At 45.8% G+C, this 60,948-nt stretch overlaps 2 protein-coding genes across 4 annotated transcripts in view; one reads left to right on the top strand and one right to left on the bottom strand.

Moving 5' to 3' along the window:
* Positions 1–10,307: 10,307 nt before the first annotated feature.
* Positions 10,308–39,367, bottom strand: SYNGR1 (synaptogyrin 1). 3 transcript variants are annotated; one of them, XR_010791216.1, is made up of 5 exons: positions 39,007–39,367; positions 19,845–20,082; positions 17,112–17,257; positions 14,921–16,447; positions 11,732–14,890 (listed from the first exon to the last, which is right to left on the bottom strand). XR_010791216.1 is itself a non-coding variant. In XM_066596390.1 (4 exons), the coding sequence occupies exons 1-4, from the start codon at positions 39,103–39,105 to the stop codon at positions 11,655–11,657; spliced, it is 696 nt and encodes a 231-aa protein (XP_066452487.1). In that variant the 5' UTR covers positions 39,106–39,367; the 3' UTR covers positions 10,308–11,654. The 3 variants fall into 3 exon arrangements, 2 of the variants coding, with proteins under 2 accessions (XP_066452487.1, XP_066452488.1); XM_066596390.1 differs by lacking the exon at positions 14,921–16,447 and having other exon boundaries at positions 10,308–11,867; XM_066596391.1 differs by having other exon boundaries at positions 11,732–16,447.
* Positions 39,368–57,446: 18,079 nt separating this feature from the next.
* RPL3 (ribosomal protein L3) overlaps positions 57,447–60,948 on the top strand; it is a 9,155-nt gene continuing 5,653 nt past the window's right edge. Inside the window, exons 1-2 of the mRNA XM_066596389.1 lie at positions 57,447–57,515; positions 59,326–59,518. Coding sequence (XP_066452486.1) covers positions 57,513–57,515; positions 59,326–59,518 — 196 coding nt within the window. The 5' untranslated portion in view covers positions 57,447–57,512. The remainder of the gene's footprint in view (positions 57,516–59,325; positions 59,519–60,948) is intronic.

Here is a 60,948-nt window from a genome sequence, read left to right as displayed (position 1 = left end):
TGGCTGCCCATTAAATACAGAATTCAATTTAAAAACTCACTACCTTCATCCACAAAGCCCTCCACAGCGCAGCGCCACCCTATATTGCCTCCCTCATCTCAATCCATCACCCAGGCTGGGCTCTCCGCTCTGCTAATGAAACTACACTGCGCACCCCTCTAATTTGAACTTTTCACTCCCGCCTCCAAGACTTCTCCAGAGCAGCACCAGTCCTCTGGAACGCACTACCAAAGGCTACCCGAGCAATCCAGGACTCGAAAAACTTCAGGCGCGCTCTAAAAACGCACCTCTTCAGGGAGGCATATCCTAAACAAACTCCTCTGAACCGCCGTCTAATAACATGTTTCCTGACCTATTGACTGCAATCCCTGCTAGCCGTTATAACGATTCTGCCGTCACAAGGCTAAATGTCTGACCATTGTCTGTGTATAGAATCCCTCATTCTCCATACTGTGCACATCTCCAGCCATTTTACCTTCTGTTTCACCCTATTACTTGTAGTATGTAAGTTTGTTGGAGCCTCACCCCTATTGTTTCCATCAACTGATTACTATTGTAACCGTGGTTCTGTAATTTTTGTACTTTTGTTTCTCTGTATTCCACCTGTGCATGTAAGCGCTACGGAATATGTTGGCGCTATACAAATAAAGATTATTATGATAGATATTCTGATTAGATATGACTATGGTGATAAGTGTATATATTTTATTTTTTTAAATTTTCTTTTACGGTTTACTATTTTTGAACAACAAAACCCACTTTTTTAAAATAGAAAATTTGTACAGTATTTGCATTACCACAGTCCATGACCCATAACTTTAGTTCATGCAGCTGTGAAATGTCACATTTTTTGCATGCCACGGTGTAGCTTTCATTGGTACCATTTTGAGTTACACAACTTTTCATTCAATTTGTGTTTTTTAGACAAACAAAATAACAAATCCAGCATTTTTATTTCTCCTCATCTTGTGAGATAAATACATTTTTATACTTCCCGGTGATAAACCAACAATACCTCTTACTATAGATGTAGTTTATTTTTTCTATTAAAAAAGGCTTTGTAGGAAAAATGTATTTATTTTTTACAGTTGTTTAGTCCCACAAGGGACGTGTACATGTGATCATGCAAATCCCTTACATGATACACTGCACTACTTATGAAGTGCAGTGTATCATGCCTGTGACACTTGGATTTCCTTGACTCCTGGCAACCCATCATTTCAATTTTATCCACCCATGAGCAATATGCAAGTGCATCAGCTGTACTACCCAGTTTCTGAAGAAGCAACAGCAGATAGAAACCCTTCTTAGTTGACCAAGAGACGTGCCATTATTGAATGCTCCTGTGCACACTTGCTCTCAGACAATATCACATCAGATTTTCAAAATGTTCATAAACTACATGTTCTCATTTCTGCTCTACCTCCCAGCATCCCCATCCTTTTTTAACTAGTATAATTCAAAACTTTTAAGGGACTGCACATCTCTCATTAGACAGTGCTGAATCTTTGCTATACATGGCTTCTTACCAACAAATGCCACCAAAGTAGTTTACTTTGCCCTAGAATCTCCTGTCTCAAAATTACTATATACAATACACTGTACAACCATTGCTTAATCCACAAGTACCTATAAAAACACAACCCCATGGTCCCCATCCCTGGAATCCACATTCAGGAACCTTCAAAACTTCTCCATCTCTGCTACTACAAAAGTAGGGTCTTTTTCTCAATATCCCTCACTCCCCTTCCTGCTTGTTGTGATTGATCACAATCTGTTAAAAATGTAAATGTGGAGGAAAATTCAAGTGTTACATTGCCTGAGAGACTAACATATAGAAAGGAAAACTAGACAAATTTGAGAGCCCTGGATTAAAGGACCCGTGTTGGGGTCAGAATTGGTGGTCTTCCAGGGCCTCTAGGAAGGGTTGAGAGAGGCAAATGTCTTATTTTCCATTTGTTTTAATCTGCGTTACCTACCACTTGTTATTCATTTGTGTAATCTTTTTATGATTAATAAAAAAAAAAATGTTAAAAATGTATTCTATTACATGCTTAAGAATTGCACGAACATTTGAAGGAAAATGACAAAATATTGGATTAGGCATAATAAATCAGAAATATTTCCATACGTTGGAACATTATCTTTATTGAGATTGCACACTGTTCGAGAAACCAATCTCACAAGGTACAAGTAAATAAAGGCATAATATAGTTATATATATTTTTATGCGTACATAAATAATATCATACATTGTATGCATTTAGAGGTGAATAGAAACTGATACTTAGGAGGCAGTTACATAGGGAGAGATTTCACCAAAACACTTTTATTATGCTTTTCTTTATTTCAGAGCATAACCTCGTAACAGAAAGTGCATCACAATTTAATAAAGTTTTTTTCCTTTAACAAACACTAAAAAATAAAAGATTTCACATATATTTGTTTTTTAATTCACAAAAGAAAAAAAAAACATTTTAGAGAAGACTTGTCACCAGAGTCTGTGCCAGGTGTAGGAACACAACGACGCAAGCACAAGACCAGCCTTCATCCTGCATATTGGCTATACCAGCAAGGTTCATCACAGGAAGGTCTTAGCGAAAAATGCTTGTTCACTTCGGCAAACCATTTCTTGTTACATGTAAAAGTACCCTAATGACTTGAAAAGGAGGCAGAAAGGGTCTGGCAATCCCCATGGATGTACATTAGTAGGATATCATGTTTGACTGTAGCCCTTAAAGGGAATGTAGATTGTAGTGATAAAGCAGGTGGAGCAACCCCGCGCTGCTGTATGTAGACTGAATATTATCACTGGAGTTACAAGTAGGATCTCGATGATGATCTATATCCAGAGATTCGTGTGGAGGTGCTGCCAACCAGAGCTGTGCCTGTATGGACGGGGCATGAAACTGATAGAGACATAGACAGAACTACTGGATTGTGGTAGAACCCTCCAAAAAGACTTATTGAAGAACCAGTTAGGCCGAAAAGTATTCTTTAATTGGACAAAATTAAAAGCCATAATTTAAGAAAAAACAAAAACGAACATTTCAGGGACAAAGCCTCTTCTTCAGTTTGGCTGGGTTATAGCAGAACCGTAGCTGTAAGAGGATGCTTGGTCATGCAGAGACACTCAACAGGGAAGACACCAGTGCGTGGGGTATGCATGGAGGGACAGAGTCAAGCTGCCAGTGAAGGTAGAACATGTGAGCTAAACTGAAGAGGCTTTGTCATTGAAACGTGCTTTTTGCTGGTGTTTAATTTCAGCCAGCTTACAGTATATACAGGAGGTGCAGGTTTTGCACTATTCATAAGTACATCTTTCACATTTCTATAAATTTATGAATGTAAAAAATCCCTTGAAAAGTACAGTTTGGGGAGCCATTTAGAGGCCACTAGTTCTACAATTTAATGACAATTTTATACTTCACATTTCTTGTTTTGGGGTCTCCATTCGATCTTGACAACCACAATAAATACAAAAGGGGGGGGGGGGGACACCCCAAAGTGCCAAGACCTGACCTCAGTATCTAAAAAGTACTATATTTTAAAGGGGTTTTCTGATTATTATATCCATTGGCCGCAGTGGGGCAAGACTAATTTATATAGATTGTATAAAATACCTCACCTCCCTGCTGCCATACTGCTGTTATGGCAGGTCTTAAAAGGATTTTGCACTTTGACTAATCTTCATTAGACAGTTTCCTGGGGTTAGGCGGGTTTCCCATTAGTTCTGGAAGGTCCGGCACAGATCTGGCACAGAATACCGGTATAAAGTTAAGCTAGACCGTCTAAAGCTACAGCAGATTTTTCATTCAGCAGAGTCCCTGTGATAAATCTGGCACATTTATAGACCGCTTAGTCTAAGTTTGCACTGTCTAAACTATTAGTAATTCTGCCCCATAAAGTTTTATGGTCCCCAATGAAGCGGTGATTTTATTTACTTTTCATTAAGCTTCTTATTTACATGAAATAAAGTAACAAACTAAAAGAATTTATCATGTTCTGCTACCCATTCATTGCCATAGAACTACCATAGCTACCAGACAAACAAGCATTTATGACTTTCAATGACTTGTATATTGTCATTGTGGTTTGTGTTGCATAGTCTGTGTTGTGCGTTGGACATCTTATTCAGGCCAAACAGATGTTGAGCTATCTTCATACAAATCAGGCTGTCCATGTGGCCTATGGCAACCAATCACAGTAGAGCGCTCAAGAGCTTAATAATGATAGCAAAACTGATTGGGTGCAATTTCAGCTGTGTAAATTCTCACTTAGATAGCTTTTATAACGCGTAATAAATATATACCTGCACCCTCCAACCCAGCAATCCTCTAGAGAAGCTTTTAGCAGCAACCTTTTAACCATTTTTACCCTTTTGACAGATATTAGGGTAAATTTAATCATATTACTATAGCACAGAAGCCAGTGAAGATCTACTTTGGACTTCTGCCCATTCGGTACAGCTTAAAAGGGGTTTTCCAGGGAGAATACCATTGATGATGTATCCTCAGGATAGTTGAATGTCTAGGGTCAGTCACTCGGGACCCCGACTGATTAGCTGATTGTGCGCCCGCTGACGATGCCGCAGTTACACAGAGGTTGGAGCTCTGCTCCGATCTCTGTGTAGTGGCCAGTGCTTGTAACTGCAGCTCTCATTGAAATCAATGCGGGCTGTGCCTACAGTTACAAGCACCAGCCACTACACAGAGGCCGGAGCAGAGACTTCCACTATTTCAACTCCCTTGTGTAATTGCGGCACTCAATCAGCTGATCAGTCGGGGGCCTGAGCGACGGACCCCAGCCGATAAACTATTGATGATCTATCCTGAGGCTACAATAGTATTATCCCTGGAAAACCTACTTAAATATGAAGGAAATATTTTAATCATCATATGTGTTAACCCTTTCCAATCCAATTTCTATCCTGGTTTTCCTAGGGGGCTTACTCTTTTTCTGCCACTATACAACAGCGCTATCTGCTGGCTAAAGCCAGTACTGCATGAGGTGACACGTTGGATAGGCTCCAACAGCAGAGAGGCTGGCAATATACAGTAAGGGAACCCCGACAGACGTCTTCCAACATCGGAGCTGTACAGCCTTAAATCATAATGTCTTCAGACGTCAGACAATGGATTGGAAAGGGTTAATGAACCAGTCTACCTTTGACAGCTGTTAGCCAAGACTGCATGTGTTTTCAATGGAGAGGGGGCATATGCCTCGGCTCGACCGTTCTTGGACCAAGTACTGACAGCAGAAAATTGCTGATAACCAGGTACATAAATCACAAGGAATACGGAGCCGCTCATTAGCACAGACTATCAGAAGCAACATGGAGAATGGGAATGTGCTCTCTATGGTACGGGACAAATTAATAGCATAAATGTAAATTTTCTATTGATATATAATGGGCTTCATTTATCAACTGTCCAAAAAGGAAAATAGTCTTGGTTGCCCATAGCAATCAATCACAGCGCAGTTTTCTGTGAAAACTATGCGATTGGTAGCTACAGGCAACAAAGACAGTTTTTCTATGAAACCTCATATGTTCTATTTGTGTCTTTGTTGTACAAATATGTTACTGGTTGAAGTATTCTGGGTGTTACAGCGGGCACCGTTACCTAGAAGAGGGACCCGTGGAAGGAAAATAGGCACCAGCCCATTTTAAAACTGTTAAAGGACATTCTCATAGAATCCATTCAAGGAATGCCGGACTGGATAAAAGCAAAAAGGGTGTGTGTCTGTCTTACTGTGCCCTCCTATGAGCTAGCGAGCGGTTCCATCGCTGATATGCAAATATTAATTACGTATGGGCTGCGGGACACTCGCATCCATTGGCTTCAGCAGACTCCGCACTAAAATAGAGCATGCTGCAATTTTTCTTCTGCTCACAAAATACGCAAACCGAAAATACAGTGATTCCTTGTCTATAGCGGGGGTTATGTTCCAGAGATCCCCGCGATATGTGAAAAAATAGCGAAGTAGCGGTGTTATATTTACATAAATGAATCTGCCGGGTGAACTGCCAAACAATCGCAAAAGTGAACAAACAGCATGCTACAATCAGCGAGCCAATCAGCGCCCAGGATACAGAACACATTCCATCACTCAAAGTGCAGTCTATAATCTCGCATATGCAAGCGCTAATGGCGTACTGCATTTCCGGTATATACCGCTAAATTCCACGATATAGCAAAAAAAAACTCTGTGAAAACAGATTTATGGTCTATCTAAAATCCGCGATGCACTGAAGCCGCAATCATTGAACTGTGATCTAGCGAGGGATCACTGTACATGCCTTTCAATACCCAGGTGAGCCCAGCCTTAGAATCCCATTTCGAGTGTTGAAGAACATGACCAGTTTGACGACCAGATTTTGGTTTATTTTGCCAGAGAAATAAAAGTTTTCTTATAAGGAACCACGAAGCCACCAAGACTCATGAACAGGGTCTTGTACTTGAGCTGTCAGAAAAGGAGCGGGCTGCAATTTCAATTGTAATCACAAAAGTTTAAATGGGAAATCGAGGGTCATAGATTACATATAAATAGGAACACAAGCAGGAGTGCAGGAGGGGAACCTCACCAACGTGAACTCATTTTTATATGAGGTCAATACCTCCTCTCTTCCCCCCCCCCCCCCCTCATTATCTTTGGTTTCTCCTGGGCTTTGGCTCCAGAGAACCAGTGATGATCTGGTAACGGGATTGTGTCAGTCGACTAGATACCATGAAGCCACAAGGCCAGAACACCACAGCTAAAAGTATTAGAAGTAATTAAATGGAGAGGAAAACAAAAGTTAAGGTGGATATTACATTGATTCTAATGTTAACAGTGATTAGGTAGCACTTCTTAAAAGACAACACTCACAATAGTTATATTTGTAGCCCTCCAATAGTGGATTTTTACAAAAGTAACATCTGGGGAAAAAATACCCCAAAACACAATCTAACAGTGGGGCCAAAGCTCTATTAATCCAGATGACTAATGATAGACGCTGTTCTAGGGTTGGGATCAGAACATGGCAATCAGTTACTTCAGTGATGGTAATCCATATTTCATGTTACGGTGGAGCCGCATCTAGTGGGACAAGATCCAGACCACTCACTACCTTCCATCAACAGAACATGTCAGAAGCCGTGAACGGCACCAATACAGGCAAAAAACTGGAGACCCTTTTCCATCAGAATAGAGACAACAGTAAGACGATAATGTAGTGACTTTAATGAGATGATCGTTTCCCTCTCATACCACGAATCAACGCAGCCTCACCAATAGGACGCTTTATTTTACACTAACAAGGATGTAGAGTCTTTGCTCGGCTGAAGCAAACACACATTTGGCAAATGACATATCCAAGATGGCTCTGCAAACGTAGACAGTTCATGTTCTAGCGGATCCGGTGACGGCTCTTCAATGCTTGCATGGCTGATTTGGCTCCAGGTTCCAGTTCTTCTAAAGACTTTTTTTTGCAATAAATGTCCTTTTTGCCAGTTCCAGGCCATACCAGGATAGTATCTATGAAGTATGAAACATACCACGTGGCAAGCAAAGATCAAGCAGAAAGTTTACTTCGGCCAGAAGGGTGTTTACATGTAACGATCCATTTACTCTTCCTAAGCTCGTACCAGCACTAGGATAGTAACACTTCCCTTTAGCCATAGCGAGGGGTCAGAAGTATTCCAGTAATGGCAAGTAACCGGGAAATATAGATTTTTATGTATACAGTTACATTCCTAAACCATAAACAATACTTGTATCATTGTATTGAAGTCATAGCAGGCTTACACAGCGTTACAAAAAACGTGCTGTTGCACTTTATGAGAGGAAGGTCTGTTCCCGTAACCAAAGACTGTATTCAAATTGGAAAGATTCTTTTTAATGAAGCCCAAAAAGGTGTAAACTTTAGGCTCCATTAGACTTGGGTTCTGCTCATTCCTGACATTTTTTGGAGGACACAATAGCATAGTTGACTACATTGTGTCTGCAAAAAAAAAAAAAAAGAACAGAGACCAGGTCAAATGGAGTCCAAAATGTACAAATTTGAATATCCAAAGAGGGTACATTTTGAACCCAAACAGACCCCTTATCGGAAAGCTCAACAGAGAGCTGTAGCGTAGTGTGAACCTTCTCTAACACGGGCCAGGAATTATCCCATATGCTTCTTCTCATTTGGAAAGGATTGCTAATCACGCAATGTAAATGGGCCTCCAAGGGGTTATACAGCATTAAGAAAACATGTCTGCTTCCTTCCAGGAACCGTGCAACACCTCTGCTTCTAGTAATATATCTCAGCTTCAGGAAGTGAAAGGGGCTGAGCTGCAATGTCCCAGAGTCTGTGATGAAGTGTAGAACTAGGTTTTTAAAACAGCCATATTTTTCTCATCCTGGATAAAAATTTTTAATGACTTCTCTCCCCGTTAGAAGTGAATACACATCACCTCCTGTTTAGTGTGGAGTCCAACAAGTGGAAACGCCACCAACCGAGGGAAGAGCTCAAGCAACGCTCTGGTCTGACTGCTATGCAAGAGCTGCAACACAATCCTATTCACTTCTTCGATGAAGCCATGATGTGGTTATCTGCACAATGGTTGTCAGCGCCAAGCTGAAAACACTCGGCTCGCTTTGTCCCCAGGTACCAGTGTGGTTCTGCAACTCATACTCTCACAGATCATGCAATTATGGCGTCGCCTACAATATACCATAATAATGTAATATGGGAAGACCCCCTTTAAATAAGAATTGCTCTCTGTCCAATCTGATATAGAATATTTGGTTTATTTTCCATGGACAAATGGTTGACTTGGAATTGGGGATACATAAAAAGGCTTTAAAACACTCCTTTAATGTATATTTTGTGTAAGTGATGCCTTTACTTTCTACTTATTCTAAACTCTAAGTGCAAGTATTCGGAAGAACAAATGGGACATATGAGATATTAAGCGGACAGCAGACAAAGCGTTTAAACAGCAATACTTCATCTAATAGGTTAAATCAATTCTAAGGACTGTTCAAGGCTTCACGGCGTCAGCAATTGGAGTCAGTCTCCAAATCCAATCATGAGGCCGACACCATCCCCAATTTTTAATGCTCATATACCAGTATAAAGCCGAATAAATCACCTCAGTGATAATTTTACATCATTTTGTAACTTAATAGATATGTATATATAATCTTTACTCAAGTTAAATTCGAGGGAGTACTAAGCGTGGACACGCCCCTCGCCAAAAGCGCCATTTTGGGGACTCATCCCCTTCCTCAGGAAGGCGCATTGTGCATCCGCCACTGATATTTATACCACATCACATCCAAATACAAAACATCTGTTAAAACCAAATATAAAATACATAAATGTGTCAGCGCCAAGGAATATGTTCTAATATTCTATTCAATTAATCAGATACTAATTTTCTTAGATAATATACTGATCTCACTATGCTACAAGCAATTCACAGGAAAGGCTTACAACCCTCATTTAATCCACTTGGAAAAGCAGTTTCTAAATTCTAAACACAAAAATTGTATTTTTGAAGGAGCCTATTCTTTCTTTCTTCCATATCTCTACCCAATCCTCTTCCAAAAGCAATTATTTTATATCACTCAATCTACGGCCCATTTCTGCAAAGGGTCTGACTATACCCATCTTACCGAAATGCTTCCTCTGTTCCTCCCGGTTCAAACCTCTCTATGTAAATAACCAATAGAGAATATACATTCATTCAGTCTGGCTTTCACTGCCAACATAAACCTTTCCACAAGGACAACATAACAGATTATACATCATTATGTTTTAACAGTTGATATTTTGTATCTGGCTATGATCTGATATAAATATTGGTGGCGGATACACAACGTGCCTGCCCGAGTAAGGGCGAGGAGTCCCCGAAACATTGCTGTTGGTGAGCGCTGTGTGCTCCTGCTTTGTGTGGCTTCAAATTTGTTCCTGGCTTGCAAACTACAAAAGGACTTTTATATTTGGGTGATTTTTTTTACATTGCTTCGTAAGAAAAGATAGTCATATATAAAAGCATTGAACATTGTGGGTGCGTCAACCTCGTGACTAGAGATGAGCGAGCATACTCGATAAGGCAAACTACTCGACCAAGTAGTGCCTTATTCGAGTACCTGCCCGCTCATCTCTAAAGATTCGGGTGCCGGCGGGGGGTGGGAAGGAACGGAAGGGAGATCTCTCTCTCTCCCCTGCTCACCGCCGCAACTCACCTGTCACCCGCGCCGGCAGCCGAATCTTTAGAGACGAGCGGGCAGGTACTCGAATAAGGCACTACTCGCTCGAGTAGTTTGCCTTATCAAGTATGCTCGCTCATCTCTACTCATGACCCATCATTACTGACCTGTTAAATCCCGGCTGCTCCAGCGTCAGTATGCAGGTGATCCCCACCAGCCTTCGCTTGCTTTGCTGCAGTGACGATTGCCTGCAGCTGTCATGAGGAAGGGGGGGTGTATGGTATATTATCGCTCAAGCCATGTAAACAAGAACCAGCAGGCACCGCCGGGACGTTGATACGGCAACAGCGAGGATTTAACAAGCGAGCATTTTTTTCTTCTTCGTTAGTTTTACTGCATTTCCTGCTGTCCAACTAACATGCATAAATCATGGACAACCCCTGTAATGGACTGAGATCTCATGTTGGTATGAAGAGTATTTGGACCTGACCACAAGAGTTAAAGAGTACATTACATAGATGAACCGTAAGAGTTCTAATCACAGTGAAACACAATGAGGAAATACTACGCTGTGCCTTTATGTGCAGAACACAAGTCTCATTTCAATACTTTCCCCCCAAAATGTGGAAATTGAAAAAGTTAGTAATAACTCATAAATTGCAAAAAGCTAGCAGTTTCTTAAAAAAAAAAAAAAATTCTATTGAATTAGAACATTTTGCAAATTTTTTATTCCAGCAGATAAACCATGTAAACTGCCACTTTATAGCAACTACCAGTATTGGGCATCTTCCTACATCGTTGAGATACTGGTACTGAATGTAGTTTTGTCAGACAGCGGTCCTACAACTTCATGTCCCGGGACGTCATTCTTTTTCCCCTTTACCTCTGTGCTTGTTTATCAATGGCCAGCAGACTAGGTCAATAGGCAAGTGCTATGAGTCTATGCAACACAACAACATCTATCTAACAATGCTGGACAGGGAAGTGGTGGGTCGAGGTGTAACAGATGCTCCGTTTGTAGGTTGTAGCCAGGTTAACTTCCCCGTGAACCTTAATCCTGAAGAATGCATGTAATATTCTCTATTCTAGAAAAGGGGGAATGTTTCTGTCTAACTATAGCTGGTGACGTCTCACATGCTCACCCCGGTAACCACAGAAGAGGAACATAGAATTCAGTAAGGTTCGGAGAGAATGGTTTTCCATTTCAGATATACAGACTCAACAGAACTCAAGGAATGATATGGAGTACACCTGGCAAAATCGCAGATTACTAAAGAGAAAAGAAAGAAAAAACCTAAACCTGTATTTATAAACCAACATAAAAATAAGAAGAGATCCTTCCTTGGATCAGGTCATAAAAAATAAGGACATACTTTTTACATCTTTCACTAACAGAGAGGCAGCAACAAAATTGCAAACTGAGGAGTTGCTGGCCTGTCAGACAATGAAAGTTCCTTGAAGGAGGTGCTTTAGTAATCCTGGGCCTGGTAGCCCTGTGTGCCCGCATCATAGGCATCTGTGGGTGGCTGCTGGTAGCCAGCAGAAGGATCTAAGTCGTCATTGCTGGCATAGGGGGGATAAGGAGGCCCCTGATCCTGGCTTGGGTCCATGTAGTCCTGAGAGAACAATGCGGAGTCGGAGCCCAGGCGATAGCGTTGGAAGGCCAGCACGGCTTGTCCCGCCTTAAATCAATGGTGAAGGGAGATTGATGGGTCAAGGAGCGGTAGGGAAGCATAAGGTATAGGGCCAAGAGAGTGGAGAGGATGGAAAGGACAAAGAAAAACAGACACCCATCACCATAGTTAGTAGTTGTTAAATTAGCATTACTTAACATAAAAGGATTCCTGCCTTATTCTACAGATGACTCGGTCCTCAGGCTCCTCATTAATTTACATTATCCTCACTAAATTATATGCCAAGGCTTTGTACAATGACAAGCTCTTGGGATTCTCCACAGTTAAAAACACTAATGCTAACAATGACAACAATATATGTCAGACATAAAAAGCAACACAAATGACATAAAAATACTGAAAATGGATATGTAACAACATTTTATGAACATGTATCAGTGCTTAGACTAGTTTATTAGTGCATTCGAAGTATCATTATTAACAAGGGAAACAATACTATTCCAGAGATACTGCAGGCTTCATTATCTTAAGATGAAGTAAATACACTCTGTCAAAAAAACAAACAAAAAAAAAACAGCGCACGCCTAAAAGAAGTTGTCATTGTGCTGCAGAACTCGGCAAGCAGTTACATCTCCTGAGGCACTAAAAGTGGTTTCCCCCTTGGTCTATATAAAGGCTCTCAGAGGCTCCTTGTATGTAGTGACCTTCTTCCGCTTGTGCCTCTACAACGCAAAGAAGAGATTTCACCCCATTACCAGAGTCTGAGAGGGGCGCATTATTGGGATGCGAGAAGCTGGATGGTCGTAGTGACTAATTGCTGCCCACCTGGGCCATTTGACCAGACTGTTAGGTGGTGTTGGGACTGGTGGATACATAAGGGCACAGAACGCCCTTGACAGACCACCGGTAGAGAGGAGAGTCTGATCGTTCGACAAGCACCAGCAGCTCCAACTGTTTCGTTGTATGTCATCCAGAGACAGGGGGCGCCATCGTTACACCCGTGTCTATCGCAACCAATTTCTTGGCTGAAGGACATTTGGTCTTACTGCATCAGTTACGTGTACGGCCTTTCACACCCACCATTGGCTCTGTTAGCAGTGGTGTCATGAACGACAAATCTGGACTGCTACAGAGTGGAATCAGGTAGCCTTTAGCGACGAATCCAGGTTTAGTTTGGGCACAGACTACGGCCATGTTTGGTTCTGGAGACTTCGCGGTGAGCGCCACAATCCTGCCTTTGTTGGGAAATTGGCACACTATCCCCTGCTGGTGTGATGGTCTGGGGGGGCCATCGTATACAACAGTCGGTCACGCCTAGCAGTGGTACAAGGGACAATGCCAGCTCAGTGATATGTTCAGGACATCCTACAGCCACGTGTTCCTCTCATAACGGCTTTCAAGAGGCAGCAAGATATTGCTCGGCAACACACACAAGAGGGTAACAGGAATGCCTCCATAACATTGTCACACTTCTGTGGTCTGCCCGGTTGCCAGATTTATGGCCAATAGAAGGTGTATGAGACCATCTGGGTTGTCAACTTTAACAGTCTATGAGTTTGCACGATCTAGAGGCTCAGTTAGAGCAATTGTGGACCGATATGCCGCAGGATATCATACAGAACCTGTATGCATTCATGCCCACCCGTATCACATCTTGTACACAAACTAGAGGCAGTATAACAGGGTACTAGAGCCTGTATGCCCACCCATATCACATCTTGTATCCAAACTAGGGGCAGCCCAACATGGAACTAGACCCTCCATGCCTGCCCATATCACGTTATATCCAAGCTAGAGGTGGCCCAACAGGGTACTAGAGCCACCATGGCCGCTCGTATCATATCTTGTATCCAAGCTAGAGGCAACCCAACGGGGTACTAGACTCTCCATGCCTGTCCGTATCACATCTTCTATCCAAGCTAAAGGCAGCCCAACGGGGTACTAGACTCTCCATACCTGCCCGTATCACATCTTGTATTAAAGCTAGAGGCAGCTCAACGGGATACTAGACTCTCCAATCCATGCCCGTATCACATACGGCATCTCATTTGATTCCGACAACTCCTTCTACGTGCTTGATTTTTTTTTTTTTGACAATGAGTGTACTTATAACGGAGCAGTAAACAAGGTTTGGTAATGCAATATGTAATTTGGCACTTCTTCAGTCTTACAAATGGCTAAAGCACATGTGTACCACAATGTATAGGTTTTTTTTTTACCAAGCAGCACTTTGTAAAATCAAATACAATGTGTTTTTCCCCCGTGTTCCATCTCCTCTATGGAGCCATTTTCAAGGAGTTTGAAACATGGTCAGAGAACACGCAGAAGAAAAAAAAAACAAGACCCATTTTATTTGATTTTATCGTGTGTGGCTTCTTCTTGGTAAATTGGAAGTACTGGAAGCCTCGATTCTGGCCTTGAAGCGTGTACCCTTAGTTTGTGAAGATTTTGGCCACTGCGCTGCTTCTATTTTGGACTGGTCAACGTACCGGCTGGAACAACTATTTGGCTGCTTTGTCAGAAACTTTAAGAAAAAATTATTGGCATTCAAAATGTTGGTGAATGCTATGTAATCTGATCAATTTAGGTAATCGCCATGTTGGCAGTTATATTGCGGTACAGCAATTCGTTCAATAAATAGGCTGATGGGATTTTGCCTAACGAAATGCACTGAACTCCACCCAAGTCTCTAAAGATGTATTTGAGGATACGAGGGCAGCAGGCACAATGCCATGTAATCAGCCCGGTACCACCAGTATACAGGACAAGAGCCAAGTGCTTGGAGCCATGCAGTCCCTCCTGAAAAATTCTGCTCAACACCACATAATGCCACTTCCTGTTCCAGCATTAATAAAGTTCAACACTTCATGAAGGAGGGCAGATTGTTTTAGAAGCTTGCTTAAAGGGGTCTTCCAGGCACAGACTAGCGTTTTAAAATCTAATGTAAATCAGCACAATAAGTCATTCTGTAACAGGTTCACTGGACTCGGTCTAGATGCTTCCTTCATTCTGTCACATGACCCTCCGCCTGGAAAATATCTCCACTTCCTCTGGCATCTTGTCTGCATTACCTACTTCCTCTGACATCTTGTCTGCATTACCTGCTTCCTCCCCTGTCCGCAGCCTCCAACTTCCTGTGAGCAGTGCATGATGGGAGGACAGGATTGGAAGTACTGCACTTTATTGCTCATGTGCAGCTCAGAGTGCCGGAAGCTCCTGTCTGTTGGCTTTAGCAGCTTTGTCCGGCACTGAGTCAGAGGAAGGTTGTTGCTGGTAATTTGTAGGACCTGTGTGCTATGGGCGGAGCTACTAGACAAGTGAGCTGTGGGAGGAGCTACAGTGCTGGCCACGGTAGACAAGCTCCATGTAGGCTGGAAGTTGTAGGCAACTATCTGCTGTGGAAGTGGTGCATGCAAATACAGTGGCAAATTAGTGGTTGCAGGGGACGAAGAAGATAGTCCACAGCGGCAGATATGAGATACAAGGTGACGCTACTTAGCTGTACTTCCTAGATTTCAACATTTTCAAAATTTTTTTATTTTGTGCCCGGGAAACCCCTTTAAACACCGGATTCAGAGGAAGATCTGTACTAGAAAGACATTGTGCTGGAGTACACAATTGTGCAATCCTTTGTTAACTTGTGAATCTTCATTCAACCCCTTTATCTCCTTTGCACAGGATAGGGGATACGTTGCTGATCGGTGGTCCCATGTCCCCCTCTGCCTGTAACTGCAGAGTCGCTTCTATCCCCGTAGTGAAGTCAGTATAAACGGAGCGCTGGCCAAGCATACGCAGTCGCCACTCCTTTCATTTTAATGGGGCTGACAGAAATCTCCGTAGTCCCACTGAAAGTGAATGGAGCACCAGCACACTTGCGTAACCAGCGCCCCATTCAGTTCCCTCCTCACTTTGGGGGGGTGCACAAGCCCACAGTGAGAAGGATGGGAACACAGGACCCTCATTCTTGAGATCGGCAGAGGTTTCAGCGGGGAGACTCCCACGATCAGCAAGTTATTCCCTATTCTGTGGATAGGGAATAACTTTTGATTCTGGGACAATCCTTTAAACTTATCCAAAAGCCCATCACCATAAAGATCAAGAGTTGCACCCAGAAAATAACCGAAAAAGATTTCTAAGGTGCATCATGTGCTTAGTATCTGTGTATGCATACCATATAGCTTTGTGTACATTGCTGGCGGCAGCTCCCAAAACAAGATAGCACGCTTGCTGTGCCATTTTGTCCTGGAAATTGCCAGGCGATATAATGGGAGCCCGAAAACACCACTATAGTTAATGGAGTTCAACGGGCACTGTTTGCTTTTTGTTAAGTGGTGAATCAGTCCCCGGCTGGCATTCCAGTTATCGGTTCCCAAGACGAAACAAGGAAACGGAACGCCATAATACCGATGTGTACAAAGCCTAATGAAGTAGAAAAATGTAATCCCAAAACGTAAACAATTCTTATAAAACGGTAACACGTAGGAGGGAGCGGTTAAGGCACGGCTGGTTGCTATCGCTTTGTTAATAGGTTAAGGGAAGGGTTGGGGGTTCGGGGGGAAAAGTCTGCTGTATTCCTCTTGGAAGGTAATCTCCTTCAGATGCTGCAGCCTCAGCACTGCCAGGATGGCCTGTGGAATGGATAAAGTTACAAGAAGGTGAGACCCCCCGGTAGGACAGCCAGCAGGATACCCCTCCACTTGTAACACAAGTCGCTTAGGGGAAAAAGAATCATAACAATATACTAAACATACAACATGGGTACATACTGGTGCGCTGGTTATAAAGTCTTACTCCGAAGATGGAGAATTTAACCATGAAGCCCTCTCTCTGCATCTAGTAGTTACATCTACATAGAGTTCACCATGATGTAAAACCTCACGTCCTACCTAAAGCGTGCTAGTAAATGAGAACTAGAGAAAGTCTGATGAGAAAATTAGGGGTGGTTTCACATCTGCGCTCAGGGTTCCCCTTCCCTGCTCCGTTTGGGAAGCAGGAAAGGGGAATCCCTATGGCCCAACGGTTCAGTTTCTGGATAGAACTGAACAACCCTGGGTGGACTTTATTGACTACATTGGGGTCAGTCCACTTTCTGTCCAGTTGGCTAGAAGAAGGAAGAAAAAAAAAAAATGGCATCCATCACTTTTCTTCACAGTATTGTCTGCCGCATCTGAGACATAACCGCCAACATAGATGTGAAACCGCCCTAACTGTAATAGTATATGCCCATATATAAACATGTGAAGTTCTTAGCGCACACTGCTGACCAGACAGATGTCGGACAGTACAACTCACCCAAGTAAAGATGGAGAAGAACGAGAACGCTATAGCGGCACGGGCGGCATCTGCTCCTTCATTCATTGGATTGTCGTTCGGGTTAGACACTTGCCATTGGTTGGCTAAAAAGCAAAACCCAACAAACCAAAAAAACGACCAGCAACCTATAGAAAGACGTGAAAGGATTAGCATGCTGTCAGTAGGCAGCTGTCAGCACACGGATATAAGACGTCTCCACTGGCAGAAGTTCAGATGGAAACATAACTGCTGTCTTATGACCGCTCACAGAAAGCAACACATTCCCCTCGTTCAAGTTCACAAATGTTATCTGTGGGCTTGATTAACCTCTTCGTGATAAACTCCTTTTTGCACCTTAAGGACCAACTAATTTCAGTTTTTTTTATTTTTCTTCCATTGTTGCATTCCAGGTGCTATAACTTTTTAATTTTTCCATTGACATAGCCGTATGATGGCTTGTTTTTACTGGACACGTTGTGTTTTTTAAGGATATCAATTTTGGGTACATATAATGTATTGTAGAACTTTAAATTTTTTTTAGGGGAAGTGGGTGGAAAAAACTATTCTGCTAGTGAGAGGTATATGACGTTGGGCGGGAAGGGCATTATCTCTCCTTAAGGCGAGCACCTAGGAGGTGAGTGAGGAGACTTATAAGGCCATTCATGCTCCTCTGGGAAATAAGGAAGATGGAATAATACCTCAGCAGCGCCACCTTTTTGTAAATCTTATGTCTCTATGCACAACGGGGCCCAAACCGAAAAAAAGCAGCCGGCGGCTTTCAGAACAGACATTTTACTTGAAGCGATTTAGGCCCCATTGTACATGTGTAGAGCTCTTAAGTGGCCAAAACGACAGAGAACCCCACAAATAAAATAAATAAATCTTGTTATTGTATCGTGCCAACTTATTCCGCAGCGCTTTCAGGTCATTTTATCATTAAATGATTATCTCTCAAAAGACGGATTTTGAGCGATAATCGTTGTGTCTAAATGGGCCTTTACACATAGTAGAAAAATACAAGAAAAGACCATCCTGTGTAGCTGCTAATCTAAATTCAGTGATAGGTCTATCTTGGGGGAGGGATTGTTAACAAAAGCCCAAACTACCACCGATTACCGGCTAAATATGCTTCTACACTGATTAGTTAAAAAAAAAAATTAGCTGGATTGTTCGAATCTGCATGCTGATCATTCAGTGTAAACACGGTCAACGACTGAACGACAAATGGGAAGGGATGGGGGCTTCTTGTTTGTATAGCGCCAAGTTACTCCGCAGCGCTTTCAGGTAATTTATTAAAATTATGTCATTTTAAAAACGTTTTTTTTGTACAGCACACATATGAATGAAGGTTTGCACCTCAAAATGGATCCCCCTGTTTGTCCTGTGTTCAGAGACATACCCATTGGAGCCCTAATATTATGTCTATATGCACAACGGGGTGCAAACCAAAAGGAGCATTACACTTCAACTGTTTAACTTTTAGGTGATCGCCATTATCCATTGGATAACGCTGATCACATGACCGGGGTCATTGCTCCAGGCTGTCGGCTACTTATGGTAGCCAGGAGCAAGGAGATTTTAAATTTCCCTGACCCTCCCCAGCTTCTGCTGTGCTTGCCATTCTGTTGATGGGCGCATGCGCCGAAGCTAAGGAAAGGTCCGTGGATAATGATCCAGTCGGTGGACATCGCTGGGGGCCTTAAGGTAAGTAATTTTACCTCCCCTTACGGATCCTATCCGTGAGGGGGAGCTGAAACTAACTTCATGTTACTTTCCGTTTACTTTCATGCGATCGTGGATAACGGCGATCGCGTGACCAGTGGTCGCATATCACAGCCCCCCATGACAGCTCCAGGCTGTTGGCTACCTCTGGCAGCAGTCACTTCCACAGCCCCTGCAGCTTTAATCCCTAGGGCGAGCGTGTTTTCACAGCCCTGAGGAATAAAGTCCACAAAGCCAGGATGTAAAAACACTATGGGCCAGTCACTAAAGGGTTAAAGTGATATGCCATATTTCGAAAATTTAGCCTGATCATTAAGGCGCAAACCGTCTTGGTCACAAAAGGGTTAAGGAGTGACATGAATGGATTTCTGCAGTGGTTGTGAGAGGTGGAATGCATGTGGAAAAACCTGCGTCGGATTCCAGCGCGTGAATGTGCCCTAAGAATCATTTCCATTGTACTTGTTGTTTGGAGAAGGCTTGTGTAATGGACCAATGGAACGCTTAGCTCTTCAGTACCGACTGCAGGAAACCCACATAATTAGAGGGGTATTACCATCCCAGACTTTTATGGCATATCCACAGAATAGGTCATAGAAGTCTAATAATCCCACAATTATTTGGAATTAGGTCCCGTGTGCTACAATGTTTCTATAACTCCCATAGAAGTCAATGATAGCTATACAACCATGATAGCAACTATTGACTTCTATGGGAGTTACGGAAACAGTGTAGCTCAGCCAAGTTTGGCCATTTCTCTCCCCCTATGACAGGGAAACAGCATTCCCGACAGGATCAAGTGTGCATTACACACACGGCCTATTGACTTTAATGGGTGTATTGTAATAATTAGACATGCTGGAGCTTCCAGAGAGGGGCGCTATATGTGCTTGTGAAACTTAATGTAGCTATTAAGCTAAAATAGTTAGTGACATCCGATTCAGACAACATGGGGGCGATTTGAAGAACAATTAAAAAAAATTGGGCAATGTTACAAATGTAGAAGCAGCTTACCAGAAACAGCAATGTCCGATATTACGGTTTTTTTGCGGTCTTTGACACTGCTAATTTGTGGAAAGTGGACATCTACCGTCAGGTACAGAATGCAGGTGAGGAAGGCCAGCACCCCGACTGTCACACCGTAGCTGCAGGCACTATGGTTTTGGTTAAAAATGCAGTGCTCCTCTTCTTCACTTGGCTTATTGATGTATCCCTCATTAATTATACTCCCAAATACCACAATGGAAAAGACCTGCGAAGACCAGAAAGAACAATATGTAACAAACATTACAGGAAAATACTACAAATGATCGAGGCTAACCCTTACTCTGTTCATTCCCCTTCTGAGGTCATTCATCCAATGACCATCCGCATTCAATGCATGTGAATGGGGTTTTGTAACCTCATCCATCAGCACTGGGAAAACAAAACGGCCTGAATGGATTCGATAAGGGGGGGGGGGGGGGGGGGGACACACTGGGGATTCTGGTTCATGCGGATCACATAAGATCACCGCCTCCAGCAAATCTGCTGCGACTCCCACATCTATTGGAGTTGCGCTCTGGCGACTCGGTCATGGACCTTGCTACAAGCACGATGAGGACCTAGATGCCCTCTTTGTTTGCACGCCATTAGAGGACGCAACAGTTGGTGATGTATTAGGTCAGGTACACAGAAGCGTGTTTTTTGTGTTGTTTTTTTTTTGGTGGATCCGGTTTTACAAAAAAAATAAAAAAAATTGAAAAAAATGTAGAAAACGGAAAGCATTATTTCTGTTTAGCGGATCTATCAACTGGACTCAAAACAAACAAAAAAAGTTGTGTGTTACCACCTCATTGGTTTCTCTTCCATTTCTCAGTATTAGAACAGATCCGTTTTGTCTCCTCCCCTCTGCACATGCTCAGAAATGAAGCCCAATACAAAGAAAGAAATGAAAAATGGATGAAAACTGATTGCTTTCCGTTATTTTCCTTCTCCCACTAAAATGGATGTTTAATTTAAAAAAAAAAAGAAAAAAAAAAAAAAAAAAGACCCTTTTTTTTTTAAACTGGAAACAAAAAGTAGAGCAGTCTGCACTTTTGTCCCAGTGTGAAGACAGAAAATTGAGGAAACCATAGAAGCTGAAGGTCTTCAGTTTAACTGCAATCTTACGGACAAAACTAAAATTTTCTTCCCGATTTGCTGCTCCCATGACGGAACAGCTAGACGTAAAGCAAACACACTAGTGCGACGGTGGCTTTACACAAGTGTCCGGGGGACAGCAGGGACTAACCTGGGTTACGTAGGTACTAGTGTCCTCTGCGAGATTCCTTTCCGTGCCAGCACTACTACATCACAATACGGATTAAACCAAAACTTGTGTACTGGTTCATCCTGGCTCACCAAAAAGATGGACTGAAGGACGCCGATCTTCTCCGACTACACATTCTGATCTGTTGAAGAGAACACTTCAATCCTGAAATGTGGGGCTCATACCCCAACACCTACAACCTGTGTGACTAGACGACGATCATTCAGTCCTTCTTGGCCCGCCAGTGCCGACCGGCACACACCACTTTGGTTTAATATGCATCCTGTTTCTAGAACAACATGTCAAGTGGCATTGCACAAGTCATCTGTGGGGAGGACACCATTTTTTCTGTAAACATAGCCGGAGGGCTTGTTTTTGTGGTCCATGCTCCATTTTTTCAGTGCCAACATTTGAACTTTTATTAACTTTCTACAGGGAAAAATGGAAAATTGACCCTGGCACCTACGCAGCTAATGTGATCCTGGCTGTATATTAGTTATCTCCCACTATGTAAGCACCTTACACCAGGCATGGCTCCTGAACCCACATCATCACCGTGACATACATCTACCACATTGTGCTTGAACGGCCCACTTACTATGTCGGAAATTTAAGTCAAGGAGCAAAAAGGGGTTAAAAGGTGGGTGCATTGTAATCAGGGATGCACATGGTCAAAAATACCATTCTGGTAGGCTTAATGTAAACTGAGCAGAAGTAAAGGTTTTTGCCCCAAAACAGCACCACTCCTGACCATAGACTATATTGTAGCTTAGCTCCTTCCATGGACCACCCAGCGTAGTACAAGTCCACTGACGAGAACACATCACCAAATGTAACGGAGGAGTGCCATATAGCTACTATATGATGAAAATAGGTACGGGCTGCTGCCTAGGGCTCACACCAACACATCGGATATCTTCGTAGCCTTCTAGCTGTTCTCCAAGATGCTATTTTCAGTGTAACACGAGCTGCCCGTGACAGTCAGTACTGCTGGACATCCTGCACATCTCACCGGCCTTCTTTTCCCTCTTCCATGCACAGTTTTACAGGTTGGGCAGGTCATCCATTTGCAAATAAATCTGCAAACTTATTGACAAGCTACATAGGGACCCCCAAATCTTGATCAGTGCCATTCGCTGCTCTGGTTCTTACGCATTCCCAGCCAGAACAGAGGAGAGCAGGAGGTGCAGGAGTCACGTATGGAGCAGGTGCCACAGGAAGTAAACTCCACAAAGCACCTGAAAGAGGCACGTGCATCAGCAGCCAAGCCAACGGGAAGGAAGATCAGGGGCTTTAAGCTCTGTAACAGAAAAAATAAAAGGTCTGGAGAGCACACACTGAATGGCCACTTTATTAGATTCACCCACCCTTTCACAAAAGGAATTTTCCTTAATGGAAATTAGACCCCGACCCGGAGGAGTGCGGCATGAACCCAACCCAAAGGATTTTCCATGGATCAGCTTGAGTTTGAATCTGAGGATTGGAGGGGGGGGGGGGGGGGGGGAGGGGGGGGGGTCGTTGGTGCTAGACAGGCCATGGCTAGTATTGTATATAGGTAGAGAGCTGCCAGTCTAAACCATGCGGGCAAGGAGAGGCTGGCACGGCCTGTCCGTTGACTCAAAGCTCTGTTCCAGCTCCCTTTCGTATTAAAACTTCAAAGTATGTTCAAAAACGTGTTTATTCAGAAAGGCTCCAGAATAAAACATACAGTGATGCGCTATACACACCCAGATGCACCATGCTGATGGGAGGGCAGACTTTGGCGCAAACAGTATAACTCAACGAACCCTTACTGAAAGTTGGTCAGAACATATCAGCACCTCCATCTAATTTGTGGTAACTGCAAGAAGCTTCCTGTCCGCAGGGGCCAATATTCTTGCAGAAAGATGTCATCACCTCGTTGAATCTACGCCATGACAGCTGCTGCAGTTCTGAAGGCTAAACGCTCTACTAGATGGGTGTCTCTAATAAAGTGGCCATTCAGTGTGTGTCATCAGGAGATGCCTTGTTACATTACAGACGGCCAACCAGCTAGTATCAGATGTTGTGCCCGGCATAGAATGTCTCCATACAAGACCGTAAAATATTCATTCACTGGTCTCTACTTTAAGTACGGAATAGAAGATGTGCGCTGCCGCTCAGTTTTCTGTCTGGGATATTATATGGCGTTATTGGCTAATATTTAATACGAAATAGAGAATACACCAAGTAATAAGACATCGCGTTCTATCAGTTACCATTCCTAATTATCAGTCATGAATTAAAGTGCCATTCATGTGTTTAACGCCAGCTTGAGAATGCAGTCTGGCGAGGCTCCAAGCATCAAAGACATTCGCACAAGAACTCCTGAGTGTCACAAGGCGGCGGTCACATTGGCCATTTTAATTGAATTAGAGCAAACTGCATTAGTCTGGCATGTGACCTGCAGGAAATGATGTGTCGGCAGGAATACAGTATGGCCCTTGTGTACAGCAAGCACAGAGCCGCCCATTGTATCCCAATGCAAGCGGGAAATCTCACAAGATAGCATTTAGCGCAGTCCATCACTGAGGCCATTACAATACCTAGGTTCGCTTAAATACCTTTTGTATCTGCGGATTGAACAAGGAACTTTTTGGCAGGACATGGTAAAATATCACGGTGAGCTACAGGAGAGTCTGCTCCCCCGTGGAAGGTGATCCCCAGTACACAAAGAACTAACCATGGGGCTGCTATCGGCTCCAAGTGACATACAAGGGGTGGACAAAAATATAGAAACACCGTACGAAATGCCTTAAATTACATGGGATTATAAATCATATTTCATTAAGACTTGTAGAGACTGATTTTAAGTGGAGGTAATATGACACAGATGCTGCCAGGTAGAAGTGAACATCTGCCCGAGCAACAAGGTTCCATTGGTCAGGGGTTTAAAATCACTCAGCTGCTGTTACCAGCTGGCTCCCAAAACCACCCAGAGCAGAGCAAGAGGTGAGGTAAACACAAATTTGGTGATAAATCTCTCAGCCAAGCAGGGGTCACAAAGGGTAGCTCAATGATTAAAATCCCATGCATTTCATACGGCGTTTCCATATTTTTGTCCACCCCCTGTAAATCAGCCTTTTTCTATTAGGAAATACAAAAAAAATAGAATGAATGGCATAGAGCAGGGTCAACTGCTGGGTACCCCCTACATAACCTGGAGCAGAGCCAATCTATAAAGCCCCATTTACATGCAACAATTACCGCTCAAAGTCTTTTGAGTGATGTAAACACTACCATCGTTTCTGTTTTGTCCAAACAATGATTTTTAATAGCGTTAAAAATCCATTGTTCGGACGCAGAGCTGATAGCAGGGACCACACGCAGTGATTCTTCAGGAGAGCGCTGATAACATTGTGCTGCAGTCCCACAGCAGAACAAAAGGGGCTGTATGCAGATAACAGACCACCTGCTGTTCTTTGCATACAGCTCAGGGAGGCTTATTTATATGCAACTGAAGGTAATAAGTTGCTAATGGGCATTAGTGCCTATTAGCAGCTTATGCAAAATGATCGCTCAACCTGTCATTCTCTCTATCTTTTGATAGAATTTTGAGCGATCATCTTTGCGTGTAAATGGGGCTTAAGAGGGGCTGTTATGTTGGAGGACAGCTATTGTTCTGAACGGCCACAGCTTCCCCTCACAACAATCACCGTTTGTCAGGGATGCCCAGAGCACACCGGGGGTGATCAGCTATTCGTTACCGATACTGCATTCTTAAAGGTCTTGATTGGTTGTGATTATTCAGCTTTTTGAGGCCCATTATGAGATCTCCTCTTAGAAGTCATCTTCTTCCTCAGAGACTTCACCCAACAGGTTTTAAAAGGCGTCACTTATAGCTTTCACCAAATATCAAACTGGCATCTTAAAAACATCAATCGTTTTTCCTTCCGGGAAGTTAGGAGGACCATTGCACTATGCACAACTATCATTGGGAAAGCCTAGGGCGTGCCCCTGTGAGCGGTTCATCTATGGCATCCGGGTATGTAGCGGCACATGTAAGACACTTCTCCAGGTAGGGGCCACATGATCTGGTGGCCAGGAGATCTCTCCCATTGACAAGAAGCCATGTCTCCCACTAAAATCTGCAAGCTAATGTAAGATAGCAATGAAGAGGTCTCAGTCGCCCCTTAAGGGTGTCATCACATGGACCTCATGTTGGCTGCAGCGCAAAATCTGCAGCTAAGCCACAAGTTCCACTGATCTCATCCTTTGCTCTGAAAAGGTGAAATATGCGCTCAAAACCGCAGCAATTGACATGTTGACACCCGCAGCTTTTCCGCACCACGATGAGCAGAATATGCATGTTGCAGGTTTTCCACGTGGAAACTTCCTAACATATGCCCCCCATGTGAACATACACAACAGCTTTCTCTCAGAAACAGCACCACCCCTGTCCACACAGGTTATGGGTGGTATTGCACCCAGCCCCATTCACTTCAATGGAGCCAAATTACACCACCCACAGTCGGATGTAATGTTTTTTCAAAGGCAGCCGCCCTATTTTTGCAATCCTGGACAATACGTTGGCACTTTTTTGCCATTAAACTGCGCCGAGACGGGAAGGTTGGGCGCTCCCGGCCTGGAGAAGAGAGCGATGCGGAGATAAAAGGACATCTCTGTGCTGAAGAGGAGTAGATGAAGAATCCCGTGATTTCTGCGTAAATATAAAGTACATGATATGAGAACTCTCACAATCATTCACTTCATGCCTGAATATAGTGAGAATGTGAGGAAAGCCAAAACCAGCTCGTGTCCATTGGGGGCCGCGGACCCGGTCCCGTATAATCATCCTGAGGCCCCGGGGCTGTGCTACAAGTGTGGTCAGGGGGAGACTGCTGTGTAAGCCCAAGGACGGCTGAGAAAGACACGGCGCTGCCAGCAGACTAGCGAGAGGGACAGATGGACGCGGCGATCCTCTGCTATGCTAATCCATCTTCTCATCACCCTTTTGTCTTAATCTCCATCCTGTTCTTCATCCGACGTCTCTTAGTTTCTCGCTGCCAGTTCTGGCAAGGTTTCTGCATTACAAGATCAGGAGTAAAACACGGACATCTGCAAGTACCTGGGAACAGGACAGCACCACTAGGACTGCAAACACTACTTCTGTTCTCCCAATGACCGTTGTGTGAGCAGATGGGTGATCATTTAGGCCTAAAATATCCAGTAAGTTATTAACACAACAGAGGGTCCACCACAGAACCTAGTATTAGGTTTTTAGAATATAGATTTATTCATTCTACTGCGGGCTGTTATCAAAGCAACTCTGCCCACAGCAGCCAATCACAGCGCAGCAGTAAGGGAAATAAAAGCTACGCTGTGATTGGTTGCTACGGGCAACAAAGATTTCGATAGACTTCATAGAAGAGAGTGCGGTGCCCGCTACTAATCCACCCTGTATTAAGAATAACTGTCCTGAGCACGGATATATACTTATTACATATCGCAGCCGCCATCCTAGGATGGGCCTCCCACTAGTAGTCCTGGAGAAAGGCAAGTGGTCACAAGCTCATTCAGTAGTAGGTCTGCTCTTCAGAAGTGGCCACAAGGCTGCAAAATCCTTTTACCACCAGCGATTCCGTTTTATGGCCATCAGCCCGTACGCAGGTCAGGATCGCGGAGGTCTGTATTCCGCTGATCAATCACCACTTCTCAAATTTCTTCTATAAATATAAAAATAGTTCCAAATGGGGCGACATAAACACAAATAATTTTTTTTTTGTCACCCTGACGTCCCCAGAACATGGACACTTGGATGTTACGTTCTTGTCAATGGGGAAAAGGTGTGGAGCTTATTTCATAGAGGCACAAAAAGATCGGACATGTCTGAGCCCAATCAGTTATGGCGTACGGTTGGGAGGGCTGCTAGCGGGACTGTAGGAGGATCACAAGTCACCCCCATGCGGCAGTCTGCCACCACACATTGGGGTACGTTCACAAGTGGCAGAAACGCCGCAGATTTCCTGCAGAGGTATAATGCGCACCATCTGTATCTGCAGCCCTCCTCCTCAGCTCACAATTCTTCGTGCCGTTAGTGCACACATTCACATGGCGGCCTCTCATGAGCGCAGCGCCGATGGGCAGGTGATGAGGATGTGGCTACAAAACGTCACCATTTACAACAGCCGTTTTTTTAATTGTTTAGCATGTTCTACCAACAAGGTCGCTTTCACACAAGTCTTTTTTGTGGCGTATTATGCGCACACAAAATACGCAGCGCTAACCTCCCTTTAATTCAATGGGGCTTCATTTTTTTGCGCAGTGTATTTAATATGCGAAAAATCGCACGCTGCATGTTCTATTTTTTAAGAGTTGTAGCGTATATTTCACGCACTACATTAAAATGAACGGGTTGTGTAAAAAACACACACACAGTTAATATGCAATCGTAACACTGGAGTTTTTACGCAGGCTACAATGCCACCGGGAGGGAAAAGAGAAGGTGACATCATCAGCTCGCCTGCGTTGCTTTTTCGTGCAAAATCCGCATTAAAGATGCAGGCAAATGTGCACAAAGACGCTGTAAAATGCCCCGCACGCAGGAAAACATGGCGTAAAAAACACTGCGTTTTTACAAATGCTTATTAGAGATGAGCGAGCGTACTCGGCTACGCCCCTTTTTCACCCAAACGCCGCGATTTTCGAGTACTTCTGTACTCGGGCGAAAAGAGTCGGGGGCGCCGTGGGTGAGTGGGGGGTGGAAGGGGAGAGGGAGAGAGAGGGCTCCCCCCTGTTCCCCGCTACTACCCCCCGCTCCGCCACGCCTCCCCCCGATCCCCAGCGCCCCCCGAATCTTTTCACCCGAGTACGGAAGTACTCGAAAATCGCGGTGCTCAATCGAGTAATTAGTCGAAACGAGTAGGTTCGCTCATCTCTAATGCTTATGCGAGAGTGGCCCAAGTATGAAGGAAGCCGTAGTGATTAGGGGTCTCAGGCGGCCTCGCAGGGCTTATTAGGTGGTTTTCTCAGTAAGCTATTCATAGGACATTAGATTACGGAAATGCTACTTTTTTTCTTTACGATTTTTCATTTTCCCTAAAGCCTCATGCCCACAGGCAGGCTGGATGCCGTGCAGGGAACCCCGCAGAGGAATACCACCCTGCCCGCGGCCGAGGACAATATTTTACCTGTTCAAGTCTGTGCAGGTCTTCTTTCTTCTGTATGGTGGATGTGTTCTGGCGCCGGCGCACATGCACAGTAGGCGTTTTTCATTTTCAACCTCCTGCGGATCCGCAGCACCTCTGCAGTGTCATCTGTAGGTGTGCTGCAAATCAGATGGCTTCCATTGACTTCAATGGAAGCTGTGAGTGCAGGATCCACAGAAATATGAAGCATGCTGCGATTTGTTTTCCGTACCTACGGGTGGCTTGCTGTGCCACTGTCCTGTACGGGTTCCGCAAATCAAACCCGCCCATGGACACGAGGTCTAAATCGGCTTGCAGCAACATTTGCAGCCGGATCGCTTTGTATCTGCTGCATTATGTAAATGGCCACTAGAATGGACATTGCAATCAGGAATGGAGCGAGCCTCATGCGGCGTCCATTTGTTAAAGAAGTGCAGCGAGTACTGCTAATGCGTTCCCCCAGAACGATGAAGAACCTTCTTATGAGGTTTATTAATTGCCAGTCCGTTATTTGCTATAAATGACTGAAGCACCTGACCAAGTAGTGAGAAGACGACACTGTCACGAGCCACACGTACGCAGCAAGATAGAAATGTGGGGACAATGCATTCATGACTGTCGGAAGAAGATGCGCTGCTTTTACGTGACTGCCGCGTACATGGCTGTAACCCAGGGCCGAGTCATTGGCATGACTGGGAGTAAATTGGTAAGGAAGCACGCCTGGCACTAATCTGACAATTATCACACCACAAGTGAAGTTCTGTACAGCCTTACCAAGTGCTGAAGGTCATTGCAGAATGTATATCTAAGGGATTATTCACACGGGCAATTTTGCACGCATTTTCACATGCGCAAAAATCACTAGCACAAACCGCTCACAATAGCACCCATTGGTTTCAATGGGTTCCCTCACATTCAGCATTAGTGTGGCCACATTTTCATTGGGCGAAAAAATACGTGACATCCTCTATGTTTGTGCGCATTTTTACAGCCAAGCCATCAAAGGAGTCTATGGGGGTGTGAAAATCCCATCCGCATGAAACTGTGCACACAACTGCAGGTCTCATTGATAACACCGGGGACGAATTAAACTGCTGAGCCGTTTCAAAATCAGCGCGGGCAAGTTGTGCGCTGATGTGAATGGGCCTTGCCGTGTAAAAGAAAATACAGTAAGCAGCGAAGACGTGCTTGCGAAAACACCAGATGGCGCTCCATTCTCAGCACAATCACGTCATCCTGAGAACGACATCATTCAAAAAAATTGTTCAAACGAGCAAAAGTGAATGATAATTGTTCAGTCTAGACATCGTTCGGTTTAACCAGCGCTCATTCAGTCCCTTTCAGTCACTTATACAGAGAATGTGAAAAACTAAACAATTTTTCATTTGAATGAGCGGCACGAGAGCGAACGAGCCAACGACGTGCCTGCCGCATGAGCCGGCGGCACGAGAGCGAACGAGCCAACGACGTGCCTGCCGCATGAGCCGGCGGCACGAGAGCGAACGAGCCAACGACGTGCCTGCCGCATGAGCCGGCGGCACGAGAGCGAACGAGCCAACGACGTGCCTGCCGCATGAGCCGGCGGCACGAGAGCGAACGAGCCAACGACGTGCCTGCCGCATGAGCCGGCGGCACGAGAGCGAACGAGCCAACGACGTGCCTGCCGCATGAGCCGGCGGCACCAGAGCGAACGAGCCACCGACGTGCCTGCCGCATGAGCCGGCGGCACCAGAGCGAACGAGCCACCGGCGTGCCTGCCGCATGAGCCGGCGGCACGAGAGCGAACGAGCCACCGACGTGCCTGCCGCATGAGCCGGCGGCACGAGAGCGAACGAGCCACCGACGTGCCTGCCGCATGAGCCGGCGGCACGAGAGCGAACGAGCCACCGACGTGCCTGCCGCATGAGCCGGCGGCACGAGAGCGAACGAGCCACCGACGTGCCTGCCGCATGAGCCGGCGGCACGAGAGCGAACGAGCCAACGACGTGCCTGCCACATGAGCCGGCGGCACGAGAGCGAACGAGCCAACGACGTGCCTGCCGCATGAGCCGGCGGCACGAGAGCGAACGAGCCAACGACGTGCCTGCCGCATGAGCCGGCGGCACGAGAGCGAACGAGCCAACGACGTGCCTGCCGCATGAGCCGGCGGCACCAGAGCGAACGAGCCACCGACGTGCCTGCCGCATGAGCCGGCGGCACCAGAGCGAACGAGCCACCGGCGTGCCTGCCGCATGAGCCGGCGGCACGAGAGCGAACGAGCCACCGACGTGCCTGCCGCATGAGCCGGCGGCACGAGAGCGAACGAGCCACCGACGTGCCTGCCGCATGAGCCGGCGGCACGAGAGCGAACGAGCCACCGACGTGCCTGCCGCATGAGCCGGCGGCACGAGAGCGAACGAGCCACCGACGTGCCTGCCGCATGAGCCGGCGGCACGAGAGCGAACGAGCCACCGACGTGCCTGCCGCATGAGCCGGCGGCACGAGAGCGAACGAGCCACCGACGTGCCTGCCGCATGAGCCGGCGGCACGAGAGCGAACGAGCCACCGACGTGCCTGCCGCATGAGCCGGCGGCACGAGAGCGAACGAGCCACCGACGTGCCTGCCGCATGAGCCGGCGGCACAAGAGCGAACGAGCCACCGACGTGCCTGCCGCATGAGCCGGCGGCACGAGAGCGAACGAGCCACCGACGTGCCTGCCGCATGAGCCGGCGGCACGAGAGCGAACGAGCCACCGACGTGCCTGCCGCATGAGCCGGCGGCACGAGAGCGAACGAGCCACCGACGTGCCTGCCGCATGAGCCGGCGGCACGAGAGCGAACGAGCCACCGACGTGCCTGCCGCATGAGCCGGCGGCACGAGAGCGAACGAGCCACCGACGTGCCTGCCGCAAGAATCGGGGGCACGAGAGCGAACGGGCCAACGACGTGCCTGCCGCATGAGCCGGCGGCACGAGAGCGAACGGGCCAACGACGTGCCTGCCGCATGAGCCGGCGGCACGAGAGCGAACGGGCCAACGACGTGCCTGCCGCATGAGCCGGCGGCACGAGAGCGAACGGGCCAACGACGTGCCTGCCGCAAGAATCGGGGGCACGAGAGCGAACGATTACATCATTTAATCATTCAAAAGAGAAGTTGGCTCGTCCAGAAGGGCCATTACTGTATAGTTCTTCATTCATCTCAATTAAGTTTCTAATGGTCACAACACTTGACCGCCAAGCGTTACTGCGGCCGGGTGGACGACTGTCTGCTGATTGCTGGACGGCTGCACTCACAAGGAAAGGTTTTTTCTCCAATTAATCCAATAAATACAAGATTTTCATGATGTGCCGGCCGGACTCCCTTTCTTTCTAAAGGGTATTTCAATCCAATTTTCTACTCCATTAGCAGTTTACTACTTTTTTTCCCTGCTGCGTTTCAATGCGGTGGAAATTCGTAGTAAAATATATTTTCTGATTGCAGTTTTTATTTCTATTTTCCATACACGATTACAGGGGCGGCCATCTTGCCCGAGCACAGTCTTTGGAGTTATGCTTAACAGCAGCTGCATGGACCACAGAAGCATGAAGGGAACTTACGGATTTCTACGAGAGACTGTTCTGGGGATGCCTTGTGAAATGTGCATGGAAGAGGAGGAGGTGAGCTGTGACCAACATCTATGATAAATGGTGGATACTTTTCAGTATAATCCTATCTGTGATCACTAAGGAACAGGAATTGCCAGCTTATTATTATGGTTCGATTCACACTTCTGTTATATTCAGTTTCACTGCTCCAAGAATGAGACAAACATGGAATTATACTATGGATTCACAAGAGGAAATCATCCATGTAAATACGGAGTTCAACTGCTTTTGGTCAACAGCTATGCCTTCCAACTGTCCCATGCAAATGAACACAGCCAAGAGTGTGTAATGAAATCCGTCAGGTTTGCAGGGGCCCTCGCTGGTGTGTACGGGGCTTCTACAAGCCTATTTCATATGTTACATATAGAGATTAACACCCAATGATGTACAGGGGCTTAATATACACCATACAAACATCCGTAACGCTCAAGAGAGGTTTTGTGTGCTCGAGCACGTCAGGCACTTAGTCTTTTTAAAAAGGGGTATTTGGGGATTTTTTATTTCACTCCTGTGACTGAAGGAAGCATTCCCAATAATAGTTTAGCAAGAAAAAGCTATTTTTTTCCATTTTCCACAGTTTGTTCCTCAAGGTGACCTTCACTTTTAAGGGATTGTCTCAAAGATTTCTTCTAGGTTTTACCGCAGCGCTGCCAATAAATATGGCCGTAACCTGGGAGCACGCTGTAACACAAAGGGCACAATACCTTAAGTCCACGCTGGACCATTTCTTGCATTCTATTCTACTTTCTTGGGGATTTTTTTTTTTTGGGGGGGGGGGGGGGGGGGGGAACCTGCCATCAAAAACTTGCATAAGTTATAACCTGTGTGACTGTAGCTGGTAGCACTGGAGAGGTTCCTTATGAGCCAATCAGATTCTAGGACTCATCTCTTCGAAGTCTCGGGGAGATCTTGTTTCAATGCACAACAGCTCATATACATGACAGTGGTCACCAAGGGGCAACAGGGGTAAATCACAGGTTCAAATCCCCATTAAGGTCAGATTCAAACCTAGAACTCCAGCGCCAGGCCAACACACTCGTTCTTACTGCTCAATGCAAATAGACAATATTTTGGCGATTTGTGCTTAAAGTTAGATTTGGATGATCCGATCTGATTTAGCCCGGCCAAACATGACAAGCAACACTACCCATGATATCACTTGGGCACAACTACTGTAGACCATTGATGGACTATGCACTGTCTGCTGAGGTGTCTATAGGGTACAGCTAGAGGATGGGGAGGCTTGTGGGCAATTCACCTGCTGCTCCGAGATTGGCACAAGGGATTGTATAGAGGTTGTGTAGTGAAATAGTTTATTTATTTGAAGGTGACAAAAGACGACAGAGGCCCAAGTTTATGCCATTTTTTTTTCGGGGGTGGGGGAAGGGGTTTAAGGATGAGACTACACGCACTGTTGGTGCCTTAAGGGCGCAATAAAGACTTAAAGGAGATGTCTCGAGGCAGGAGTGAATTTTTTTTTCTGCCCAGTCCCCCTAATTAAGCAAACATTACTAAGCCCCCCTGTAAATGACTTTTCTAGCTGGTTTGTACTTACCGTTCCAGCAACTTATAAAAATTTTCCCAAGATGGCCGCCGGCTCTTTTCCCTTCGCTTGCTGCAGCCCGACGTGCGCGCTCCCGAGACGCTACCAGCTGTGTCTCCCTGACAACCAGACGCCCCGCAGCCGCCGACCGGACCCATGGAGTGAACACGGCCAACCAGTCACCCACCGCCAGGCAGCAGGTAACCGGCGCAGCCCCCCCCCCCCCCCCCCGGGCACAGCGGCAGCCCCCCCATTGCAGCGAGCCCCCCCCATCGCAGCGACAGCCCCCCCCGGCACAGCGGCAGCCCCCCCATCGCAGCGACAGCCCCCCCCGGCACAGCGGCAGCCCCCCCCCCCCCCCCGGCGCATCACTTACCAGGACGGCGGGACAGCTGGACGGCGGGACAGCTGGGCGGCTTCTCCGGACAGCTCGGCAGCTCTGCACCTTCCTCTAACAGAGGATGGTACAGAATGGCCGCTCCAGCGCGCTCCCGAGCAGTGACAGCTCGTCTGCGCATGCGCAGAAGAGCTGTAGTGGGGAGCACACTGAAGCGGCTCGTGCTGAAAGGAGAAGACCGGACTGCGCAAGCTGCCAGCGAGTTTAGACGGAACCATGGAGACGAGGACGCTAGCAACGGAGCAGGTAAGTGAATAACTTCTGTATGGCTCATATTTAATGCACGATGTATATTACAAAGTGCATTAATATGGCCATACAGAAGTGTATAACCCCACTTGATTTCGCGAGACAACCCCTTTAATGCTGGGGCTAAACACTGACTTCTGGAACATTATCACTCTAATTTCCAATGTCACATCAGCTTCATAGTAAAATAGTATGTAAGGCCGTAAAAGAAAGAAAAAAAAAAAAAAAAAAAAAGAAAAAAAGACATATGTCCCTCCAGTTCAGCCTATTACCCCCCAATGTTGATCCAGAGGAAGGCAAAAACAAAACTAAAAAAAAACAAAAAAAACCCATGAGGTAGAAGCCAATTTTCCTCATTTAGGCCCCCTGTCCACAGGCGTTGCGGTATCCCGTGGTGAATCTCTGTCGCGGGAGCCGCCCCCAAATCTCCGCCGGTCAGCCCTATCTGATAGATAGGCTGACCACGGAAAAAAAGGGCAATTTGCAGCATGCTGCGAATTACCCGCCGCGAGCAGAGAATTACAATGATTCTCCGCTCATGGACAGTGTGCCGCAGCTTTCCATAGCAGGGCTATGGAAAGCTTCAGAGGGCGCAATTCGCCGGCAGTTCACGCCCGTGGACAGGCACCCTTAAGGTGGGAGAAAATACAAAACAAAACAAAAAATTCCTTCCTGATTCCAATCTGGCAATTGGAGTAATTCCTGAATCAGCAGCCATTCTGAGTATCAGTTCAGTGATATAATATGTAATATTGTATCGCTCAAGTAAGGCGTCCAGGCCCATCTTGTACTCTTATTCAATTTACCATCACCACTTCCTCTAGCAGAGAGTTCCACAGTCTCACTGCTCTTACAGTAAAGAATCCCTTTCTAGCTTCATTCCTAGCTGCTATGCAATTCAATTCTCTCCTACTGCTACAGTCACATGTAAATATCCTGAATACCCAACATGTTCTTCTATACTGAGACCGTCTCTGACAGGCATTCACGGAGCTTTTATGGAGGAACTTCGTCCTATAGTCACAGGCACTGGTGGGTCTACATGGCACCACATGCATTACATCTGGGGAGAGCAGTCCTATAATAGGACATGAGATGGAGCGGTATTCATTTGGAATCCATCAGAAATAGCCTCCGCAGTCTTTGTGCAGTGCGTAACAAGAGGCGTATGTAGGTACAGTAGAGCCACACATCTACAAAAGTGCTACTTTAATGTGCATGATCTCTTTATCGGATCAACCTCATCTCAGTTCACAGAACTGCCTGTTCCTTCATTAGTTCTAAATACTCACATGAAGGGGCAGATTTACTGTCTATGGTTACTGCAGACTAGACAGTCGTAAAATGCACCAATGACTGCTGAATGATAGATCTGGAACAGCCTTAGGGTGCCTACACACTACCGTTACGCTGCCAATTTCGCAGTGAAAACATTTTTTTCTCTAGGTGTCTATGGCACTTGTTAATGTTAAAATCGCAACGCTGCAAAAAAAAAAAATAAATAAAAAAATTAAAAAAAAAAAAAAAAATCACAATTTACAGCGAAATCCCGATTTTGCCGCATCGAAATTTTAACATTAACAAGTCGCATAGACACCTAGAGAAAAAAAAAACGCTGCGAATTTTGCTGTGAAAAAGAACTGTAGTGGGTAGTCACCCTTAGGGCTCCTTCCCACGGACGGATTTCCGCCGCGTTGCCCGCAGCTATTCGGTTCTATTGAACCTAATAACTCAATGATAACGGTGCAGAATTCCATCGCGGAATTCCGCACAGTGAAATCACCCGACCTCACCCGCGGGGCATGCTCTATTTGCCGCGCATACAGTCAATGGAAGCCATCCGTCACGCTATCTTCCACTGTAGCACAGCGGAAGATAGCGTGAAACCGCTTCCCCGCCACCGCCAGCCGCATCATATGACGCGGCCGGCACGTCGAGCGCTCTATTGTGCATACGCGCCGAAGCGTCATGCGGGACGGAAGACGCCAGATCCAGAGGTAAGTATTGGGGGTCTCTGGGGGGGGCGCCGTGACGGGCGTGGGAAGCCGGCCTTAGTCTGTCTAGTGCACGTTTATACCACCTATTACGGGGCATTCACATGATATTTAAGCATGTTTGTTTTTATACTGTAAAGAAAAAAAACGTATACCTCACAAAAGTGTAAAAACAAATGGAAACACACCTCATTTGCAGAATAGGTTCTCACTTAAATACGTATATGATTAAAAAAATACATTTTGCATTTTAAAAAAAGGGGGAGGGGCTATAGTGTAAGCCCCATTTACACGCAACGATTAGTGCTGCAAACTTGTTCAAACGATGGCTTTGAGTGATAATCGTTGTGTGTAAACACTTCAGTCTTCCACTCTTTATTTTTAGGTGAGCATAAAATCCATCACTCAGAGAGATAGCAGGGACTGATTACATTGTATTCAGCTGACAGCCCTTGTGAAGACAATTCAGCTAAGTGCCAAGTACAGACCACAGGCTGGGATTTGCAAACAGTTGCTGAAGGCTCATTTACATGCAAATGAAGGTGATCAAGTGCTAATATACATTAGTGCCCATAAGTACTTTATGCAAATTGATCACTAGAACTCTCAATCTTTCACTCTTCTCTCTTTGAAAGATTGTCTTTGCATGTAAATGAGCCTTTAGACCTATTTACTTCAGTGCAGCTGAGCTACAATACCAGACACATCCCAAGGACAAGTGGGGCACTCTTTCTAGAATTGAGCAGCAATGTTTTTTCTAATCCTGGACAATCCCTTAGTCTAAGTTCCCCTTTCTGGGATCCAGAACTGGTTTTTGCAAGTACCGCCATGTATCTGAGCCCTGTGTTTGGGCATATACCTTGTCCCCGTCTCAAGTCTTCACTAAACATGATGAATTTGAGGTCCCCATAGCAATCTATAACCTGACTATTCAGTCTCAGCATCAAAATAATACATTTAGGCTACATTTACACGAGTGGAAATCTTGTGTGAGTTTTGTACGTTGCGAGACGTGCGAATATAAACCCCATTCTTTTGAATGGAGTCATACATGAGTGATGCTTTTTCTCACAACGATGCTAAAATCGTTACTTGTCCTATTTTTCGGGTTCCTCGGAACACGTTTCTGATAGGACAAACGCTTTGCATGCTGTGTGATTGAAAACAATGGGAAACACTTGCTAATCCTCCAACAAGCGTGAAACAAGCGCCGGGGGGTGGGGGGCGTCGGAACCTCAGAGAAGTGATGGGAAGAGTTTCCGCATGAAGAGTATATGGGGGTCTGACTTATCACCCTCCCCAATGAGCTGTTGGAGAGGCCATGGTGCTCGGTCAGGGGCTGTAGCCTCCTCAGTCGGGGCGACCCGTTCGTATGGTCGTACTATTAGTAGTGAACCAGGAAGAAGGCCGTACACGATGACTGGACACCACACATTAGTAGCCGATACACCACACATCCTGTAGGCGTATACCGGCTGCCAACCGCTGGAGGTACCATGGGTGTACACGCTCCTGTCACCAAGTGTCATGGCGGCTGACAGCTTACAGCGGTTATTACAGGTTTACCACTCTTCAGGTATAGACGGCAGCGTACTTAGATGTCAGGTGTATATATATGGTGTATGTGCAGCCATGCTGTCAGCCACAGTTATATATCCCACCCACATTAGTCATTATGTCTTCAGCTTCTGGGCCGGCACCGCACCCTTATAAATGCTGTGTGGAAAAAAAATCTCTGTTGTCCATAGCAGCCAATCACAGCGCAGCTTTCATTTTACCTCCACAGCATGAGAAATGAAAGCTGCGCTGTGATTGGCTGCTATGGGCAGCAGGAGACATACAGCTTTGCTTAGAGCGTGTGGCGGTATTCTCGGGTTTCGGTTGCCCACTTCTAAACATAACCGCAAAGGAAACCGCGACAGATTCCCTACAGGGTACGACGGAGGCCAAAGGGCGAGCTCTAGCCATTACTTCTAGCACTACAACACATGGCTGCGTGCGTATGGCGGTGCGTTAATAACGCTGTTCCAAAATGCTTAAAAAAAGGGCAGTTTTTGTTTTGCGAACGCCTGTGTGAGAGCGGCCGTATACTTTACGTTTTTTTGAGGAAAGTGTCCATTAGGCCGCTCTCACACAGGCGTTCGTAAAAACATTTTTTTTACTGCAGCATGTTACAGTGTTTTGTGTAGTAACACGCACACCGATGACGTCACCAGCCCCCCTTCCGGTGGCGCAGCGATCAGCGTTTTGCATGACACTTTAACGCACGCCATTCATGTCAAAGAGCGATGCAGGGCGTCAAAAATGCACAGCGACACCTGAAAATAGAGCCTACAGCATTCGTTTTAGCGCGTGTTATAAACGCTCGTCTGAGAAGCCCCACTGAAATAAACGGAGGCGATACAATTGACATGCCGCGGTTTTGAATTCTGCGCCGCATGTCGGTTTCAGCACAGCTTGGCCGCAGCGGATCGGCCGCAGCGTGTGGATGAGGTTTTTGCAAGGGTCGTCCACTTTGCTGCTTTATCCCAGGATTAAAATTGCAGACGGAATTTCCGTGCAGAAAGTCTGCACGGAAATTCCGCCCCGTGTGAACTGATTCCGTGTGAACGCAGCCCGCGACCAACTGTAGAAGTCCCATTTTCGCTCATTTCACGCAGGGGGAAAAAAAAACAACTCAAACATCGCCGGCTCGTTCACTAATCGCTCGGTTTAAACAGCGCTCGTTTAGTCACAGCGAATGTGAACGACTTCTCGCGAATGCGACAATGATGTATAAACAGGCGCACAAGCGAAGGGTTAAACTTTAACATCATTCATTGAAATGATAACCCCCGCGCCGTACGGAACCTCTGCCGTCCCCGCGACCTTCCCACCTGCAGCACTACAGGCAGCGGCGCCCCCAGAAGTCTACGAACCCCACAGATGACTTACCCAGGACACCATCCGTAGCACCGTGTGCGGCTGTCTGATGAAGGTCTGCGGGTCGAAGGCTCCTCCAGCCTTCCCAGCTCCGTAGGCGCCTCCCTCCATGATGAGACGGTGTGTGCCGGGCAGCGGGGAGCTCTGTGTCCTTGCAGCGGCTGTCACTGATCAGATAATGGCTACACTGCTCAAGGGCATCGGCGGGCTGCCTGCAGCTGAGCGGCTCACCATCAGCGGAGGCTCCCCGGGAACACAGCGGCGGAGCTAGACGCAATCACGGCTGTTTGCGGGCAGAGAGGGACGGAGGATGGAGGCAGCTGATGAGATAACGCAGCCAAACCCTCCACCAGAGCCAGTGCGACAGCTACAGGCTACTGCTGGCTCTGTAGCAGCGTCTCGCGCATGCGCACTGCGCGCTCCATCACCGCTGCCTCCTCTCTACTGGAGACATGTGATCCCTCCAACTGCCATCTTGGATTCGGACGGCTACTTATCTCCATGGCAACGGCAAGAGGGGATAGTGTAGGGATGACGGCCTGGCAAATGGTGACCGTCCGCAGGAGGGAAGGAAATTGTTAGCTAATAGACATAATGTCGGCGTGTCAATTACCTTAAAGAGATGGAGCAAGGAAATGGCCAACTGTACCAATTCCTTCAGATCAAGATTGCCAACACCACAGTGTGACAAGGCCATTCACATTGTGTACTGTCTTTTATAGTATGTCCGTATTTTTTGCTGACATAATACGGATAGGAGACGACGCCATTGATGTGCATCGGGGTGTCCAGATGGGCTTTTAAAAAAAAACAAAAAAAAACCGCAGCATATGCTATTTTTCCCATATTTATGAACCAAAATCACCCACTGAAACCTATGGGATTGCGTAAAAACACAACAAATACGCAGCTGCCGGCATATTCATGTTTTTATGTATGTTGCCAGCAGACAATGGGGAAAATGTGACATTAATGTTTTTTTATACACAGGCAAATGCACCATAGGGCCATGACTCACTGCCCGACATCGCGCTCGCCAACATGCGATTTCCCCAAGGAGGCGAGGAGTTTTTGTATCAAAACGCCTGCGTCACTTTGGGGAAGTAGTGATCCTGCGGCGCAGCTGACGGCGGAGGATTGCAGAGTGTCTGCTATTGTTCTCAATGGGAAACCTCGCATCGCACCGCGTGCAGCTAGCAGAGCCGTGCGAGGAAATAAATCGCTCACGTGTATGACCCCACTCAACAGAATGGGGTTCATATTCATGCAAGATTTCACAATGCACAAATCTCTTTCGAGAATCTCGGCCGTGCGAAACCAGTATAATTTGGCATCTATGCGGTTTATTTTTGTAGATGTTAGGAAGCGCGATAAAGGCGGATAGAAACGCATGCCGCATGCATGTAGAGCCGCAGTCATAATGGCGAGTTCTCCCTGCACCGAAATAACGTACTCCCTAAAGGTAAAGGGAGAGAGGCAGATATAATGCGCTCGCAGGACTGTGGGGGCTTCTCCAGGACCCTAGTACTCCCATCGTCGGCTGGATTCACACACGTGATTTTCATGCGTTTTTGCAACTTTGATGTGCAATTTCCATGCGCTTGCCTATGCGGTAGAGACACATAAATGTACAGGCTCCGCACTGCCTGGTCCCCGGGACACAGTGGGACCGATCTATGGAAGATCAGCACAGTTAAGTGACCACTACAGCCAATCAGAGGCTTCCGAACACCTAGCATTACGGCGCCCAGGAAGGGAGTGCTTCAGTTGTTTGACTGCAACGGTCACCTGACTTCTGGTCGGTGCTGATCTTCAACACAGCAGTTTCTTGTGGGATGGGGGTGGCGGGAGAAGAGAGGTAAGTACTGCTTCTTTTGTTGTTTTATTATATGCCCTGCCATTTAAAAAAATATATATACTCAGACAACCCCTTTAAGGCCCAAGAGCTTTCTGGCAGCGACTTACTCCCCTCTTTCCATGGAAAAAAGATGAACACTCTATTGAATCATAGCTAGGAGAAATAGCGGTCCTGGATGACACTTATTGAGGCTGTATGGGTGCGTTTACACAACAGGGCACTCTTATTATATGCTAGAAACATGGTATGAGTGATGGTAACAATATTTAACCCTTTGCAATCCAATTTTGGATTCAGGGTTTCCTAGGGCTTTCTCTTTCTGCCATTATACAATGGTGCCATCTGCTGGCTAGAGCCAGTACTGCAGTATGGGACATGCTGGAGAGGCCCCTGACAACAGAGCAGCTAGTAATATACAGTAAGAATACCCTACTGGACGTCTTCCGACATCAGAGCTGCACAGGCTTCAATCAGAATGTCTTTAGACGTCAGACAGTAGATTGGAAAGGGTTAAGACAGATCAGTGTCAGGCCGCGGATGCGGATCCACTGTGCCACAGCGTGGGTTGGCTATGTGGCAGCTGATACTACAAATAGATCCGTCACAGAAGGGGAAATATAATTACTGACTAAGGAGGGCAGATAGCTGCATCCTCTCACCCTGCAGGCAGCAGACTACCAAATGAGGGAAAAAAATGAATAAGGGCTCACCTCACCAGCAGTGCCTCCGGTATAGGGGAAAGAACAATATCTGTTTCCCAGCGGGAGCTCCGTCCTCAGATGGCCGTTGACAATCGGCTAAACTTAATGAGAGAAACTGTAGATATGGAGGAGGGCTTCAACCATTAAAAATAATAACTTTATTGATTAAAACGCATACATCTTACAGGTAAACACTGAACTCGTTTCGGCCAGACAGTGGTCTTTGTCAACAGCTGAAAAAGGTAATTAACACATAACTTTTATAACAAGATACAAATCTATGCCCCTGATTAAAAGAAACAAAGTACCTGTGTTAGTCAGCCCAGGGGAGTGAATGAGTCGCTGAGTGGGTGTGTTCAGAGTATAAGGCCTCCTTCCCACGAACGGATTTCCGCCGCGTAATTCGCGGCGAAAATCCGCTGCGTTGCCCGCAGCTATTAGGTTTTATTAAACCTAATAGCTCAGGGCACACGGTGCGGAACTCTACCGCGGAATTCCGCACCGGCGGTGGAATTCCGCACCGTGAAATCTCCCGTTCTCACCCGCGGCATGCTCTATTTGCCGCGGGTGTACGCGCTGACGGCTTCCATTGCAGTCAATGGAAGCCGTCCGTTCACGCTATCTCCCGCTGTAACACAGCGGAAGATAGCGTAAAAACGCCTTCCCGCCTACCGCCGCCGCGTCATATGACGCGGTGGGCGTGTCATGTGACGCGGCGGCGGTGGGCGGGGAAGCGTCATGCGGGAGCGAAGACACCGGATCCGCTGGTAAGTATGGGGTCTCTGGGGGGCGCCGTGACGGGCTTCGCCACGGTGCAGTCGGCCTAATACTGACACCTGTTAAGCCATGAGAGCCGGGGGTAAATTTCAGGTGGTTAGTATGAAACGAAACAAAAGGTAGGGAAGAAAGACAGGCATAGGAAAAAATAAAAATAGTAGTAATCATGTATATAAGGATGTAAAAGAATCCTAGAGATAGTATACATGGGCATATATAATATATGCAATATACATGCCCTAAGTAGGAAACTCCGATGTCAGATAACAAACATAATTCCATACACAGAGTATCACTGGATCAGATCTATAACATATATATAAGTTTCAATATGGTGTTTGTAAATCTATATTGCAAATTGAAAAATTAAAAATTGAGGTGCAGGGCAACCCGCCAAACTATTATGGTGCCACTAATAGGTTGCTGGTCTGCATGGTGCACTACATGTATCTAAAGGTCTGCCACTCTGTATCCACTCTGCGTAGGATTATACACCAAGCAGCCACCCCCCTCTATATTAAGATGCAGTGTGAGTGGCTGTCTCATCGGTGTCCCTCACAGGTGCAATTAGCTCCCTCATTTAGAAGTCTGCTGCCTGCATGGTGAGAGGATGCATCTATATGCACTCCTTAGTCAGTAAGTTTATGGCCGTTTTCTGTACAAATAGATCTGGATGCAGTAACTGAGGATATGAACAGAGAGCACAATATAAATAGGCCAGGAGTTGGGGCAGACAGGAGAATGGTTTACAGGCAAGCAGAGGTCAGGAGAGGAAAATGCAGAACAGTCAGGATCAACCAGAATCAGCATCAGGAAGACAGAACAAACACCTATAACTGGATCCAGATACCTAAGTCTTAGCACTTTCCTTAGGGATGAAGATGCTAGATATAGGCAGAGGTGGTCATGTATTAGAGGGGGACAATTTTGCAAGACACGCATTGGCCTTTAAGGTGGAAGGCGTGGTCAGGCATGAGGTCTTCAGGCAGCAGTGAGAGAATAACTGTCAGCCCGAGCATGGCGTCAGCCACAGATAGGTATGGCAAGATGACACCCGTGGCTACAATTCATAACATTTAGTGTCATTTTTTTTATCTTTTGCAACATGCACAAAATTTTAAAAAGGTGTATCAAAAGGCACCTAGCCTAACAACCATCGGTGGTTGTACTAAATTTATACTAGATGTGCTTCATTTTGCTGGCATGCTGGCGTAACTCTATGCATGAAAGGAAATGGGAAATTTCAAGAATTGACTTGGAAATCCAAAGAGCTCAATGTTTAAAAATGAATTGTCCCAGATCCCCACTGATGACCTCTTCTGGCATGGTCAACTTGGCTTTTATAAGGAGAGAGAGCAAGGATACAGCTCTGAAGGCGGCTACGGAATACTACTTTCACTATAACATAAAGCGACTGCACAGAACCTCCTCTCTGCCACTAACATGGGCTGGACACCCTTGTTCTCAGAATCAGAGCTGGCCCTGACAGATCCGCCCAATGCACTTGGATAGCCAGGTGTTGTATGTACAGAGCTATTCTTCCCTATGCTTCTAGTGAAGAATATCATTGGGCACCCCATGGAGCGGGTCATAGTTTTTTTTTGTTGGATTCCCATAGAAAAAAAAACCTTGGTAAGGAGGTGCATGAAACCAGAGATATACAGAAGTAAAGGAAATATCCCATGCATTGTAATGGGAGCCTTATTAGGCTCCATACAGACTGGAGCAGTAAAGTACCTGTGGCCTATGTTAACACTTCTCAGATTTGCCATAGATATATCCGATGTGGATGTTTAAAAAAATCTGAAGCAGTAAACTAAGGCTGAAACTCGAATTTCTGCTACTAATGTGGAGCTCAGTGTATTCTCCCAGGGCAGAATCAAACAGGTGGGAACTTGAAGTGCCGTGAATAAAAACTCCTTTTATTGTAATCCGTGCATATAAACATCACAGATCCAGAGGACTAGTTTCAGCTCCTCATGAGCCTTGATCACCTTCTCCCAGGGACTTACATTCTGTCCTACTAAAGCGCTTGATAAAACAGAACTCTGCAGCGACATGGAGGAATATTTCAGTAGACTAAGACTGAAAGGGCTCTTCCATGACAAAGAGGAGATAGGACTTCCAAGCACTCAAACACAGGAGAAACTAGGGACCAAGAAGAAAACTGATTAGACACCCCTCCTGGTCGCAATACATTTTCGACAAATATATAGAATCCTTTAGACATGTGATGCAATCTACTATACTTGACAAGCAGAAAAAGGAAGCATTTAATATCAATATACGAGAAAGAAGGGCCATCCATGCACTCAAAAACAACAAGAAGATCACCATTAAGCCTGCAGATAAAGGTGGTGCTATAGTCCTCATGAATACATCAGACTACAAGAAAAAACAGACAGACAGCTGACAGACACCAGATACTACACCAAACTGGATCAAGACCCAACTTAAAAATATGTGAGGAGATTCAGAAAGGTTGTCAGAAGCCTGTCTGCGGGCTCCACATATCTTTGGAATATTCTACATACTTCCCAAACTACACAAAGCTGGCAATCCAGGGTGGCCAATTATCTCAGGTGTGGGAACTCTTACTGAAAAAAAAAAAATCACAGATGGGTAGAAGGAGTCCTCAAACCACTGGTGAGGAATACAACTAGCTGCTTGTAGGACACCACTGACCTACTAAACAAACTGTCAACCATAGGTCTTCTCCCTGATGGCTCCATCCTCGCCACCATGGACGTCGTGGGCAGTAAAATGGCACCGCAATATGCCAACTTTTTCATGGCAAAACTGGAGAGTGATTTTCTGGCATCCTGCTCCAGCAAAGCACTAGCCTACTTCTGCTACATTGATGACATCATGATCATCTGGACCAACACCGAACATGAACTAATAAAATTCCATGAGAGATTCAATGCATTTCACCCCACCATATACTTGAAATTAAGCTACTCGTATATAGTAATGATCTTTTTTGGCAGCACAATAAAAAATTTTAAACAACTCAATACGGACATCCCTATACAGGAAACTTATTGATCAGTCCACATACCTCAGATGGGACAGTTTCCATCCCGAACACATCAAAAAGTCCATTGCCTACAGCCAGGCCATCAGATACAACCAGATCTGCTCCAAACCAACAGAGAGGAACATCTTAAAAGGACATTTTTAAATCGGCTACCATCCCACCTCAATTGATGACCAAATCACCAGAGCGACCAGGATATCCAGAAATCAGGTTGTGTACATCTAGTAGTGACCCACAATCCGCAGCTAGAGGTATTAAGGAAAAACGCAAAGAAACTCCATCATACCCTACACAAGGATGACTGTCTGACAACCATATTCCCGGACCTTCCGCTTCTGTGTTACAGGCAACCTCCAACTTATAGGAACCTTATAATCAGGAGTGCATTGCTCTCTGACACACAAAAAAGAATGTATCTCTGCAATGTAAGGAGCTGCAAGACCTGCTCACATATACTGACCGTGGACAGGATACAAATCCCCAACACACAACAGGACTACAAGATCCAGGGGACATTCACATGTTCCACGTCCGATGCGGTGTATCTGATCATGTGCAGTAAATGTCCTGTTGGGGGCCTTTATGTTGGAGAAACAGGACAAAAACTTAAAGCGTGGATGAGATCTCATTGCCATACAATTAAAGAAAGAAAGACCAAATACCTGTGGCAGAGTATTTTTCAAGTCACAGACACAGCATAGATGATATGAAAGTTGCTGTCTTAAAAGGCAACTTCAAATCTCAATGTCACAGAAGAATTTGGGAGTAGAAGTTTATAACCATCTTTGATACTCTCAAGAAAGGAATGAACCTCGGAGGGGGGTTCATGCATCACTGGAGAATATGAGAAATCTATAGCAGAGATAACATACTGGCCTGGTGACCACCTAACACCATAGGTGGTCACCAGGCCATAAACTTTTACATTCCTAATCAGCGGACTAATTAAATATTTACTCCTCTACTCATCCTGTTCTGGCATTATTCTAAGTGCAAATTAATCACACCATATGTGTCTTCTCATATGTATGCCTGCTTCTGATCTATTCCATTAAAGGGGTTCTGACACGAATAAGGTTTTTATGCTTTAGCAGCCACTGTTCCCTGGTCTGCCTAATGGACACAGGGAACTCATGATTTTTGGCTGCTAAAGCATAAAAACCTAATACTTACCTTTTCTTCTGTTGTTGTTGTCCTCCGGAGGTCATCTCCCAGCATGCTCTTCCTCCGACGAGCTGCCCCCCCTCTGGGAATCCGCGCATGCGCGGAAGACAGGTGCCCTCTGACAGGAGTCAGGACGGGCCGCCTCTCAACTGCGTACGCGCAGAACAGGGAGTTCAGCCAGGACACACGGGCCGCCCACAGCAAGCACTCCTTGTGACGTGGGGCGTGTCCGGTGACCTGGGAAGTGGCTGACGGACGGAGCAGAGCCGGAAGCGGTCATTTTGACCGATCCAGCTCTGCTTCCAGAAGCTGCAAAGGAAAATGGAGGGGACATCACTGATGATCAGTCCTGGCCAGGCAAGGTAAGTAAATTTTAAGCCTGAAGAAGAACCCTAAGTAGGTTGGAAAGCTCACTATACCATCATGTATTTTGTAAGCCATTAAAAGGTATCAAATCTAGAAGATGACTTAGTTTCTCTTATTGAGAACAATCACATTTCAGTGGATCTCCACATGGTTGAGCCACATTGGCTCTTCCATATAGAAGCTGAGACAACATTGAACAAGCTAAGGATATTTTTAATGCTTAGCGTGTTTACTATTCCACACATTTTTTTCTCTCAATCAATTGTATTAACTGCATAATGTCGGAGGACTCTGTTAGGAGTTGGGTGCCGAATTCGCATTTGTGAACACATCCTAAGGTTTTCACTCGTCAGATATTTATGGCATGTCAAATTGATATTCCATAAAATGTCTGAAATGGGAAATGAAGGCCATAGAGACAGATAATTTGACCACTATGATCAATGCCAGACATTTCTGCCACTCATCAGATCCATCTGCTAGATTTCTTGAACATGCTGCAAAATATTCCAGGCAGATTATTAGCATTGTACTCATATACTCCACATATAATCAGCTGACAACATCTTACAGTTTCAAGAAGTAAAATAGCCCTTTGGAATTGCCAAGATTTCTGCACTGATTATAGTAAAATGTGGTCTGATTGTTAAGTCAAACAGGACGGAATATTCCGCAACAGCGTTATGGAATATGCCCTCCCACAGAATTTGCAGCCCCAAAATCCACACTGCTAACAAGCAGACTTTGGTGCGGAGTTGAAAATAGCAGAATCCTGTCGGCAATTCTGCATTTAAATCTGCAGTTAGCGGTGATCTTGGTGCGGAATTCAGGGACGGCATTTTGCGCAATGTTGTTGTAGAATATTCTGTCCCGTATGAAAGGTTCTTCACAGACAAACACAATCTAAACTAATAACATTCAGTTGTACTGTTCCTGTCTTTTATTGAGCACACTGAGTAAACATCCACAGTAAGTGAACCCTTGAATCTAATCACCTATAGATCCCCCTTTTAGCAGCAGTCACCTCTATGAAACATTTCCTCTAGCTGAAAATAAAATCTGTTGAAGATAAATTTTGTGACATTCCCCATTTAATCATTATTTCTGGGATGCCTTGCATGCTCAGGCCTCTTCAGGTCATGCCACAACATCTAGATAAGGTGAAGATCAGGACTCTGACTTGATCATTCCAAATCACAAAACTTATTTTTTTAATTATTCTTTATTTACTCGTGGGCTTTAAGTCATTGTCTTGTTACATCAACCAACGTCTCCTAAGCTTGAGGTTATGGACAGCTGCCCTTACATTCTTCTGTACACCTTAGAATTCATTGTTCCCTTGATCACAAGGTATCCAGGCCCTGAAGTCGCAAAGCAGCCCCAAACTATGATGCACCCTCTACTAGGTTTCACAGTTAGGCCGGGCTCACAAGACCGTGTGCATCAGCGTGCAGTGTACGAATCTCTTGCGCGCCTGCACGCATCAAGTGCGCAATGTCATGCGGAATTGCTGTGTGCCACCAATCCCCATGCACTATCTTGGCATGTATGGACACGTAATACGCACCAAGATAGAGCATGCTGTGAATTTTTTCACGTAATATGTATGCAAAAAAATGCTGGTGTCAGTGGCCCAAATCAATGGGCTATTGGCATTGCATTGTGTGTGTGACACGCAATGACAATACACTCGTGTCTTAGGCCGCCTGCAGATGAGCGGGTCGGATCCAGCGGCGAGAATTCTCGCCGCGGGACCCGGCCCGAGCGCCTGCAGAGACAAGCGCGTACTCACCCGCGCCCGGCGGCCCCGGCTCTTTCATGTGCCGGCTGCCGGGCAGCCGGCGCATGCACAGACCAGAGCTGGCGGCCCCGCACAAAAATAGGACATGCCGCGGTTTGTTTGCCGCGCCAGATTTCGCACGGCCAAACCGCGGCCGTCTGCATAGGAGTGCGTATTGTAATGCACTCCTATGCAGACTTTCAGTGGCGGAAATCCCGCGGGATTTCCGCCCGTGTGCAGGCGGCCTTAGGATGAGCTTTTGGTGTTGTTTCGTGTTTTTTTTAAAATCCAAACATAGCGTTCTGCATTTGCGCTAAAACGTTCCACTTTTGTCTCATCTGTCCACAGAACATTTTCGCAGAAGCATTGTGGACTATGCACATGGTCTCTGGCAAGCTTGAGGTGGGCTACAATGTTTTTTGGACAGCAGCAGCTTCCATCATGGCATGTTTCCATTCCTGTTCAGTGTTTTTCTAAGGCCCCATTTAGACAGCAGTTGATTGGTTTGTATTTTGCATCAGTCTTTGGAAACCAGGAATGGAACCATCACACAGAACAATCATCACAAATGAAAAGATTTGCATCCCGTCCGTCAGTTTCTGGACTCATCTATAGGTCTTTTGCCATTATCCTTAAGGTTTCTGACTTTTTTCACGTTTGCTCGCTGTGGAGCCATCCTAACAGGATGTCCACTTCTAGGGACTGTAGCAACAGTCCGGCATTTTCTTCATTTATAGATAACACTGGGGAACACAATTTTCGTTGACTTAGATATCACTAAAGATGAGCGAGCATCCTCGATAAGGCAAACTACTCGAGCGAGTAGTGCCTTATTCGAGTACCTGCCCGCTCATCTCTAAAGATTCGGCTGCCGGCGCGGGTGACAGGTGAGTTGCGGCGGTGAGCAGGGTGGAGCGGGGGAGAGAGAGGGAGAGAGAAATCTCCTCTCCGTTCCTCCCCGCCCCCTGCCAGCACCCGAATCTTTAGAGACGAGCGGGCAGGTACTCGAATAAGGCATTACTCACTCGAGTAGTTTGCCTTATCGAGTATGCTCGCTCATCTCTAGATATTGCGCATGATTTTTACTAGGGTTTTGCTTCTGAATCCAAAAATGACCCCAGTTTTTTCTATTACTCCAACCTTTTAAGATACAGGATACCCTCCATTTTTCTCAAAAAACATACAAAATGTACATACAATGGAAAATAAAAAAAATTACCTGAATATGTTTATTTAAAGTTATCTTGTCCATACAAAGAGTGTATTGTTTTTGTATGTCAAATTGAGTAGGTAAAAATCCCCACTTGAAGAAGGTTTGCTCTTGACCAATAGGAGAACACTAGTGCTCCACTAGATACAAAGTTAAGTAATCACATTAACCCTTTTCAATCCACTGTCTGATGTTTAAAGACATTCTGATTGAAGGCTGTGCAGCTCTGATGACGGAAAACGTCCGGCAGGGTATTCCTACTGTATATTACCGGGCGCTCTGTTGTTGGGGGCCTCTCCAGCATGTCACATACCGCAGTACTAGCTCTAGCCAGCAGATGGCGCTATTGAATAGTGGCAGAAAAAGAAAAGCCCCTAGGAAACTCTGAATCCAAAATTGGATTGCAAAGGTTAAGATCAACTGTAGAGAAAAAATCCTTTTCCTTTGCATTTTTTAAATCGGCATGCCTATTTTAGTCTAAACCACCTGAAAAAGTCAACAAAAGTTTTGTTCAAAATTGTTCCTCAGTGTAATTTTTCTAAGAGTGCTTTTACACCTAACGATGTCAGCGTTCATTCGCACAGCCTGTCTATACAAGCAGGTAAATCGTTTGCTCGTTCACTCGCTAAATCGTTTAGTCTCATTCACATTTACTGTACCAGTGAATGAAAAGAACTGAATGATCGATATTTAAACTGAACGATTAGCGAGCGAGCCAACAATGATTTTCTTGTTGTCATATAAATGAACGATGAATGATAACTGAACGAAGTGTCGATCATCGTTCGATTGTTGGCCGCGTTCACACTAAACGAATTATCATTCAAATTCGAACAATCCAGTGATTTTTTTTTTGGAGTGATAATCGTTCTGTCTAAACTCACCTTAGCCACTCTCACCTGATTAACTGAAACACCTTTTGATATTAGATCTTGGAGAAACCATTAGGGTGTTGGAACCACACTAAATTCCACACCGTGAAAAAAAACTATGGTTTTTGGTGCACTTAAAGGGGTTGTCCCGCGCCGAAACGGGTTTTTTTTTTTTCAATAGCCCCCCCGTTCGGCGCGAGACAAACCCGATTCAGGGGTTAAAAAAGAAAACCGGATAGTGCTTACCTGAATCCCCGCGCTCCGGTGACTTCTTACTTACCTGGTGAAGATGGCCGCCGGGATCTTCTCCCTCGGTGGACTGCAGGGCTTCTGTGCGGTCCATTGCCGATTCCAGCCTCCTGATTGGCTGGAATCGACACGTGACGGGGCGGAGCTACAAGGAGCCGCTCTCCGGCACGAGCGGCCCCATTCAGAAAAGAAGAAGACCGGACTGCGCAAGCGCGTCTAATCCGGCGATTAGACGCTGAAAATTAGACGGCACCATGGAGACGAGGACGCTAGCAACGGAGCAGGTAAGTGAATAACTTCTGATAACTTCTGTTTGGCTCATAATTAATGCACAATGTACATTACAAAGTGCATTAATATGGCCATACAGAAGTGCTGAACCCCACTTTGTTTCGCAGGACAACCCCTTTAAACTCCACCAAGTGAATACAGACTTAGGCCTCATTCACACAGGCGATGTGTTTTTACGCCAGCCGTATCGTGGCCAAAAATCATATCAGTGAAGACTAGCCGCAATCGAGTCCCAAGATTAATTTGTGTTTTCTCAACCATTTACACAGGTCAAAAATATGCTGCAGCGCGGAATTCCATCAGTCGGCAGAAATCCTCGGAATGATTTCTAATGCTTAAATAAAGCCAGCTGTCTTCTTTTTCAAGCGTTGGACACAGGTAAACTGCCTTCCCCTCCCTTTTTTTCAGCTCCCTTAGGAGTCTATGGGAGCCTCCTGCGTTTTTCATTAAAAGATAGATCACTCAAAAGGGCAAATGTGACAGTTGTTCCGTGTAAACTCAACCAACTAGCATGTGACAAGTGAGAATTCATTCATTAGTAACGAGTCACTTTATTTCAGCTCACCTAAAAATAGTTACTGCTTGATTAATTTTTTATTTGTTGTAAATAGACAATCGTTTGGTTTTCAATGATGATAACTTTGCAGGGATGTGTGCACTTCAATGACCGCAATATTGAACAACAAGCAGTGGCTTGAACGCTAACAACTCACTGTAGCAGGTATTTTGAGTGTCTATTTGGACAACATTTTGTCCTGTGTCAAGCCACCCTAAGGATAGAATATCAATGTCAGATTGTGAGGAGTCGACTCCCAGCACTCCTCAACTCTTTAATGGGGCTGCGGCACTCAAGTGAGCACTTTGGTCATTTCATTATGTATCAGGCACAGCACTATACATTGTATAGTGGCTGTACATGGTATTGCAATTTGAATTGAATTTCATTCACACCTATGGGAAGTAGACCCTTTGGGCAGGAATGTTCTTTCCCTTCTCTTAGGCCTCCCTCACACAGGCGTTTGCAGAAACGCAGCGTTTTTCAACACTGCATTTACTGTGGTTTCAGCAGCCTTGTCATGCATTTTTGACAACATTTTGGCTGCATAGATACTGGGGAAAAAAAGTCACTACTCACTTAGCTGGCGCTGTCAGGGTCCCTGTTCTCCGGAGCTCCTGGCACTTGTCATCGCCGACACAGAATCTTTTGCTAGTGACAGGTTTTGAAGACCCCGCGTCCAGCAAGAGATTGCTTTGATTGGCTGAGCCAGCTGAGTTTTAGCAGGCTCAGACAATCACAGCCAGTGCTGGATACACCAATCACAGCCATTCATTGAAAAGCTGTGATTGGTGCATAAAGCGCTGTCTCTCCAGAACCAATCAGAACAATCTCTCGCTTGGAGGCGGGGATTTCAATCCCTGTCACTAGCAACAGTTGCTTTGTTGGCGCTGACAAGTGGCCAGCAGCCTGCCTGGAGCTCCAAGTTGTGCCGCTACCCATTCACTTCATTGGGTGATGCGGGGCTGAAAACAGCCAGATAGAACATGCATTGCTGTCAATGTGCAGCGTTAAAGACGGTGCGTTTTGTCGCTTGTGTGAACAGCCCCATTGAAATGAATGGGAGCGCTGTACAGCATTTAGTGCAGGGCTGAAAAGGTAACGCTAATTGCTGTACAAAAATGTCTGTGTGAGGGAGGCCTTAGTAAGAATTATGACAAGACTATTTTGCTCCAGCTTACAATACCGAACGGTAGGAGAAATAGTTAAAGGGGTGTCCCACCAAAAATATCGTTGGTAATTAAATCCAGTCCATAATTATAAACATTTTTCTATTTGCACTTCTAAAAAGAAAATGTTTCTATCCCCAGATATTCCAGGACTGTTAGAATAGCGGCACCTGCTGTTACTATTGGCTTTCTGTGTTCCAGGGTGATCACACATACTCATAGCTTCTCTGTAGTAGCGCAGTCTTACTCTCTTATCACTTGTTCCTCATCTCTTCTGACATCAGAGAAGACGTAACTACTTCTCACCACACCAGGGATCCCTCCACATACATAGTGGAGCATGGCTGAGCAGGTGGAGCAATTACTAAGGTGGACACAGGTGGCGCTATTCTATTATTTCTAGAGTATCTAGGCATAGAAACATTTTGTAATAAACATAAAAACCAAAATGTTTACGTTGTATAATTATGGGTTGGATGTAACTATAAACAGTGTTTTACGTGAGACAACCCCTTTAACTGCTACGATATTTCACATTTAGTGTAATTGCTCTGGTGCTGTCTTCAGATATGTCCAAAAATGTTCTAAATCTTGTGTTGACTTTTTTTCCTTTTCTCCTCACCTTCTCCCACTGATGTTGGCACTCCGGGCTCTGTTTCCATAGCAGCTAATCAGAACTCCATTTGTGGGTCAGTGCAACCGTGCACGCTTAAAGGCATCACTATGCAGACAGCAAGCAGCACAGCAATGAGGGACTGAAAGGATAAATCATTCCTCATTATGTCTTCTAAATGCACCAGACTCTCATGGGTCGTCGAACAGATCCACATCCAAGGAGCACAGCCAATGTTTGCATTTCACTTCATTTATACAATTATAGAAAAGGCAAAATGTACAGCGAAAACTGAAAAAAAACATTCGCTTGAACCTCCCTTTGGTAAAATATAACTATAGCGAGTCAAAATAGACATAAGATAACTCCTATGTATATGTGACCGACTCTTACTGCCTTTATGCTGCTTGTTATGTGCTATCATACACAGAGTATAAAGGCAGAACTCTTGGATGGATAAACTGGTTAGCTGCCCCTTAAAAGGCAACCAAAGAAGACTAGACCACCAATAACCTGCAATAACTATCTCTTATACTTTCCTTAAAGGTAACCTGTCACCAAGACGTATGAAGAACAAGCCAGCAGGTGCTGTGCCTATTGTACAGCTGCAGGCAGCTCCCGTCACATATACCACTGACTGTTTGCTGTGGTGCAAAGTGTAAGTGCGTTGCTTTTGGTCTGATGGGCACAATACCAGTTTAGAGTGTGATGTGGCAGTATAGCATAAACCAAAAGTGTTCCTGGTCTGAGGGCCACATTGCCATACTGAACCACTTCCAAGAGCCACAAGGGTATTCACATCTGAGGCATTTACGGTATATCCTAAGTACATGCCATAATAAATTGAAGTTCCACTTCCAGGACTCCCACCTATTCGTACAATGGGAATACCCCCCGCAATCAGCACTCCAGAGGGGAGGAGACAATACAATACAGGATCTCTAATTCATTTCTCGAATGCCAAAAGGGTCAAGAGACTTTATTTCAATAATATATAGTGGACCTACACAGGGCATCTTTAGTACTTATCCTAATATATAGGGACGAGACATGGCTACACAGTGCGCCCTTAGTACTTGTCCTAATATACAGAGACCCCCCCCCCCCCCCCATGACTACACAGTGCACCCTTAGTACCTGTCCTAATATATAGAGGACCCAGACATGGCTACACAGTGCACCTTTAGTACTTGTCCTAATATATAGGGGACCCAGACATGGCTACACGGTGCAGCCTTAGTACTTGTCCTAATATATAGGAGACCCAGACATGGCTGCACAGTGCACCCTTAGTACTTGTCCTAATATATAGGAGACCAGACATGAATACACAGTGCACCCTTAGTACTTGTCCTAATATATAGGAGACCCAGACATGGCTACACAGTGTGCCCTTATTACTTGTCCTAATATATAGGGACAAGACATGGCTACACAGTGCACCCTTAGTACTTGTCCTAATATACAGAGACCCCCCCATGACTACACAGTGCACCCTTAGTACTTGTCCTAATATATAGGGGACCAGACATGGGTACACAGTGCACCCTTAGTACTTGTCCTAATATATAGGGGACCCAGACATGGCTACACAGTACACCCTTAGTACTTGTCCTAATATATAGGGGACCCAGACATGACTACACAGTGCACCCTTAGTACTTGTCCTAATATGTAGGAGACCCAGACATGGCTACACAGGGCACCCTTAGTACTTGTCCTAACATATAGGGGACCCAGACATGGATACACAGTGCAGCCTTAGTACTTGTCCTAATATATAGGAGACCCAGACATGGCTACACAGTACACCCTTAGCACTTGTCCTAATATATAGGAGACCCAGACATGGCTACACAGTGCACCCTTAGTACTTGTCCTAATATATAGGAGACCAAGACCTGGCTACACAGTGTGCCCTTAGTACTTGTCCTAATATATAAGGAACCCAGATATGGTTACACAGTGCACCCTTAGTACTTGTCCTAATATATAGGGAACCCAGGCATAGCTACACGGTGCATGCTTAGTACTTTTCCTAACATATAGGGAACCCAGGCATGGCTACACGGTGCACGCTTAGTTCTTTTCCTAATATATAGGGACCAGACATGGCTACACAGTGCACCCTTAGTACTTGTCCTAATATATAGGGGACCAGACATGGCTACCCAGTGCACCCTTAGTACTTGTCCTAATATATAGGGGACCAGATATGACTACACAGTGCACCCTTAGTACTTGTCCTAATATATAGGGACCAGACATGGCTACACAGGGCACCCTTAGTACTTGTCCTAATATATAAGGGGTCCCAGACATGGCTACACAGTGCACCCTTAGTACTTGTCCTAATATATATGGGGTCCCAGACATGACTATACAGTACACCCTTAGTACTTGTCCTAATATATAGGGACCAGACATGGCTACACAGTGCACCCTTAGTACTTGTCCTAATATATATGGGGTCCCAGACATGGCTACACAGTGCGCCCTTAGTACTTGTCCTAATATATAGGGACCAGACATGGCTACACAGTGTGTCCTTAGTACTTGTCCTAATATATAGGGGACCCAGACATGGCTACACAGTGCACCCTTACTACTTGTCCTAATATATAGGAGACCCAGACATGGCTACACAGTGCACCCTTAGTACTTGTCCTAATATATAGGGACCAGACATGGCTACACAGTGCACCCTTAGTACTTGTCCTAATATATATGGACCCAGACATGGCTACACAGTGCACCCATAGTACTTGTCTTAATATATAGGGACCAGACATGGCTACACAGTGCACCCTTAGTACTTGTCCTAATATATATGGGGTCCCAGACATGGCTACACAGTGCGCCCTTAGTACTTGTCCTAATATATAGGGACCAGACATGGCTACACAGTGCACCCTTAGTACTTGTCCTAATATATATGGGGTCCCAGACATGGCTACACAGTGCGCCCTTAGTACTTGTCCTAATATATATGGACCCAGACATGGCTACACAGTGCACCCTTAGTACTTGTCCTAATATATATGGACCCAGGCATGGCTACACAGTGCACCCTTAGTACTTGTCCTAATATATATGGGGTCCCAGACATGGCTACACAGTGCACCCTTAGTTCTTCTCCTAAACCCCCCCCCCCCCCCCCAAAAAAAAAACAAAACCCACGTGTTTCCCCCCAAAATAAGATACTGTCTTATATGCATTTTTGCCTCAAGAGAGGCAGTGTCTTATTTTCTGGCGGTGTCTGCTATGTAAGCGGCCCTGCAGACAGCCCTCACCACATCCGACTCTGCAGACCACCCTCACCACACTTGGCCCTATGGACAGCCCTCACCGGAACCTGGCCCTGCGGACAACGCTCACTGCGCCCGGCCCTGCGGACAGCCCTCACCGTGCCCGGCTCTTGTGAAAACTATTTTTTTTCTCTCTGAGACGGTGCATGATTTGAGATTCGGTGCAGCTTCCATGTCAGTGTTCAATTTATGAATGTATAGAGAGACAACCACTCGTGTGAATAGAGCGTAACAAAACACTGATAACTGGGCAATCGAGAGGAAATGTAATGCTGCCGTTTCTAACAGTCTGTCCCGTCCATAGAACAGTAGGTGAACCCTGCTATCGCCGGCTCCTTTGTACAGCCGGCAGTGACCCGAGGCCGGATACTACCAGCACTTCTACTCTGCAGCTATGGAATAGACGAGAAAGACGTCACCTGCATCCTTGCAGTTTGTCCTGTATGTTACTTAGTAATAAAGTTGAGTGTGTGAAAAACGATTGTGGGCGTGCCCACACAGTGCGTCCATAAATACCAGGGCGCAGCCGCCTCACGCTCTCTTTCAGACTGGCAAGGAGGCAGGATGGTAAGTCAGTGTGCGCGGGCTGCTGGCAATCCGGAGGTTATCCGGCCCATCCCGTCACTGCGCCGACTGTGACCTTATCCCCGGTGTCCCCCACTTGTTAGACGCTTGTGAGATTGAGGCGGCAGCGGGTGTAGCGGCCTGTGCTGGAGCCTCCTGTGTCCGCGGCCTGCACACGTGACGGCTCCGGCCTAGTGCTGTCTCATGCTGCGCACTAATAGCTTTCCTTCAAGAAGCTGAACTATTAACCCCTTAGTGCCGGGCTTGCTCTGTGTGGTAACGGCTAGGGCCGCTCACAGCTGCGGTGGCTTCCTGCCTCATGAGAATCCCCTGACCGAACCCACTTTCACTGTGAGCAGGCCAGGCCCTGTCTTCATGCAGCGCAACTTTAAACTTGTATTTTTAATCGCATTGCTTTGAGGTCCCTGTAAATTTATTTTTTTTGTGGGGGTTTCAAAGAGAAACCAAAAACTTGTTGGTGTTTGATGTGTGACGTAAAGTGTACTCTGGATCCCCATCATTATGACTAGGCCGCCGTCGGGAGACCTTCACAACTGCTTTAGGGCTAATGCCCATGGCTGGATTTCTGCTGCGTTTTACGTGGAAATCTGTGGTGTTGTCCCGCAGCTATTAGGTTCTATTGAGCCTACTAGCTCAGTGTTCACGCTGCAGAGTTCCGCAGCATGAAAGACACTGCAGCATGCTTTATTTGCAGCAGGAATACGTGCGGTTGGCTTCCATTGTGTCATCCCACACCGCTGACGCGTTGTACTGGTGTACAGCAGATCTGGAGTGATGAGTTTCGGGGGGCGCCGTGGCAGAAACCACTGCAATATTCCCCTGGCGTAGTCTGTGGCAGCCATGGGCATGAGGCTTTAGGGATTTCTGTCCTGTTTTTGAAGTCAGACTGGGCAGACCAAATGCCACATGAGGCCTACAGCAGATTCTGACTGAGGCCAGCCGGTGGCCCTGTGTACCTGCTGTTTCTGTATTTCCCATGCTGTTTAGCGATGACATGGGTTTCTGCAGCCTATGCACAGTGCTAATTGCGGATGGGCTGTGGGTTGCATGCTGTGGGGTTTTTTTCTTTTTTTGTTTACATAAGGCCTATCCATGTGCGTCAAAGCAAACGTTTGTGCTTTTCAAAGCCCCCGTTTTACCTCGGACGGCAATCAGTCTGCAATCCAAATCTGCCCGTGTGAGCCCGGCCTAACAAAATTAATACGGCACACTATGGGTTTCAGTGTGGTAACATTACACTTGGGCCTCCTCACACAGCTGCAAAGTGCCGCGACTTCAATCTCAACACTTTGCTACATTACTTCAGCTGTTAGCCGTGGCAGGCAGTGGAGTTTAGCATACTCCATGGATGAGGTGCGCTAAACAGACTCCGCTCAAAAGTTATAGTATTGGAAAGCGCCACGATCGAATGGCTGTCTGAGGCTCCACTGAAAACAATGGGAGCGGTATACTGTGATTAGCACAGCGCTGGAAACTCCATACTAATCGCAGTTAGAAGTGCCTTATTTGATTTCTAGCATAGTACACTACATTATGTCTGTAATTCAGTACACTGCATATACCAACAGTCTTCATCATACTCTTCCGTGATTGCAGCATGGATAGGGGTTAATGATTAGCAGCAGAGGCTTCGCCATTACATCAGGATCCCAGCTGGACTCTCTTCCTGGAATGGGAGGTACCTGCTGGCGTAAACCTGCACTGCCATTAAATGGTGGTTGTGCAGGTCTAAAGCATTTTAGCGTCTTCTGTTTAAAAAAAAAAAACTTACACCATTCTCTTTTCCTTTTAGTCTCACAGAAAGTTCTCTGCCCCCAGGCATGGCTCCCTGGGCTTCCTGCCACGCAAACGCTGCAAGAGACATCGTGGTAAGGTCAAGAGCTTCCCTAAGGATGACCCTAGCAAACCCATCCATCTGACTGCCTTCCTGGGGTACAAGGCTGGCATGACCCACATTGTTCGAGAGGTGGACAGACCCGGCTCCAGTAAGTATGAGCGAAAAACGCCAACACTACTCTGTATAGAGTCAAGCATTTATTTTAGGGGACTTTAATGACTGTCGGCCCTTATGGTGGGTTCACATTGTATATATTGCTGTGGTATACCTGGTGCAGCAGTGGAACTGACCTATCAGAGGTTGTCGTTGTTGAATGCATAATAGAAATAAGTTTTGCTCTCTACCTTAATCCTGCTAGGTGTTGTCCTGGCTCCAGCAAGGTTTCCTCCAAGAACTCAGTTCCACTGCCCAGACCCAAGCAGAAACTAACAAAGAGACATACTTTTCAAGGAAAGGCAGGATACTGACGTTCAATGTGTAGAAAAGGAACACGCCTCGCTTTATTCAATTTGTGCCATCTTCCTTTTCTACACATTGGACGTCAGTATCCTGTCTTTGGAAAGTGTGTCTCCTTTTGTAGTCATTGTTGGCCTTGCATCAGTTAAGTGGCTCTGGTGACTTCAGGAGCCATTTGTAGTTTACATTTTAATTTTGAGATCCACACTTGTGCTAATAATCCCTAAAGAGAATCTTGCCTACTGTTAGTCCTATAAGCTAAGTTTATGGATTGAAAGTAAGTGTGCAGAATCTGGGGATGTGTTATACTTATCTCCCCTGTCATTTCTCTGGTGTCAGCGCTGAAAGCCAACGCTGCATTGAGAGGTGCTTCTATGTAGTCCACCCACCATAAAATTACAATGGGCAGACTACTTGGCACACGGCTCACTGCACTGCAGCTTTGGCTGACAGCGCTTACCCTGGGGGGAGGTAAATGGAACACCTTCACCAGACTCTGTGCTTAGCTAATCAGGCTAAAAGTAGGTGTCAGATTCCCTTTAAAGCTTTTGGTGTTTGAAACACAATCTAAGGTGGTTCTAAGGCTGCATTACATCAGGGGTGCCTGTTCTGACAATTGCTGGGCTGAGCTTGCAGGTGCAGCTCAGCAATTAGCATAGTTAGTAATGGTAAACAGTGGTAATGTTTGTTTATATAGCGCCCATATATTCCACAGCCCTTACAAAACAAGGTAAACAAACCACTGTTAGGGTGCCTGTCCACGGGCGTGATTTCGCCGGCCGATGCTTTCCATAGCATTGCTATGGAAAGCGCCGGCACCTGTCCATGAGTGGAGAATGACTGCAATTCTCCGCTTGCCGTGGGCAATTTGCAGCATGCTGTGAATTGCTCCGATTCTCCACGGCCAGCCTGTTTATCAGATGGGGCCGACCAGCAGAGAATTGGCTGCAATCTGCCGCGGGACTTTGCATCGCCCATGGACAGGGGGCCTTGCATGTAGTAATCACTGGTGAGGCCCCTGCTCAAACAAGCTTACATACTACAGATAGGGTGATACAGAAAGTAAAGGGGCTGGAGATGGCAAACACACTTGTGTAATAGCGCTGTAATACTTGACATCTT

The sequence above is a fragment of the Eleutherodactylus coqui genome, chromosome 3, assembly GCF_035609145.1.
Source record: "Eleutherodactylus coqui strain aEleCoq1 chromosome 3, aEleCoq1.hap1, whole genome shotgun sequence".
Lineage (NCBI taxonomy): Eukaryota > Metazoa > Chordata > Amphibia > Anura > Eleutherodactylidae > Eleutherodactylus > Eleutherodactylus coqui.
The sequence above is the reverse complement of the archived record's forward strand: the minus strand, read 5'-3'. Positions and strand labels throughout refer to the sequence as shown.

What these genes read in the sequence shown, in the direction of transcription:
- SYNGR1 (XM_066596390.1), bottom strand. Translation starts at nt 39,105, where the DNA reads ATGGAGGGAGGCGCCTACGGAGCTGGGAAGGCTGGAGGAGCCTTCGAC. An exon ending in TGCTACGGATGGTGTCCTGG is followed by an intron (nt 20,083 to 39,006) that starts GTAAGTCATCTG and finishes TGGTCTTCGCAG; the next exon opens with GTCTTTTCCATTGTGGTATT. An exon ending in ATCGGACATTGCTGTTTCTG is followed by an intron (nt 17,258 to 19,844) that starts GTAAGCTGCTTC and finishes GTCTTTCTATAG; the next exon opens with GTTGCTGGTCGTTTTTTTGG.